This window comes from Brachycentrus maculatus, unplaced genomic scaffold (assembly GCF_059751285.1).
Source record: "Brachycentrus maculatus isolate JH-2025_06_01 unplaced genomic scaffold, ASM5975128v1 h1tg000194l, whole genome shotgun sequence".
NCBI classification, from domain to species: domain Eukaryota; kingdom Metazoa; phylum Arthropoda; class Insecta; order Trichoptera; family Brachycentridae; genus Brachycentrus; species Brachycentrus maculatus.
Genome location: NW_028280945.1, coordinates 10,660 through 71,607, shown reverse-complemented (window position 1 = coordinate 71,607; position 60,948 = coordinate 10,660). Strand labels below are relative to the sequence as shown.

The following is a 60,948-nucleotide window of genomic DNA, read 5'->3' as shown; positions in this document are numbered from 1 at the left end:
CTGGAAATGGAACCCGGGACCTCTAGAACGGTAGCTGAGCGTGCTGACCATCACATTACGGAGGCTTACATTCGCATTTTCATTTAGTTTATCGCTAATGTAATATAAAATTTAAAAGTGCTTTTTTAACTTCAATTAGTTATTCAGAAAACTGCTCATGTTGATATTGAAACCGGTGCGCGTATGTATGCTAACCAAAATAAAAGTAGTACTTAAAAAAAAATCATTTAAATTATATTATTTATTTTTTCTCCATTTACTTTGTGGAATCACGTGTTGATATGAATACCACTAAATGAGTCACTTTTATTTCATTATACGCGACTAGTTTCGAAAACTGCAGTTGTTTTCTTCGACCGGTGAATAGTTAAACTAGCTAACTAACTTGGTTAACTAAGAGTTTAATTTATTTAAAAAAAATAATTATTTAAATCATTTTGTCGATTGTAATGGTTCACATAATTTATAAAAAAAAATTAACAATATACAAATTATTCACTGACTAAGAAAAAAACATAAAGCACTTTGAATTCATATTCATTGACGGTAGTCTATATTTATTGATACACAGATATTTAAAAAGTATTGAAATTGTTATAATACCTTACAATGTAAATACATGTGTTCTTATATCGTAGTCGTATAGGAGAAAGTGACCAACTAATAAAACGTAAAATGTTCAGGAGGGCCATTTAAGTAACTTTCGCTTGGCAAGAAAATAAACACCGATGCAGTAAGTCATTTTTAACAAGTCAATATATTATACTTCCAAGTTTGAAATCATTTGGGCATTTTTTTCAGGGCTATATATATATATATATATATATATATATATACATATATATATATATATATATATATATATATATATATATACACATACATATATATATATATATATATATATATATATATATATATATATATATATATATATACATACATATATATATATATATATATATATATATATATATATATATATATATATATATATATATATATATAAACATATATATATATATACATATTTATGTATATATATATATATATACATATATATAAATATATATATATATATATAAATATATATATATATATAAATATATATATATATATATATATATATATATATATATATATTTATATATATATATATTTATATATAAATATATATATACATATATATATATATATATATATATATATATATATATATATATATATATTTATATATATTTATATATAAATATATATATATATATATAATATATATATATATATATATATATATATATATATATATATATATATATATATATATATATATATATATATATATATATATATATATATATATATATATATATATATATATATATATATATATATATATATATATATATATATATATATATATATATATATATATATATATATATATATATATATATATATATATATATATATATATATATATATATATATATATATATATATATATATATATATATATATATATATATATATATATATATATATATATATATATATATATATATATATATATATATATATATATATATATATATATATATATATATATATATATATATATATATATATATATATATATATATATATATATATATATATATATATATATATATATATATATATATATATATATATATATATATATATATATATATATATATATATATATAAAAGCTAGTAAGATATCACATAGTCAATGATCACGTTTTTGTAAAAAGTACACTTGGTCACTTTCTCCTGTATGACTACGATATATGAAAAGAACGACACGCATCAAAACACAAATATCAGAATAAAACTTATAAATTGGAAAATTACTTCAAATATTGACTTTGAAAAGATAATTAAATTTTTCGCATTATAAGATCACCGCGAATCTCAACATTCATAATCAAAGAATAATAAATCTGTTTGAATTCGGAGAACAAATTTTGTTTCCGATGGTTTGTGAAGTTGTAATTAATTTTGGGTCTAAAAACAAGTAACGGTTCAGAATTGCTTTATTTCTCGTCTACCTTAAGGTTTATTCTACTTTAATAGGATTTTCATTTGTCGTCTTGATTACCGTAATCATAATTTTTAATATAATATTTTAAAATCTTAATATTATATTTTTCGGCATATTCTTTACTTGTATTACATAGCTTGTGTACAATGTCCATTATCATTAAAATGACATTTGAATATTAAATAATATTTTTATATCGAACAACATTTCTATACTTATTGAATCTAATACATTTTAAATACATAAAGTAGTTTTATTTAAGAAAAATTAAAACACCATTTAATATTTCGATCTGAATGATTTGTTTATTTGTGTTTGATTATAATTATTCAAATAATTGCAATATTATGTTGCGTATTATATAACACATGCTTATATGATTACAATACTTTAAATAAAGTATGTATAATATTTAAAAAGCTTTATAAGGATACATTTTCAAAATTCTTTTACAATGAATTAGATATTAAATGTTTCATTAATTATGGAAAAATAGAATTATTAAGCAGTAAGCGTTTTAAGATATGTTTCATCATCATTATACTTCACTTCATCGTAAATCCTCGAGTTTTGATGATGAACTCGGTTTAATACTCTGTCTTCATCGAATATATCATCCGGAATAGAGTTATCATAATTCTTCAATAAATATCCCCCACCATTTTTCGAGATATCCGGATTTAGCAGTTCCAAAATTTTACTGAGTAACAATCCATTATTTTGATAATTGTTATCTTTTTCGTCCATTTTATTAATGCCATTCAATAAATTGTTAGTGCTGTCTGGGTAATTTGCAATATTGTTTTCGTCCATTTGTTTTACAGGGGTTGAGGGTGGCGCATTCTCGCTATCCCATTTGTCAAATGATTGGTAATCGGTATTGTAGATTCTCGGCCCGTTTTTGAGGTGATTGGGCTTAATTTTTGTACCATGAAGGATAAGTGTTAATGGTCCTACTTTTCCAAAATTATCAGAGGGGCCCACCTAAAAAACAAGAGAATTAATGAAATTAAAATAAACATATTGTATTTACATACGTTAAACCTTTATTTTTTTCTCATTGGAAGGGACAAGTTTACAAAGTGAATTAATCAAAGTTCAGGTGTAATAATTTTATTGTAAAACCTTTATACTGTAAATTGTTATTGTATCTATTGTATGTAATGTATATAATCTAATAAAAAAATGTATTAACATGTAAGTATTTCGGTTCAACACAGGCCATGCCTAAAGAGCCGTTATACATATAGTAAAAAATCTATGTATCTATGAAAAAAAAAAAAAAAAAAAATGTTTTACCTAGTATCCCAAAAATTAGCCGAGTTTTTTGTTGTTGTTGTAGATATTGATACAGTAAAAATATGGGATGGATATTGTTCATACAATTTTTTTTTTGATACATTGTTTAATGCCTAGTTAGTATAAAAATGATGTATTGAATATTTATGTTTTTTTATTTATTTATTCTTCTGACCCTTATCAGCACTCAATAGCGCAAACTACTGCATACGATAGGCGTAGTGCTGACTAAAGTGTTAATTTCTTGAAGGTAAGGTGACCTGTCCTGCTATTAAGGTATCCAAGATAATATGAAATAAATATTAACATAAAATGTATAAAAATCTCAACATAGATAAAGAATTTATTGATAATTGGTTATTTAAAAGACATATTTTGTAGCATTTGCTTTTCAAAATATATCATAACCACCTTTTATTTTCTGCGATTATTATGATTATATAACTCTCTTAGGAATAAAGTAATGAGGAAAAATTAAATTAATATCAACGGTTATTCAGCCATAAATAATTTGAAATAATGTGTTCAAATAATAATGAAAATTCCATTTGAAAATAAATCAAACGTTTAAATGCCGTTTCACGTACCATTAAAAATGTCATTAAATAACGCATTAGTTCAGAATTCAATTCCTGGAAAACTCCGTATTCATACATATTTTATACCAGTAGTTATGACAGTATTAATTAATGTAATTGAACTGAACTATGACATATTATTTCAAGGTTATTAAAATTTATTTCATTTTATATTGAAGTAATATTTTTAATGTAATATGTGAATAAAAATATTAATGTACGTATGTTACACACAGAAATCGATAAAACTTATTACTACCTATATTATCAACGTTACTTTGTTTATTTGTATGTTTAAACCTGTATTAAAGTAGATAAACTACCCATAATATTAGTGTTCCCCGAAATCGAAGTGGTATCCGACACTGTACGCTGAATTTTTTTTTAAATAACCTAACGTCCAAGTGTTTCTGAAAATTTCTTCATTATAAGCAACACTGCTTATCAGTTTTCTAATAAAGCTTCAACATTATATTTTAAAACTTATCCTTTATCGTTAGTGGGTTTGCTATTTATGATTGAATTTGCTTCAATTTCATGTCATTTGTGAGTGAAAAATTCTAGGCAAAAACCTTGGAGAAAAATATCCATGGAGTAAACTATTAAAGTATTTTGTATTTTAAAAGACTTGTTAACGTTGTGGTAAAGTACATAGTTTAGTACTCTCCTTGTCATACATCGCACATTTTGTGTAATGCCACTTAAATGTTTTAGTGGTATTACACAAAGTGAACAATGATAAAGAGAGTGTGATTAAAGGGTTGAGCGTAAGCTTTTCTTTTCTCCAACCTAGAGATTGGTTGGGAGCAAAGCTCTGTATTTTTTCCTCCATCCCATTTGGTTTTCAGAGATCCTTTTCAGCCCGTACAGGAACTATAGCCCATGTTATACCATATCGTCCTCTGCCAATCGATCTTTCACCATTCTCTCATTTTCTGTCCAAATTATTGTTATTATTTAAATATGATTAAAAGATTGTGATAGAGTTTGAAATTATGCAAGTCTTTCATTCTCCCAAAACATGCTTTATATCTGAGTTTTTGAAAGGCAGGTATAAAGTATTTTCTTCAACCGGAGTACTTTATTATAACCCTTTAAAAGTTTCAATTAATTATTTAATGAAAAGATTTTTTGACATAACTTAGATTTCAGAAGTTTCGGGCGAAGAGCTGAAAGTTAATTTTCATGAGAGCAGATTTAACACGAATATAGAACAAAGAAAATTTTGTTTTGGAGTTTATGTTTTAAGCCCGGGAAACTGAACTTCAAAGTTTATCGAAGTTTGTGTGAGAAATTGTGGATGGAGCGGTAAATCATGTGTGTTAAGACATAAAGTTGTTTGCGGCGCTATTCCAAACACATATTTTTTTCTTCAAATTAACAAATTTTCAAAGCGAATTTAGGAAACATGATTATTTTGTATTTCGCCTATTATTTTTATCATTTTGCCTAAAATTTTTGGTTGAATTTACATTTTAATAACTATTGTAATGACTTGCTTGTTAGTAGGCGTTTGTTTTAAAACTTAGTCATAGCAACTCATTTGTTTATGCGATATGGGTCGCTCTTTTTTAGCTGCTTCTTAAATATTTGACTCCAAAACATTCGTTTTCTAATTATGTACTAAAAAGGATGGCAATCAAAGGGTGGCAATCATCTTCATTTCTTTGTCTATCTAATTATAGGCAGCTCTACGATTTAATTAAGCAAGAACTACAAATTACGCTTATTAATGGACCTAGTCATAGCAACTCATTCGTTAATAAGAGAAAGGTGTGCCCGATGCTCTAGTTAGCTGCTTCTAAGGAACATGACCCCTTAATGTTAGATTTCTAATTTTATGCTAAAAGCATTTCAATCATAGGATAAAATATTTTTTTTGGTGATCGATAATTAATTAATAAAGCAAGAATAACAACTGAACCCTCAAGATCACCACTATGAACGGATAAGAGGCATTTGAAATGTGGCTAAATCATAGAAAGCTACGCATTCCATGTCAGAAACGCAAATATGCTCCAAAGAGCAAGATTGGGGTGACAATTCCTGACTGATATCTAGATCCAGAAGGTGTCCTATCCAGAGCATGTGAAAAGAGGAGAAAAGTACGAGCTATTACACCTAATCATAAAAGGCAAAATAGAAGTTCGACGAGGTGAGGGTAAGAGACAGATCTGTTGGCTCCGGAATTTATGAGATTTGGCGAGATCAGGACCGTCGATATGCTGTTTAGAACTGACCAAAACAAGGACAATTACTCTCAAGTAAAAGTTGACGTTAAAAGGACCTGACACGACATGCACAGAAGAAGAAGGAGAACAACAATTAATTAATTTGGTTATAGCAATTCATTTGATAACGCGATACAGGTGCGTCAGCCGCTCTTTCTAGCTGCTTCTAAGGAAATTAACCCCTAAATTTAACATTTCTAATTTTGTTCTAAAAGCATGGTAGTATAAACCAAATATCTTATTACGGAAACCTGCCGTTATTTGTAACAAAACTTACGAAAGTAGATTGGGGGGGTGAGTAACCTTTCACGGCAGAAGTAATCATTTTTACTCTAATTTCACTCTCACGGAATAACCTCGCAGCCTTCCGCTGTTTCTTGTAAATAATTATCGTAATTTGGCTACAAATAAAGCGCACGTTACCTGATCCAGGATCTCGAGTGTCCATGTTCCTCTAGGGTCCTCTCCCCAAGTACCGACTGACATAAATTTCCAGTTAGTGAATCCCCTGGGGGAGTGGTCGAACTTCCTCTGACTTAGTACAGGCAGCCTTGTTCCTGAAATATTGCATTATCTTGTAGGAACAAAAAAGGGAAAATATTTAGGCCCAATAAAGGATAAAACGCAATTTCATTTTCTTTAAACCCAGGTAACTTTTGACATAGTTGAGTTTTTTTGTTTAAAATACCGTTTTAGGTCGTCATCATTTTCTGTTTCGCTTTAACTGATTTCAGTGCACCATTCACTCTGTTCCTTGCATTCACTTTCTATATATTAATTACCTTAGAAAACATCTCAAATATACTTAATCATCCACCTGTTCCCGATTTACTACTACAGTAAACTCCCCTATAACGTTGAGATATGTACCACGTTATCGGAGGGGAAGTTATAAACGGGTTAGTGATTTTAAATTGTATTTTAATTTTAAATGTTAAATTACAGTAAAAAACATTACCCCATATAACATTCCCTTAGATAAAGGGGTACACATCTCAACATTGTAGCGGGGTTTACTGTATTTTACATCCAGATCTACATTTATCTCTTTCAAAAACCATAACTTTAGTTTTGTCAACATTCATTCATTTTATTTTTTGACATCTCATCAAAGATGAAGAAGAATATGGAAGTCTGGGCATTTATGGGGCTGACGACCAATAGATGTCTCTAGTGAAGTTTTAGTGATTCAAGAACAACGTTTCTAAATTGGTTCATTTACAGAATTTCCGAGAATTTGAGTAGTGTGGTTGTCAATAATGGGTAGAATTGGTTAATGTTACACGTGTGTAAAGTGATCACTTAAACCTGCCTATGATGGTCGTCAGCCCCGTAAATTTCCAGACTTCCATATTCTTCTTCATCTTTGATGAGATGTCAAATAATAATATGAAAATCAACTCCTATAATTGGAGATAATCCAGATTTGTGAACAAGTATTTGGATACACTCAAAATGTTGTAAATTCATTCATTCAGCATGTTTTCTCTACTATCGGCAGTACTATCAACGCATAAAGCTGCAATGCCTTTACAATTTATGATTGAAATAACTTTCATTGAATAAAGTAGATTACTTTCTAATTTATATTTGAAGACCTAACTTTGTGATTTTTCATTTTATAATTAAAATGTAACTTTACAACATTTTGAGTGTGTCCAAATACTTGTTCACAAAATCTGGATTATGTCCAATAACAGGAGTTATTTTCATATTATTTTTTTGACATCTCATCAAAGATAATAGTTTCTGCTTAATAAAAAGCTTCTTTACATCTCACCAATAGATGTCTCTAGTGAAGTTCTAGTAATTCAAGAACAAGGTTTCTAAATTGGTTCATATATATAGAACTTCCAAGAATTTGAATAGTGTGGTTGTCAATAATGGGTAGAATTGGTGAATGTTACACGTATGTAAAGTGATCACTTAAACCAGCCTATGACGGTCGTCAGCCCCGTAAATACCCAGACTTCCATATTCTTCTTCATCTTTGATGAGATCTCAAAAAAATAATATGAAAATGTAACTTTGTTTAAGAATCACTAGAATACATTATTATATACTTATTATAACTCAATTATAATGTATACCGGTTTCAAATCTAACTGCTTCTTTATCAAAACTTACCTTGTATACATTCATATGTATACATACAGATATTTTTACGAGCAATGAAATATAACACATGAAAAAGAGTAGTGTTTATTGATTTGATCAATATTTGATGCGGAATAATGAACCAAAGCTTAGGATTTCAAGAAAAACACTTTATTTCCCCCTATTGTTTGCTCTACAACTTACCGAACAATACGTTTTCTTCGTGTGATATCTTATCGCGAAAAAGATTTCCCAGGATATTAGGATTAATTTTGTTTTGGAATATAATCGTAATGAAAGAGCAATAATTCCAGAATTTATGTACATAAGGGGGGAACAAGGGAAAAACTAAAATTGTAAAAAAATGTACCATATTTTTCATTACGCTAATCCACCAGATTTATTAACGTTATTTTATTGAAACTTATCCGTTTAAGATTCCATACAAATCATCTTTTTAATTTATTCGTTAAAGTTTATTTTTACAATGCAATGAGTATAAATTTTATTTTCATTTTTTCAGCAATAAATATTCTGATTTTGTACTCATCTAGTCATCAATCAGCACGTTTGTTTGATTTCCATGGAAGTCAAATTAAATGTATGTGATTTATCACTGTAATATTTTGTTAATGTCAACTTGGACTAATATCTGAAGCACACTCGGCCTTCATATAATAAACGATCGAAATAATTCTGCATTAGTATGTTTCAGTGCCATTGCACCATTTTTTAAAATTAATTGTATTACGGCTCTTAATGCATAGCCTGTGTTGAGCCGAAATACTTGTTAATACAATATTTTTATAAATTTTTTAAACATTTTTTTAAGGGCGAGGCATTAAGGGCAGATACGGATTAAAAAAGAAAGAAAATAACATGTTTGTCGCCATTCGCAGTCATAATATGAATTTGTATCTAAGGTCTAAAATAAAGGACATTAGTTGGTTTATATATAAAGGAAAAAAAACAGTATTTATTTGACTACCGTTTACAATGTTTTTATTTATTACATTCATTCATATGCCTAATTTAAAAAAAAAACGATTGAATTTAATTCAGATAAAATTGTTGTTTTATCATCACCTGAATTAAATAGTTTATTCTTACCGGTAAATTGTTTACCAACTGACCACTCCATTAGGTAATGAATTAGTTCATCGATGTTAATTCGATTGAGTACTACATTAAAAAACCTTCCCGTTTATTTTGAAATAGTTTGAGGATTCTATTAGACGTTAATGACCATTTGATCGATTTATGTACGCACAAAAAGTTACTATCCGAATAGTGGATGTTTTTATTCGAATGATGAAAGATAGAAAAAAGGTAAAAAATATCGGTATTCTTAAGAGAATTCTGTTTGAGTTTTTATTTTTTTCGTGAATGTGAATGTGTTAAATCGTGAATGTTGCAAAGTGCTTAAAGTAATAAATAATGCTAGTCGGTGCCAGGTAATAAGCTTTAGGATACTCAAAAATCCTTATTTCCTTAGTATTAAATAAAATTATTAGTTACAACATTTTGAGTGTGTCCAAATACTTGTTCACAAAATCTGGATTATCTCCAATTACAGGAGTTATTTTCATATTATTTTTTGACATCTCATCAAAGATGAAGAAGAATATGGAAGTCTGGGCATTTACGGGGCTTACGACCGTCATAGGCTGGTTTAAGTGATCACTTTACACACGTGTAACATTCACCAATTCTACCCATTATTGACAACCACACTACTCAAATTCTTGGAAGTTTCTTTATATATGAACCAATTTAGAAACATTGTTCATGAATCACTAGAACTTCACTAGAGACATCTATTGGTGAGATGTAAAGAAGCTTTTAAAGCAATAAATTATCTGGTCAAATTATAAGCTTAATAATAAAAATGAAAATGGTATTTTCTGGCGTTTCTCATGTGTGTGATTATAATCCAGGATTCGGATCTCACATACTAATATAAGAGTTTCTGCTTAATAAAAAGCTTCTTTACATCTCACCAATAGATGTCTCTAGTGAAGTTCTAGTGATTCATGAACAAGGTTTCTAAATTGGTTCATATATAAAGAAACTTCCAAGAATTTGAGTAGTGTGGTTGTCAATAATGGGTAGAATTGGTGAATGTTACACGTGTGTAAAGTGATCACTTAAACCAGCCTATGACGGTCGTAAGCCCCGTAAATGCCCAGACTTCCATATTCTTCTTCATCTTTGATGAGATGTCAAAAAATAAAATGAAAATTATTAGTCCCTATTGAAGCACCCATAAAAAATCAATATTATTTATATTTAGTAAGAAACCAATTTTTTAAGTTGCGTGCCCATAATGCACTGTACTGAAATATCTTCATGTAACCAATCCCCGTATATCAGTCGAGGAGGGAAAATGGCTGATATCAATCACCATACAAAGTTATAAGTGCACTTACATTTTATGAAGATATTTATTTTATATTTTGTTTATTAAAATCATTGTTAGCTTTGTGGTATGGTAATATAACACTGTCTTTATCATTCATCGTTCACTTTGTGTAATACCACTTTCATAGAATTAAAGTCGTATTACACAAAGTGGTCGATGAATGATAAGATGAGTGTTTTATTTATTTAAGTACCTATTTAATTGTTTTTTAAACTATTAATATATTTTTGGTAACACCATCTGTATAAGAGTGTAATATAAATGAAAAATAATACTCGGCAAGTAGAAACTAATAACTGTTATATTATAATTTATATAACTCGTAAAATATGACCGCTCGATCTAATTCAAGGTTTTGACAAGTCATATCCTTAAATCAGGTCGAATTCAGTTTTTCTGAAAATGGTCAAACGTAATATTACCTTTAGTTCTTTACAGTCGTATTTCACCCTTTCAGACAATAAATAAAACTCACCCTGGGGGGAGGTCAAGTACGCTTCCAGAACACCCCTTATACTGTACAGGATGTTTACTTTGAGTTCCAAATGTTCTAAAAAGTTAACTTCGTTTCCTGCGCCCGAACATCCACTGCTTTCAAACGATGTTCGATAAATTGAATTGTAGACCAGCGAAGCGTTGATGCTGAAAATATAAGGATATCCGGTTCAAAAAATGTTGCCTCGTGGTGTTAATTTGCTAACGAAAAATTTAATTATAAAATTAAGTAACACCGACATTAAGATGATTAATATTATTTATACTCGTATATAGTATAAATGATATGTATCGTGTAGAGAGAGAGAGAGTAAAAAAAAAGATAAATGCTTTGTGTCAAGTAAATACACCTTTTTTGTAGCATCGCTAACTTTGTGGTATGGTTATATAATACTTTCCTTATCATTGGTGGTGGAATGATAGTCACAAAGTTAAATTTTAAAAGTAGTATTACACAAAAACGATGAATGATATGGAGAGTATTATAATACATCTGTAATATATATATATTGACATCCAAGGTGTTTAATTGTCGATGATTCTACCAGACTCTACTTAAAATTAATGTATGATATTCAGAAAATGAGATGAGTTTCACTATGTTTATATTGGATGCATTGATAAGGTTTTTCGATTTTTTTTGTCGATTTCAGAATTAAAAAAATACTACACAACAAATGAGTAGTTGTAGTCAAAGTATATTTTAAACATTGATATAAAACTTTTTTCTTTTAAAGTATATTTAATTTTTAATTTTTTCTATGTAATATATTCAGCACATTAAAAACAAAAATCAATTGACTTACTTATCCGTGGCTAAAACTTTGCAAATGGATTTTTCTGGCACATTATTCCAATTTTTAGCCGCAGTAACTAATGCAAAGGCATTCATTAGCCCAAATCCGAACCTTTCATCAAATCTAAATCCGGCCCTGAAAGAAAAAGAGATTCATTATTTGCGTTGGCAAATATCAAACTCGCCAAAGTTCAGCTCTAATTAATTACATAATCACGTTAGGAAGGCCTGGATATAGGTTTCGAATATTGCCATTAATGAGACCTATAGATGGAAAATTCATTTGATGGCGAGTCTTATTTTGACAGTTCGGAAAAGGGACGTGGACTTAATAATTATCGACATACCCTTTGAATAATTGTACAATAATTTGTGAGAGTGTAATACTTTAAGGTAGTAATTACAAAGCTTAAATATTTATGGGTGATAAAGCCTAATTTTTATTTCTTGAATGTTTTTCGCAGATACTTTGTGGCACATTTTATAATCTTTATAAAATTAAACAACTTTGTTTTAACTGCTTCTTTATTATAAATACACTTAAACCAACCGGTTTCGACAAGAACGTTGTCATCATCAGGGTTTATTAAATTCTAAAACTCATACTTAATTACATTCCCATACCAAAAACTTCCACACACAATACGTTCTGACGATGGCAAGTTTCTTGTCGAAACCGGTTGGTTAAAGTGTACTAATAATAAAAAAAAGTGGTTAAGAAAAAGTTGTTTAATTTTATGAAGTTTCCAAATTATTATATTCAATGGTGATATTAAAATATTTTTACCCATTCATTTGCCATCCGATGTTGTTCGCTAAGGGCATATATTCAGAGGTCCAAACGATGAGGTGTTGAATATCGCGCCAAGTAAGGTTTTGGCTGAAAAATAAGTAGTTTTAGAATGTATGATGAAAACACATTACATTTTAATATGATAAATATTTGTTTTTATAATCTTTTTCTTCATCTTATTGTAGGTCTTATGGCCTGTTTTTAAGAAGGATCAGCCTCCTACGATGTTGATTCTCAGCTATCGACCCATCTCTTTGGTGGTCATGGGGTTGGCCGTACAGTGCGATGTGGGGGAGTCTGGATGGTTCCATTCTCCTAACGACATCTTCGATGTCGCATATTTTCCTGATCCTGGCATTTCTTATTCTATCTCGAAGACTCTTGCCTGATATGCTTCTTAGAGTCTTCATTTCTGACACTCTAAGCGCAACGTTGTCCGCTCTACTTTCCATTCCATACGTCATGATGCGTCGGACACAAGCCACGGTGTTTTTAACATGATTGCGAATATTTCAGCATAAAGGCGAGTTGTGGTGACCACATGTCATATGGAGAGTGAATATGTAAGCGATATAAAGAATATTTGTTCACGCTTACTTTGCCTCCAGTGCCAGCGCTATTATCCCCGCAGCAAGCGGGGCGGACGCAGATGTTCCAGTGTGCTTTATGGTGCACCCATTATTAAGGTCTGTTGTGGTCTAAAAATAAATTTTGAAAAATATTTAACCAAATTTGACAAGTTTTTCATAAAAACGGGTTACACTATCACTGTGTTTATTGATAACTCAACATAGAATTTTCCCTTTGACTAATATTTATAATATATAATATAAAAAATAAACAACAACATTATCTACTTATTTTATTTATTGTTTCGGCATTAACTTTGTGGTAAGACATGTTACAATAATTAAAGAAAACACTTCGTTTTTTACCACTTGAGTTTAATTATAGACTACATGTTTCAGAAGCTAAACTTCCATCATTCAGGTCTGTATAATAACTAAAATATAAAATATAAAATTGTTCTATAAATAAGGATAGGGGGAAAGTAAGGGGAAGGGGTTAGTCAAGGAACGGAGTTTGAAAACAAAGGAAAAATTGAAAGCAATGGCGAAGAATTTTGAAACAATATATTATTTAATAAATTATTATTAGAATTCAGGTTTTTTTGTATTTCTAAATTTTCAAGATAATTCATAATTTGGCCTTTATATGGAACAAGGTGTAATAATTTTAATTTATGGGAGTGAAATGAGTGATTAGTATCTATTATATGATTTGCAAATTCCGAAAAATAATTACTAACAAGACCGCTTTGATGTTCTTTGATTCTAATCTTTAAATTTCTCGCAGTTTGGCCAATATATTTTCTATCACAATCTCCACACGAAATTTCGTAAACACCACTTTTTTGTAATAAATCAATTTTAGATTTTGAGTTATCGAGGATTTTATGTAAATTATTATTTGTATAATATGCAGGTTGGATATGGGAGGGTAAGATTTTCGAAATATTTTTAGTTATTGAACCCGTATATAAAATTTTTCGCCAAGATTTATTTTTTATTGAATCATTATTAGGTGCTGAATATATGTATTTTTTGGTAAAATTATTTTTAATTTAATTTTTAACATTTTATCTATTTTATCATTTTATTTTATATATTATTATTATCTGTTTTATTGTACGAAATAATATAAAAATTCTTTTAAAATATCTGCATTGTGAATTAACCCATATATTACACCCTATTGAATGGGATATCTTTGATGATAAGGTACGATATTTCGCAAGTATTGCAGCATTTCAAAAGAAGATTAAATTAGATAAAAAACTGAAATTACTTATTGAAAATCAATCCACCCAAACTAAATTTGACTGTGTAAATTCATCGAACCATAAATTTAGTGATCGTGTAGTAAATCTTTCGCAACATAATTTTCCTGATAACGAAATGAACCTTTTGAGAAAAGGTTTGAAATACAATATTCAAAATGCAAGTGAAAAACCCTTAATTCAATTAGCAGTGGATACAGAGGCTGCTCTTTGGAAAGAATCTCCATCTCTAAAACATCGATGTGCTGATTTATTTAAGAACATACCGAAAGTAAAGAAGAATGTGAACAATGAAAGTGTTTTGGTTAACAATATAAAACGGACTTTAAATGATAAAGAACTTATTTTTACTAGATCAGATAAAGGAAATAGCATTGTCATTTTAAATCAAACTGATTACATAAACAAATGTAAAGAGTTTTTGGATAGTGAAAAATTTGAAATTTTGAAAAAAGACCCAACGATTAAATATCAAACGAAATTAAAAGAAGTACTTAAACGTTGCCCTACTATCATTGTTGATAATATTAAAGATTTTATTATTAATAAAAATCCCCAAATTCCAAGATTATACGGGTTACCTAAATTACACAAAATAAATGTTCCAATTAGACCAGTTGTATCATACGTGAGTGCGCCAAATTATAAACTTTGTAAATTACTAAATCATTTAATTATATGTCATAAAATTTTTTCACCAACATATAGCATAAAGAATACTTTGGAATTTATTGAGAAAACTAAATATTTAAATATTCCTTCTAATGCTAAAATTATTTCATTTGATATTGTAAATTTATTCACAAACGTCCCAATAGATGATGCCAAAAGTGTTTTTATGAAACTATTATGTGATTCAGACTTAGATGATTTGTATGTAAAAGAAATGACTAGAATTTATGATATTTGTACTTCTCAAAATTATTTTGAATTTAATAGCTTAATTTATGAACAACGAGACGGACTCCCAATGGGTTCTCCTCTTTCGCCAGTATTAGCTGATATGTTCCTTAATGATTTTGAGACAGAATTATTAAATTCTAATCATCCTATTGTAAAAACATGTATTTTTAGATGGTTTAGGTACGTTGATGACATTTTTTGTATTTTTATTGGGACTGATAGACAATTAGATTCATTCCTTACCCACATCAACACTTTACATAATAATATTAAATTTACCATGGAAAAAAATGACGATAATACCCTAAATTTTCTTGATTTATCGATTAAAGTTATAAATAATAAATTAGATTTTAATATATATTGTAAACCAACACACACTGACACAGTCATTCCAGCTGATTCCATTCATCCCATTTCACATAAAATGGCCAGTTTCCATTCATTATTAAATAGACTAATTAATATCCCCCTCAGTAACTCAAATTATAATCGTGAATTAAACACAATTAAACTAATAGCAAAAAACAACGGGTATAATTGCGCGCTAATAGATAAAATGTTAAAAAATAAAATTAAAAATAATTTTACCAAAAAATACATATATTCAGCACCTAATAATGATTCAATAAAAAATAAATCTTGGCGAAAAATTTTATATACGGGTTCAATAACTAAAAATATTTCGAAAATCTTACCCTCCCATATCCAACCTGCATATTATACAAATAATAATTTACATAAAATCCTCGATAACTCAAAATCTAAAATTGATTTATTACAAAAAAGTGGTGTTTATGAAATTTCGTGTGGAGATTGTGATAGAAAATATATTGGCCAAACTGCGAGAAATTTAAAGATTAGAATCAAAGAACATCAAAGCGGTCTTGTTAGTAATTATTTTTCGGAATTTGCAAATCATATAATAGATACTAATCACTCATTTCACTCCCATAAATTAAAATTATTACACCTTGTTCCATATAAAGGCCAAATTATGAATTATCTTGAAAATTTAGAAATACAAAAAAACCTGAATTCTAATAATAATTTATTAAATAATATATTGTTTCAAAATTCTTCGCCATTGCTTTCAATTTTTCCTTTGTTTTCAAACTCCGTTCCTTGACTAACCCCTTCCCCTTACTTTCCCCCTATCCTTATTTATAGAACAATTTTATATTTTATATTTTAGTTATTATACAGACCTGAATGATGGAAGTTTAGCTTCTGAAACATGTAGTCTATAATTAAACTCAAGTGGTAAAAAACGAAGTGTTTTCTTTAATTATTATCTACTTAAATATAATTTTGTGTATATGTGTATATATATATATACATTTATGTATATATATATATATACATATATATATATATACATATATATATATATATATATATATATATATATATATATATATATATATATATATATATATATATATATATATATATATATATATATATATATATATATATATATATATATTTATATATATATAAATATATATATAAATATAAATATATATATATATATATATATATATATATATATAATATATATATATATATATATATATATATATATATATATTTATATATATATATATATATATATACATATATATATATATATATATATATATATATATATATATATATATATATATATATATATATATATATATATATATATATATATATATATATTTATATATATACATATATATATATATATATATATATATATATATATATATATATATATATATATATATATATATATATATATATATATATATATATATATATTTATATGTATATATATATAAATATATATATATATATATATATGTATATATATATATATATATATATATATATATATATATATATATATATATATATATATATGTATAAATATGTGTATGTATATGTATCTATGTATGTGCATGTATATATATGTAATAAATTTATATTATAAATTCTTGTAGATACATAATTGTTCGGAATATCATATTAATTTTAAATTCATACAAATTATATTCATATACCCTAATTGACATTTAACTACATTGCTTATCATAACATTCATCGAAATCCACATTACCCACCGAAATACCCACCATCATATGTACTCCTAGACTTAATAATACCAATTATTGTTAGTATATAAGGACATTTTCAAATAGTTTTAGTCAGTGTTTGAAAATGTCTTAATAAGACGAAACGCGTCACGTATTAACATAAATAAATAACATACATAAATAAATGTAGGATTCAATCCAATATGCTTGTTTAATTTTGGATATATTACCCAACAATTCAATATAGAATTCTACCAAGTGTCTACAGTAACGATAAATATGTAATAACTTTTGCCTCTGATGAGATACCAATAAGATTCTTGACATTAATCCCTAATGGTACTAAATTAAATATTGTATTCGCTTTCTCATACTTTCTATAGAAAAATAAATGGTCAACATGAACCCATTTTTTTAGTAGTCTGGCATTATAAGTATAAAATTTTAAAAGGGATTTCTATCAAAGTGTTTATTGATAACTCAACATTGAATTTTCCATTTGGCATTACAATAACTTTAGTCTCTGATGAGATATCAATAAGATTCTTGATATTAATCCCTTATGGTGCTAAATTAAACCTAGTATTCGCGTTCACATACTTTCTTTAGAAAAATAACTGTTCAAACATGTGCGCATATTTTTATTAATAGTCTGGCAGTATTAGTAATTTTTTTTTTAAATGGATGGGTCTGAAAAGAAGCCTAGAGTTTTTATACCGGTCCTGGGAATGCGGCGGAAGTTTTCAGAGTAGTGTAGTTCTTCAAAGGGTAACACGGTTAATTGTATACAGTGAATAAAGTCATCAATACAACCAGCGGATGATAGTCCGTTAGCTTTTTAGATGCCCAAACCATATACTTTTCACAAAAATAAAAATCGATTTCATTGTTGTTTCATAGGTTTAAAAAAAAAATCACTGCTTCACAGGCATTTTGAATTCAATCGCCAGCTTTAATTTTCATTCATTTAAATTTAAGCAGATTGAACACATACAGTAATGCGTGACCGGGTAGATACATCCCGTACTATATGAAAGCTGAAATGTACTTACGATCATTTGGTCCTGGTATGCTCCGGATGAGTAGGTGACCGCCATTGTAGCGGCGCATGGTTCTCCGTACCAAGGAAAGGCGCCTCTTTGAGATGCGCTGCCTATAGCCACGGTGTAGATGCTCCCTATGTAACTGTAAATACACATATCGCTCACTCCTTTCAAGAACGTCATAAATCAAAAATCGTCAATTTTCAGTTGTGCATGTTTTCGAAATGCCCAGAAAATGTACTATTTCCCAGCAAAAGCGGCATATTTTTAACTTAATATTTACCCCCTACAGGGCAGAAAGTGTTGTTTTTGCATTTTGAAGAAAAGGTATTGTTTAATTATTTTTGTAAATATACTAAATATTTTTCAAATGGAGAAAAAACCTTCAGGTTATACCTAAAAAGATCTGTTGCACAATAAAAAGTTTGATACGTGGATTGATATTTATTTTTGATATATTGTATTATATTTTAAAACTTTAAAAACGTTCTCCTGAGAAATCAAGTTTTTTGATTTATGACGTTCTTGAAAGGAGTGAGCGATATACACACACACATATAGATGAAAGCAGAGTGAACGCTGTTGAAATGCGCTCCCTCAGACGAATGTGTGGAAAATCATTGCATGACAGAATTAAAAATGAAGATGTAAGAAGAAATGTAAGGCTGAATGAGGAAAAATTGAAAAGACTAGAAAGAGTGCTTTACGGTGGTATGGACATGTGGAGCGAATGAATAACGAGAGAATGACTAAGAAATTATATGTGGCGAATGTGAGAGGGAAAACAGAACGAGGACGACCGAAAAAGACTTGGAACGATCAGATCAATCAGAACGTAAAATCTGGCGATGTCAAAAGTCTGCGTAATTGGAGGGCATGTATGACTAGATGTATGGATGTGAAGAAGGCGAGGAGTGTAAGTCAGGACAGAAAAGTGTGGCGTTCCATCCTCTCTGCCTACCCCTGCGGGGAAACGGCGTGATGGTAGTAGTAGTAGTAGTAGTATGTATATACAAATATATAAAAATAGGCGAAAAATTTGGGCATTTGTTATAAAGCGAGTCAGTAAAACCGTTAATTTGTTTTTGATGCCCTTGGTAAACTCAATAAAAAATACACCCTTTTCTTAATAAGTAATTATAAAATAACAACGTTCTAGTTTATACCTCATTTAAAATTATTATTATCAATTTATATATTGACAAACGTAGAAAAATCTACAGTAAAAGGTAGTTCCACCAAGAAATACGGGTACAAAATTTAATTGTACAGTTTTTTTTCAAAATGCATAAATATAATTGATGAAAGTGAACAAAATATATGAAATAAGATTCATCATTCAAAATGCTTGAAAGGCCGATTCTACTGTTCACCAAAAAAAAAAATACAACCATGACGATTGTTTTATGTTGTTAAAATAACTGTCTCTTGTGTTGGATTTATGGGTCTGTATAATAAAGTCTAACTACCGCCCCTGAGACTATGCAATCAGAGTTTAGCGAGATTTCATAAAGCGTGGTTATAAGTAATTAGTAGATGATGTATACGAAATTTTGAAAGTTTATTTAAAATGTTTTGGATTAACCGGGAAATTCATTTAATATAAATTATCATTTAACGTTCCCGACAAATCGAGAGTGCACAGTATATAGTGTAAATATGCATAAAGTAAAATATTTATTTTAATGGTGACTGTACACTGTACAGGAAGCTTAATCCGATACCTCTTTTATGATTCATAAAAGAGGTGTCATAAAAGATAACGTGGTAATTACCGCATTATAGACCCAGAAAGATACAGAAATAAAATACTATACACAAAAATAATTTTGAAAGGAATTATGATTTGTTTATTTATTTTTCCTCATAGAACACATATTTACAATTTTCAATCAACAATAATACGTCTTTTAATTTAAAATCAAATTAGAAATCTTAAATGTTTTCGTGTCAAAACTGGCTGTAGAAAAAAAAAGTTTTAAGTGGTTATAAAGAAAATTGTTTTATTTTATAAAGTTTTTAAAATATGTCACAAAGTTTCATCGAAAAACATTCAAGATTTTAAAGATTTGTTTTTTAATTTAAAAGAGAAATATTTGTGTTTTTATTATTTTCACAAACATTTAAATTTCCTACTATTTCTGTAAGCCTAAGCGGTTCATTATTAGTAATAGGTATCAAATTGTGTTACAGTGGGTTCGAACCGAAAAACTCCGAGTCCGCGACACTAACCAAGAGACCACAACCCGACCCGATTTTAAATATGAACTTATCAAAAATTCATCATTACTTTTTTTTTCAATTTAAAACTAGTTATAACTCTATTAGTTTATAGAACTAAAACATGCAAAACGGATGGGTAAAATATCAAACACATGCGCGTTAAATTAGCGACACATCTCCCATGTACCTTAATGAGCATGTATGAAATATTTGATGCCTTTGATAGTAATAATTCCACATTCCCCGCTACCAAATTCAATCTCATTATTTCGGAAGCGGCTCCGTAACGAACATTATTGAGTTACACATATTCGTATCACGGATTTTGTATTCGAGTTCTCAAAAGTTCAACTCTATTCTGTATCATGATCAAACATTTTCCATGTTTAAAAGGAATAAAAGAAAATATTAACGTACCTTTGTAGAAATCATTATTCCGTGGTCCATTTTTAAACATGAATTGTAATTCAAATCTCCCTTTTAAGTAAATGGCGTTTAGGATTAGCACTTTCCAGCGAAAACATACAAATCAACGATTGTACACTTTATACAAACATGGACCAAAAAGATCAAAACACATCAAACAGAATATACACCATGTTTTCTCAAAGGAACGTGAGTTTTGCGCAATAAAGCTGTATAACCTGCTACTTTTAACCACAAAGTAGTTAAATGACGAACATATGTATACAATAGCTATTGATTATTACATTTAAAGTTGGGTGGGTTTGAAATAGAACGTATCTTTTGGCTATGTTCAATTAAATATACAAAATAAAGCGAAGAAAATGGTGCTCAAGAAAAATATAAATATAATAATATGGAAAAAATGAGAGAAGAACTAAACTGGTTATCTATAAAAAAGAGACTAAAATTAAATATGCTGATCTTTACATTCAATTTTTAAACAAAAATATTTTAAGGATAAAATAGTGTTAAACAAAATTTTTCATGAACATATTACTAGAAATAAGGTTAGAATAAGACTGCCATTGTTGAAAAAAAAAACGAGTCACAAAATTGTTTAATGTACAAGGGTTTGAAAATGTATGAAGAATGAAGAGTCTAAAAGAATTTTGAATAAATGTTTTGTTTACTGTAAACAGATGTTAATATAATATAACTGCGAGGTTTAACCCTGATGATGACAAGGTTTTTGTTGAAACTGGTCGAAGAAAAAAATTACCAATAAAAAGTGGTTAAAAACAAAGTTGTTTTATTTTATAAAGTTTACAAATCTTTGAGTTTATATTTCGAAAGTACTTACCCATCACAGTTGCAGTTGTCGTTTCGGCTGCCACCATTACCACTCGCAAATACAAAAATTGTCCCTTTTCCATTACGACCCTTAAAATAGAGAAAAAAGTAAAATAATAAAACAAATTTGAAAATTTAGAAATTTTTATCTCATCAATGTGTTATGACATATCATTCACAATGTTTCTTTCATTTAAAATATGAAAGTTTATCTGGTTTTCTTACTGTTAATTAGTATTATTTATTGACTAGGCATTATCTTTAATGGATTAACATGATGATTTACATATAAAAAAATGAAACACTTGTAAACACCTTGTGTTTATTAATTATTATTACACGACTAGTTTTGAGAACATCTGTAATTCTGAAAACTAGTCGTGTTTAAATGAATAAATTAAAGGCATATTTTAATTTCCAATTCAATTTTCATTTTTATACGCAAATTAGATGTATACGCGGAATTAAAAGTTTATTCAACTTAAATGTGTTTCTTCAATCTCCTTTTTCTTTCTCTAAACTTTATCCGTTCTCTATGGTGCATAGGGCACTGCATCGTTTCGAAGAAATATAAATAATAAATTAAATATTGGTCCAATGTCATTTTAATAACAGTCTTGTTAACCTTAATCCCATGTCACAAAATGAGAAATTGAAATTATTCATCGGGAATATTATATATATGACTCATGTATGTAATATATTTTGAAAAATTAATAAATGAAAAAAAAAAAAAAAATTAATGATTTTTTTTATTTATTTAATTAAATTATGATTTACGAATCTAAAGGAAAGCTTTAAAATAAAACTGAGCTTTCTCATACATTGGCAAATGAGGGAATAAAGGAGACCCATTTTAAATTTGTTTGCTCAATTTAATGCAGTCTATTTAAGGACCTCTCGTCCTAAGATAGAGCACGACTGCTCGGAATATTCGGATACTCAATATACACTCGAGGTATTATAATGAAACTTTCAAGGACTCGAGATATCAACCTTTCTTAGGGAGTTGGCAAAAATGTGATTCAAAAAGATTTTGACTATTTCATGAATGATTAAATTTTCGATTTAATAAAATCTTTTAATCAACATGTTTAAAGAGACTAAATAGATGTCTCTAGTGAAGTTCTAGTGATTCAAGAACAAGGTTACTAAATTGGTTCACGTATATAAAACTTGAAAACCAAGAATTTGAGAAGTGTGATTGTCAATAATGGGTAGAATTGGTGAATTGAAAGAATGTTACACGTGTGTAAAGTGATCACTTAAACCAGCCTATGACGGTCGTCAGCCCCGTAAATGCCCAGACTTCCTAATTTTTCTTCACGTTTGATGAGATGTCAAAAATTAAAATTTAAAAACTATAGTTTTTTTTTTAAATTGCAACACATTGACATAATAAGCGAATGAATATTCAAATAAAAAATATATTAAGTAAGTATTTTTATTGTAAACCATCATAATACGGAATTATTAAATATTCAAGATTTTTTATCGTATATCTCAACACAGATTATAAAAAATATAGAATTCTAACATTTTTATTAAATCAGACACTGGATTCACATTTAAGCTGCCTTTTTATATTTTTTCAATTTCTATTATTCAATTTCAATTATTTATTGATTCGACATTAACTTTGTGAAATGACATGTTAATTATTTAAATAAAATCCCTTGGATAACACCACATAATGAGTTTTATTTCAGTACATACGACTTGTTTTGAAAACTACAGATGTTTTTATCTACAGGTGAATAGTAAAACTACTATAAATAGGTGTTTTACTTTTCACCTGTAGATGAAAACATTTGTAATTTCCGAAACTAGTCGTGTGTAATGAAATAAAACATATTTAGTGGTATTGTACAGGTGTTTCATTAAAAAAAATAAGTTCTGCATTACGATAATTTCACTTTATTTTTATTTTTTATTGCTATCCTGCATATCAAAATACGAGTTTTGGAATTCAATTAAGTAATTTATTAGTGGTTTGGTGAATGTTATACAGTGAACAAAATTTTCATTAAAACCAGCGGAAGACATGCCGTGAGGCCTTTAAATATCAGACTTATCTACATTCCTTTATCAATATGCTCTTCGTTTTGTTGAGATATTTTTAATTTTTTTAAAAATGCATAGTGAAAAAATGATACAAATTCCGACATAAAGCGTCGTTCTTATGTGTTATTATTTAAAATTCTTTTGAAATTTGAAATACTGTCTAAAATTGTCAGCATGCTGTAAAAAAAGGAATGATTATTTTTGCTTTGAGATTTATAAGTATGTACTTTTTGAATTCCTCGCTCTAGAGCCTCTTGCGCCAGTCTCCCCGGGCCTTCCACTGTCTTTCCATCATCATTAGGACCCCAGGAAGCACTGTAGATGTCTATTTTATCGAACCCGAAACCTGAAAATTTTACAAAACTTCTAAGTCATCAATTTTTCATCCTCTCAAATTTCATGGTTGCCTATTACCTACCAAAATATATTCAATATTTTTTTTTTTAAATCTCTTTAGTTAGTTAAGTTGAAATAGTTAGATGCTGTACTCGTATATCTTTTTAACGGTTATCAGTAGAAAAATCAGTTTCTCTCATTAAAACCTATATTTGTAGCAACATCTTCCTTTTACCTTCTTGTTCGGCGAGAAAATAAGCAGTTAATATAAAATAAGATTGCTATTGGAATAATTCTCTTTCCAAAGTAATAAAAAGGAAAAATATTCATGCATTACCAAATTGCTCCGTTCATGTAGCTTTACAGAATTTTTAAAAATGATTAACATATAAAAAAGTAATCGAAACATCAAAAAAATTGTGAATATATTTTTGATAAAAAAAATAATTGCCATGTAATTTCTTATAATAATTATATCCAAAGAGTTAATAGAAATGCTTTGAAACGCATTTACCCAATTCACTTCACAATTTGAAAAAAAAATGGCGACACTGTAATTTGATGTAGTAGGCTATTTGGACATAAAAAAACGAGAGAGAAAGGGAGTGACAAAATGCACAAAATGAATATTCCCTTATGCATAATTTATTCACGAATTTCAAGTAGATACACAGTTCAAAAACTCAAAGGTGATAAATAATTACGTGCGTGTTTCAATTAACGTTGAAGAAGTGTACATTTTAGATAGAACAAACATTGAAAAAAGCTGAGATAACAATCTTTTATGTCGTTTGGACACCTACATTGAGAAGTGACATGACTGTGTACTTATAAATTTAGTCACCAAAGTGTCTTTAAGGTGATCAAAATTAGTTTTAAAAAAATGTTTTAAGCTGACGAAAACATTGTTATTTTTTGACTTATTAGGGATCATTTTTTGCTGTGGCATTTGTCATAAGGTTTATTTTTTACGTCGTATAAACATTTTTGTGAAATATTATTTTAATTTGATATTACATTAATCTATATTAAGTTTCTAATAATGGTTTATTTTGGCTTTTATTGTTGCAATTGTCCTAATGCAACATTAGAACCATTCTGAGTGTAAAATACATAAAAAATACCTATGAAGCTTGATACCCTTATCTATATTATAACGGTCAGCCCTGCGCTTCAGAAACCAAAGTTACGGTAAGGAGTAACATTGCAAAGATATTTTAGTGAAAATCACGAATATTATTTTTACCCCTTGTGAATCGAACTCGGGACCTCCAGGGCTATATAAATCAGAATAGCTAAACGTACTGACCACTACACTACGGAGGAGGATGTACCGAATATGAGGAAACCTTCAAATAAACGATTAAAACTCCTTTTAATTTTAAAAACAGATTCACAAATACTGAAATAGATGAGAAGTCTACTTGAGCGGGATTATAATCCAAATAAACATGTTAAAATACCCAAATTTACGGTAAAAAAACTGTAAAAATTAACCTATTAAAATAAATGTATGAATCTCCGTCAGTAAAAATTTTACTACGCAGTTTAAGAATTGTTATAGCTTTAACTCAGATTTTTTGCTCCATCTCTTCCCTTGAGAGGTATGAGGGAGCAGTTGTCGTGAAAAAATCACAAAAAAGCGGTACCGTAATAAGCCACAGAAAGAAATAAAAATAAAATATTGTAAAACACACAAAGAACGAAATAAGACCTGATTTTCTGACATTTTTTATGTATAAAAACAAGGTTTCAAAAACAAGGAATTATTATCAAGATATTATAGATATCTTAATTTGGATGAAAATATGTGTGGATTGGATATGAAAGACTATACAACTAAACTATTACAAAAAAACCTAACACAAAAACTTAGTAAAAAAACATTTTATGATATTTTTATTTTATTTCATAGGCCTCCACTTGTTTGGAAGTGATTTTGGCTCTTACAAACAAAATACAATGTAATAATGGTACAGAAACGATATAAAGAGGAGATCATATTAAAAAAAATTTTTTTTTAAAAATAAACATTGAAATAAATATGGTACTAAGTATTTTTTTATTGAATAATAAATAAGGATAAATATTCGATTTATAATGAATTCATATTGTACATACCCAAAGCAGCCCCTTCCACTCTATCGTTGATGAGACCATCTAGTAATTTGATCCCCCCAATGCTTGCTCCATACGCCACCCCTACACCGCATTTACCATTGTTGGCTGTCATCGCTACCTGTGTGATACAGAATATTTTAAACAAACGAAATAGATGTGTAATCATTTTTATATTTTTTCGCCCTAATCAACACCCAACTACGTATTTGGATAGAATGAATTAACGATTAATTAATTATATGAAAGCTGTTTGGTAATAATAATTGAATACATTTAAAAATATAGAAATAATGCAAGTATTGTAAGATATTAGTTTATATATAAAAGCCTTTAAGGTTCATATGGGATATACAATACATAATTTCAAAATTTTCAAAAGAAATAACGGTATACTAAAAATACATTGAATCAAGATATATAAATACATATTTAATTTATTGTTTCGGCATTAACTTTGTGGTAAGACATGTTACAATAATAAAAGAAAACACTTTGTTTTTTACCACTTGAGTTTAATTATAGACTACATGTTTCAGAAGTTAAACTTCCATCATTGTAAAAACATGTATTTTTAGATGGTTTAGATACGTTGATGACATTTTTTGTATTTTTATTGGGACTGATAGACAACTAGATTCATTCCTTACTCACATCAACACATTACATAATAATATTAAATTTACTATGGAAAAAAATGACGATAATACCCTAAATTTTCTTGATTTATCGATTAAAGTTATAAATAATAAATTAGATTTTAATATATATCGTAAACCAACACACACTGACACAGTCATTCCAGCTGATTCCATTCATCCCATTTCACATAAAATGGCCAGTTTCCATTCATTATTAAATAGACTAATTAATATCCCCCTCAGTAACTCAAATTATAATCGTGAATTAAACACAATTAAACTAATAGCAAAAATATATATCGTAAACCAACACACACTGACACAGTCATTCCAGCTGATTCCATTCATCCCATTTCACATAAAATGGCCAGTTTCCATTCATTATTAAATAGACTAATTAATATCCCCCTCAGTAACTCAAATTATAATCGTGAATTAAACACAATTAAACTAATAGCAAAAAACAACGGGTATAATAGCGCGCTAATAGATAAAATGTTAAAAAATAAAATTAAAAATAATTTAACCAAAAAATACATATATTCAGCTCCTAATAATGATTCAATTAAAAATAAATCTTGGCGAAAAATTTTATATACGGGTTCAATAACTAAAAATATTTCAAAAATCTTACCCTCCCATACACAACCTGCATATTATACAAATAATAATTTACATAAAATCCTCGATAACTCAAAATCTAAAATTGATTTATTACAAAAAAGTGGTGTTCATGAAATTTCGTATGGAGATTGTGATAGAAAATATATTGGCCAAACTGCGAGAAATTTGAAGATAAGAATTAAAGAACATCATAGCGGTCTTGTTAGTAATTATTTTTCGGAATTTGCAAATCATATAATAGATACTAATCACTCATTTCACTCTCATAAATTAAAATTATTACACCTTGTTCCATATAAAGGCCAAATTATGAATTATCTTGAAAATTTAGAAATACAAAAAAACCTGAATTCTAATAATAATTTATTAAATAATATATTGTTTCAAAATTCTTCGCCATTGCTTTCAATTTTTCCTTTGTTTTCAAACTCCGTTCCTTGACTAACCCCTTCCCCTTACTTTCCCCTCTCCTTATTTATAGAAAAATTTTATATTTTATATTTTAGTTATTATACAGACCTGAATGATGGAAGTTTAACCTCTGAAACATGTAGTCTATAATTAAACTCAAGTGGTAAAAAACAAAGTGTTTTCTTTAATAATTATAAATACATACATGCAAATATATTTACACACAAAAACTTATACATACACTTACAAAAAGATATACGCACACACACACACACACATACAAATACACACGTTTGCACTTACATATACAAATAACAGAGATAAAAATAAGTTTTTTTTTTGACCAAAACAGTTCAGTAAGAGTGGTCCCATTTAAAAGTAGGCAAATAAGTTTAAAGAAAAATAACATATAAGTATTTTATATTTCAAAAAAGAAGATTTGATATGTTTATTTCTGATCGAGGTTTAGTGGAATGTTAAAATAATATTGTATGTTTATATTTTCTTTGTCAAAATACTTTTTTGCTCTGAACTAACTAAGCTTCTTCTTAATCACCAAATACATCTACATCCACATCTACAATCTTCACTTAATAACGTTCTACATAATCCTAGTGTACCAAAGTACTTTACTAAGAGCTTGATGTGCCTTTCTGGTCATGGTCTAACTCTCCACTACTTAGGAGAGAAAACAATATATTCCTAGTTATACTACATTTAATATTTCTCACTTATTCCTGAATATTTCTAAAGTTGCCTGAGCCTGGAATGAATTACCTCTCCTCGTGAAAAATATAACATTTAAGAAACGTCTGAAGCATTACTATCTATCCATATAACCCTAACTGTTAATCATATTCTCATTTCTAGATCATTTCCCTCTCCAACAACTTCCCTTTTTATCCTTATATTTATATTATATTATATTCCTATTACATTATATTCCTCCCTTACATTTCATCAAATAACGGTGTTGTAATAATTTATCAAGCATACTGAATTAGTTATTAATACTATTTTTGGATAAACGCTATCTGCTCACATTTGGAAATAATACATATTTAATTATATAATACAGATCTTGATATCTATCATTAGAATATTTTTGGTTTCTATTTGCTTTGCATAAATCAATACTCAAATGTACAGTATATAAAATAATATACAATATTTTTTTTAAAAAGTCGACAACGTGCGTTCACAAATCAAACATCCAAATAAAAGGGTCTTTGTTAAATCAATTTCCTAATTTAACTGTAGATGTCTCCAATGAATTCACATGTAGAGTGTCATGACATTATTCTTCATCTCAACACAGATGAACAAGTCTGAAGATGAATAAGGAAGTCTGGGTATATACAGGGCTTACGGCATATTATAGACTGATCAAAGTGATTGTTTTATACACGTGTAACATTCACCATTCTACCTATAGTTGACAACCACACAATTTTTTGGAACTCATACGTATGTCATATAATTCTCTAGTTGCTCTATGCGTGAGTTCGCGGCAGCATCAATGGTTGATTTGATTTGACGTTTGAATTATATTGAATATGCATGAATTCCAAGAATTAAAGTAAAAGTAATTTGAGTGTGGCTGTTGTCACCAGCCTACGATAGGTTATAAGCCCTGTTATTACCCATATTATTACATTTTCTTCATCTATATTAAGATGTCAAAAAAAAATACCTCTCCGGCGCAGCGAGTCCCATGAGCATTTCTGTGCGTCGAGTCATATTTGGGGGCAGGATCTGAATCCTTCTCATTGCAATCCCAACTGATAGAAGGATCCTAAAAAGTGTATTTTGCAAAATTTTGAGTATACGACATTTATCTTGTGATTGATTATTAAGGTAGCTAAACTCTTCATAAATACAAACTATCTATATAACGTGGAGTGCAAGAATCCTTTGCAAAAATATATAAAGTAATATGACCTTAAACGTTCTAGTAAACATCTAGTTAGAAAATAAAAATTACGTAAAAGAATGTGACCTTAAATGTTCTAGTTAACGTCTAATTACATAAAGGAAAATGACCTTTATAATTCTAGTTTATGTGTAGTTCAGATAAAAGTTATTTAAAGGAATATGACCTAAAATTTTCTAGTTTTTATTTAATTTTTTTATTTACAATTTAAGTTTTTTTTTTTTAGATCACGTACGCTGACACCGCGATGATAGGTATATTTTTAATATTTTTTTGATAAATGGGCAAGATTTTTTTATATTACTTAATGCGTACATTTCATTATATATATTATTATAAGTATTGGTAATTTAAAAGAATTGCTCACATAATTAGCCTTGAGATCGTCGTGTAAGTATTCGATTCCATCGTCTAAAATCGACACTTTGATACCCTTTCCGGTGATTCCCATTTTATAAACAGGAAGAACATTTAAATCCAACTTTGGCAAATCATCCCTTGTCCTGGTATCATGCTGAAAAGGTGATGTTTTATAATGATAAATTATGTGATCAAACTCGTTCGTTTTCATAATATATAATAAACAAAAATGTCGTATGACGCACATATAATTAATGTCTTAAAATAGTTGAAAAACGGTTATCGCTTTGTTCATTCTTTATTTAAAAAAAATAAACTAGTTTACAAATAACAAACAAAACACTGTTATTTTTTATTGTGGAAGTTGTTAAAAAAGGTTGTTTTTTTCTTTTGTATAAGAAAAACAATATTTTACTAAAAAAATATATAAAATCATGGTTTTTAACCCCTGTTTTGTTGTATTTATAACAAAGAATTCCATGTTCTCACACCAGTCTGATAATGTCGGTTACGACGAGACCCAGTCAGTGGTCAAATGAAATTGACGGTGATCAAACGTGGAATAAACGATATAGCGTTTATTTTATTTTATAAAATACAGTTTCACCAAGAAATGTCAGTATAAAACTTAAATGTTAAAAAATCATTTTCTTGTATTTTGAATTTATGTATATTGCAATCGTGATGTTTTCACGACTCCATTTAAATATTCTATTATGTTATAACTTTGTACTCACCAAATACCATTCCTGGCTCCAAAGCTCGTCGTTGAACATAATTTCTTCTTGTTTTGGGACTCTCATATCTTCCCTTTTAACCCTGGAAAGCGTTTTGAGACTATCCAGAACAGCTGATCCGTTCGAAGTCCCATTGTTCGCATTTTCAAACCGTTTAAACTTTCCACGAAGGACCGGTTTGAATTTGGGATTTAGTTTGTCGCCTGAAAGGGAACCTTCTGAATCGTAATGAACGAAATCCCTTTTCTGACGTTTCTTCGCAAATAATCTTTCCGCCCAAAGGACCTACAAATTACGATTATTCGTTTTTTATGACATCGTTTAAATTAATAGGAATAATAAGCGATTGTTAGAGATTACCATTGTTGACAGATATTTTGTTCCTCACGGATAATTATATTTGACTCGGAATCATTAAGATTTAATAATATTCATTTTGAACTATTTGTACAAGTTTTATTTTAGTACAGGAAACCCCTCTATAACGTTGAGATAGGTACCGCGTTATCGGAGGAAACGTTATAATGGGTTAATGTTTTGAATTCTAACTTTATATTTTAACCAGCGGAGATGACAGACATGAGTCTGTCATCTCCGCTGGCTCATTTAAAACATTAACCCTCTATAGCGTTCTCTCCGATAATGCGGTACTTAAATCAACGTTATAGGGGGGTTAACAGTATTATCAAATTAATCAAACAAGATTTTAATGCCGTATATTACGTATTCATCGATGTAAAATGTTTTTTTTCCCTACCCGCGTGCGAATGGTGCATAGGATACCACATTTAATCTAAATGGTGTTTACTTGACCATTGATTATTTTCGGGTAAGGTTAGTTCAGCGCTTTTGTTTCTTGGATCTATGAAGATGTTGAATATACGAATCAGCGTATAGATGATGTAAGCGAAGAACATCCCGTTGTAAGGATATTACTGCCATATGCGAAAGTAAATGAAAGAAAATGGGCAGGTCACAAATGGCTGGAGCTCTCATAATTATTACTAGTATTTGTATAAGCTTGTTTAAGTAAATTATGATTACTTATTTATTTTTTCAAGTTTAAAGGCCCTAATACATTGACAATGACTCAACTAGTTATGATTTCCTACAAATAGATATATTCGTAATAAACATAAAGTTCAACCATAAGTGTTTAAACGTGAGTAACCATTGTGTGAAGAATTCTCAAAATAGATACTGATAGAGAACTAAAAATAATCTACCGGCGCATGACGTCTTAGTTATAATACGTAGAGTAAAAATGACGCGCGTTGTTTAGTAACATATTTATATCTCAGAATATGTATTAAAATTTTATTTTACCTTACCTTCGGATTTTTAAAAAGAGATTTCGATATTGTTTGGTAATTTCTTCTTTCAATGGAGTGATTATCTTTTAAAAATATGTAGGTGTTTGCAAAATCTGGAATCTGAAAAAAAAGACAGTTTACATTTCATAAAAGCTGACAATGATTTCTGCTCCGCTAATTTAAAGATCGCGTTTAAAGTAAGCAAACAGATTAGGGGGAAAAGCGAAGCGTCGACTAGTACAAGCGCATGTGGGCAGTAACCGACGCCGACGCCGCCCGGCGCTCTTAAAAAGTTGCCGCCTACAGAGCGGCCTTCCGACGCTCGATACCAGGAGCGCAGAAATCAGCGTGGGTGAAACGTCCATTTCACAGAAGCGCGGTTAATAGTGTCTAGTGAAAACGCTTTCCTATCAACCCTGTGCCCACATTTTACCCCAGTGGTGATCCCCTCATTTAAATCACAACATCATAGGGGTGGAAAAAAATAGGGGAAATAATTGCATATACGCATTTTAATAGTAGTTGTAAATGGGTGGTAACCATGGCGAATGTAATAAAACTTACAGATATCTAGCCAAGTTTTCCACTCCCTTTGCTGTTCTTGTGGGCAGTATGCGCTAAAGACGCCGCCCGGCGCACCAAGGCGCCGCCTACGGTATTTCCACGACGACTTTAAACATCAGGAGTGCAGAAAGCGGAGGTGATTCAAGACGCTTTTCTTGATAAAGTCGCATCCGGAAACGCGGTCAGTATGCCCCCAATGCCAAGAACATTTGGTGTTTGATATCAGGAGCGCATTATACGCGAGTAGTAACAGCTTTTCTTGAAAATGGGTAACGCCCCTGAACATCTGAAGAAACGACGCTGTGAGTCCGAGGCCGCCCACGCTGCATTGTTTTCGACGCCTGATACCAGGAGCGCATCGCTACCGAGAAGGTAAGGAGTTTGTGGAAATCGGGAGGAAAGAGTCCCCTTTATTCCCGTAGGAGAGGGAATATTATGTATGTATGTGTGCAATGACCTATTTTCGTACCTCCGCGTTCGAGTTAGTTTGGAGCTTACATAAAAGACAGGGTGACCAAAATACAAGAGAATATTCATTATCTATGTGTTCTAAGAAAAGGGATAGTGTTTTACAAAACAAAAGTGAAATTCACACAATTTTAGAATGATAGTTGTATTATTGAAAAAAAACAGAGTTTGCAATGGCCTACCTGTACAATAATGAATATGCAAATTATTTTATACTATGCATATTTAGTACTGTACGGGGTAATAACTTGATATGAATATTATATAACAATATGCTGTTATATAATATTCATATCAAAAATATATATATATATATATATATATATATATATATATATATATATATATATATATATATATATATATATATATATATATATATATGTTAAATAAGACATAATCCTTTATTTAAAGTTGTCAAGAGATAGAAAGCGTAAAACTAATGTGAGGTTATTTTTCAAATATAAAATTTAAAAGATTTTGAAAAGAGTAAATATTTTATTTTATTCTCAATATTATTAATATTTAAGGCATTTAGTTTGTGGTTAGTCATTTTTACTTATTTATTTTTTTACAAAAATGTTAATAATAATGGTATATAACTACTCACTGAGATTTTTATGTCTACCGGTTTCGAGACGTACCCGTCTCTCCGTCAGGACAATCACTAACACAGCATGCAAACAATACCACCCTTCACCACCATAGTACCATTTACTCACTCAAAACTACACAAAATGTCTAACACATGCGATTTTTGGTCGACCCGAAGACCAAAATGCACTTAAGTTTTGGACACAGACATGCGTTACGAGCCGAGGTAAACTATTGCATGTTTTTAATTGTTCTTTCAGTACAAACATAATTTTTTTAAACAAAAAGTGGTTAAACTTGAACGAATTTTTCTTATGAATGAATCTTCTTCAACACTATCGACCCCTTTTTTACACATACAAAGTTTATAGAAAAAATATGTATATTTAAGCTTATTTTTCTACAAAATAAAAAAAAGTTTGGAAAAATATTTAAATAAATATATATGGTGTAGTTTGCTATCACAGCATGATTTTAAATAATCTATTCCACCCTGGGAGGGATATAACTGCGAACCCATCTGTTATATACAGTGCTTACATACAGTGTAGTACATACAGTGCTTTCGTGTGAACTCATTTATGTTCATTATAAAAAAAGGTAGAACGAGATCATAAGTATTTTTAAGAGTGTTTTTACACGATTTTGAAATTTATCATTACATGATCTTACAAATTTTTGAATCTCTCATAGTAGACGAATAAATCCAAATCGCCGATTAAAAGCGGAAAAAATATTACAAAACGTAATAACAATATTTTTAATAATTCCAATGCTTATATATATTTTTATATCTTTTTTTCATTTTTAAGTTCACACATACCCAACCTATAAATGTACATATGTGTGTGTTAAAGTAATGAATCGTGAATAAATTGCAATATTCTGAACACCCTATGTAGTATAACGACTTCATTTGCTTCAATAACGAAATCTAAACACACACGTGCTTCACACGTCACTCCCTTCCTTTACATTATTGAGCCATGTGTGTAATGTATCAGGAGAGAATAGAGTAAAGGAACAAAATGTTACACATGCTGAGCGCCATATGAAGTGCGCTACATGAAGGGGTATTGCAACCCTCCCGAAATAGACCACACACACATGCACACAGGAGCGAGCGAGAGGGGGGGAACGGTGTTATCCCTATCTTGCACGGCGAGTTTAACCGAGCTCACCACTATGCGTTTCTGCGTTCCTGATACTTTTGAATAGGTCACGTGTCTTGTTAAATTCAGTGGAACTGGAATTTTCCGCATTCAGTGGAACTTTCTTATTGAATGGGTTTCGAGAGGGGTTAAAATGTCTGCTTGCCCAGTTGATTTTGAACCTTATGTAAACGTGTTTTAGAGCGGGTTTCGCTTGATTATGCTCAGCCATAAGTATTTTTTGTAGCTAAAATCGTTGTTAATAATCAATAAAGGTATTAAAGTATTACATTTATTTTCTAATACACTTGTTTTTAATCGAATAATACGCCAGAATAAAAAGGTCATTCAAACAAAACTAATAAAGTGGAGTTGCGCAGAGCGTCCAAGTCAATATTTCGGTGTAAACTACCGCTGCTGTCTTCTGCGCTCCTGATAACTTAAGGAACTTAATAGAAGCTTAAAGCTTTCATTTTAAAGCACGAAGCTTTCTGCACTCAGAGTAGAGACAGCTTAGCGAAAATCGCATTAAATATTTTTCGCAAAACTTCTTTTTCAAAATAAACTTTGAAAATGTGAAAACTTAACTTAAAATGAGTTTGTTTTTAATAAAAAATATCAAAAATAATATTTGTGAAGCATGATAATATCATATTATAATTCATTATTTTGATATAAGTTTTCATCTAGTATCACAGTGGAGAGATTTGAATATATTTTTATAAATATATTTTGTCCGGTTCATTTATACTAAATTGCTCGAGTTTTGCATCCAAGAAAATATAGTCAGTTCAAAACAAATACGCAATAAAATACATATAAAAATAATAAAAAATACATGATCGATTCTTGGCTTATGATGGTACTCGTATACGTAGGAGGGGTCGATACAATATTCAAACTTGTTCTACAAATAAAGCCACATCATATCTTTCTAATCATTATATCCTGATAGAAAAGACTACGTCATAGGGAAGAAAAAGCTTTTAGTAAAACTACTATCATATCACCGGTATCGTCATATCCACTACCTACGCGCTACTTCTACATACATTTACTAATATACGTATATCTTTAGGTGTGGAAGTCAGACGGCGGCTAGGCGCCGCGTTGGAGAAGCGTCGTTAACCGACGAATTCTTATGTGCTCCTGGTATCAAGATTCTAAATTTTAGCACTTTTCAGTACTGAAATCTGAAATGGGATCATCGTAAAGAACGCCTTGAGAAATATGGGTTAAAGAATATTTCACTCATCAAACTATCGTTTAGTATTTGTGGCACGAAATAAAAATATTGTGCATTTTTATATTATTAAGAGTAGCTTTAAACACATGAGACGTATTTATTTATTTAGTATTTTTAAGAAACAAATAAATTTAATTACTTTCGTTATTTGTGTATGATAAATAATATTTACTAATCACAAAGATACTTCAAGGATATGCTAAAAATACGAACCCTAGTTATTTATAAATGGTTTGTTATCCTTTGTGAAATCTCTAATATTTATTAACTATTTATGTCTGATGTCGAAATTACGACATTTTATGATATCATTGAGCTCTTGATATTAGGCTTGCTTAAATGATGATAAATTTTGTTGCATAATAATCAAATTTGTAATTTTAAACATTGGTTTTTATTTTATCTATGACTTTATGAACTATAAGGTATCTACCGAAAAAATAAATGGTGTTTTTTTTTTAAATCATTAATATATTGGGATACTAAAATGGTTAAACACATGGTTCTTTTCGTATTTGTAGATTCATAGACCTTAAAATTAATCGAATAAAAAAAATACAAAAAGATTAATACATTTTTTTTAAATTTCTTGTTTCAATCATATTTTGTAGCACATTCAATATGTTTGAACTTAAAAACAGATTTGTAATTAGTAAAAATGAACATTGAACAAAGAATGGTCAAATTCTCAGTGATTTTTTAAAATATTTTGACATATAAAAATAAAGTACTAATACACTAATGATAGGGCACAAAAACTCGTAAAATTAATAAGGTTTTCAATATTTGTCATTCAATATAGGAAAAACACAAAACGAAAGTTTACAGAGAGAAAAATAAATATATGCACTATGAAAATAATCTTTTTTATTTTAAATGAATTTTGTAATAAACTAAAAAAAGAAAACGTATTATTCGTCTGATTTCTCTCCAATTATTGAAGGTTAGCAAATATACTGAAATATTTCATTAATTGATTCGGCAGTCTTGAACAGTATACCGCCAGGTCGAAGGGATTAATTTTATCCTTATCTTGCTGTATTCCTGTCCTCTACTATCAAACTTGTCAGAGTTTCACTTCTTCCATTTTTATTATTATTCTAATCTTCACATTCATTCACCGAAAAGCTGATGCTGGTCTTGTCTGATGACGTGTCACAGATATTTAACATTCTTTCGTAGTCAGTACAGTAAACCCCCTTATAAAGTTGAGATACCTCGTTATCGAAGATAATGTTATGGCGGGTAAATGTTTTTAAATTATATTTTAATTTAATAATGACTTATTTCAGTCATTTCCGCTGGTGTTTCTTCTTCTTCTTCTTTATGAGCCCTCTGACCTCCACTGCTGGACATAGGCCTCTTCCCCTTGTTTCCATTTCCTCCGGTTGGTTGCTGCTTGCAGCCAGCTTTTACCCCCCACAACGACAATGTCGTCAGACCATCTCTTTTGGGGTCTTCCGACACCTTTTTTGTTCTCCTAATGTCTCCATCGAATAATTCTTGGGGTTCATCTTGTGGGTTCCTGTCTTGCTATATGTTCTGCCCACTGCCATTTGAGTTTTGCCACGCGATCCATGGTTAAAATGTAAAAATACAATTTAAAATATTGACGCCTTATAACGTTCCATCCGATAACCAAGTAGGTATCTATCTCAACGTTACAGAACCTCTTTATTCACGGTTTGGTGTGATCAAAACAAACGAAACATCCTGCAATCGAACCCCTTTTCTATTTTCGTTCCACATACCTACCAATGGTTTAATTAAATCTAAATTCGCTACAAAATGCACCCTGTATAACTGTTGCCAATATAAGGAAGACAAATGGAGTAGGATTACGCATAATCCACGGTATTGGAAGAACAAGCGTGATGGGTGTCACCGTAATTACAATACTGCTGTCAATACTAAGAACAGAGATTGACGTCACACAGTGTTTACTGGAAATAGACCGCGAGACGCACATGTGAAGTTGAATTAAATCAAAATCTCATTTAACAGGCAGGTTTTACTCGTACATGTATTACATTTTTTATTACTTCTATTTTTAGAAATACGATTTAATTTTACGACCCTTAGGAATACAATCGTAAATTCATGCTAGTTCATATCGAAATGGCGATACTGTGCAGGTTAATTTAGCAAGCTCAAATAAAAAATATGCTAAGCTCATTTTGTTAAATAATGTATTTTTACAACTTTTTGTTAGTTTTTACGATGCCTCATCTTTATTGTTGTGTTTCGAGATAAGCAAAGACTCTAGGAAGATTTTCTGGAAACCCTTTTCGGTGGAGATACATAAAAATAAACTTTATTTACTTTTTATTTTCATCGAATTACTTAAATATTACAAAATAATATATAAACGCACATATAAAAGAAATCTATATTTTTGAAAAATATTGAAACTATACACACCAGAAAACGAGAACAAATGCGTAAAATTAAATTATTATTGTACTTATATGTCTTTATTTTTCACACGTCTCTGCAGTGTTGTGGACAGCACGTTTGGCTACCGTGATGAAGGTCCTGAATTCAATTTCTACGGTGGTCAAAATAAATGGAAGGGCAGGGCTGATCAGTGCCTTATGCATAGTTGAAATCGGATAAGGGTTCAAAGAGCAAGTGATTTATTTTGTAAATGAGCAACCAATATAACAAGGATATTGAAGAATAACAATGAAAAACGTGTGTTTGTTAATGAGGGATATATTTGAATAGGTATTTTTTACATGTAAATATTACTGTATCATTTTTTAAACAGTTTAGGTATCCTTTTGAATAATAAATATGTAGCGCTCCACATAGTAACTTCTTCAATAAAGCTTGCAAATTGTCGTAAACGTATTTTGTAAGTTGGTGGCTGTTGCACTATGAGTTCTCCATTGGTTTACGTTGTAGTAGTTCGAGCGGATCGCTTTTGATGGAGCGCGAACCGTTGCACGTTCGAAGAGCGTTAAGGTATCAATCAGTTAGCATCGGATTAGTTGAAATCGTAGAGAGTGTATTTCAAAGAAAAACGAATTAATTTTTAAAGGTTCCAAGCCAGTATTTTTTTTCATTTTTATTAATTTTTTAATTTTTTAAATTTTTTATATTGATTCTTTTGCATTACATGACATAAATTCAAATACAAAAAAATATGAATAAAATATAAACATAAATACAAAAAAAGATCCCACAAAGGCATGGCCTGTGTGTGGGTATACAATATAATTTTGGTCATAGTAAAGGGTATAAGGGTATAGGTATTATAAGTAGAAATAATATAAAAGTGTTAATATAAAATACAAAAAATACTTGACTATCAGAAAACAAACATTTTTATTATTTAAAAAAAAAATAAAATTAAACAATTAAAAAGACAAAAAATATCAAAAAGTAAAAAGTTGACTTGAATATTTTTTTCTAGTTTTGATTAAACAGTAGATGTTAGTGATGAATATTTCATCAAATTAACAACCATAATTTATATGCTTATATCAAGTATAATACGAAAATAAATATACAACTAATCCCATATGGAAATTATGTTTCATTCGTAGTGTTTGTTCGAAACCGAGTGAGTGTCAAATAGCAAATATGAGAGATTTCAAAATATTCAATTATGTATTTTATTTGAATAAATTAATATCCTTTAACGTTTGCAGTTAAAATTTATTTGCCTTATATTTGTTTAAATTTTATAATTTACACATATATTTACTAATTAAATTGATAACTTTCGCTAGGTAATGTCACATATAAAAATATAGCTCGAAATATTATTAAATTCTCTTTAAACGTATAAACAACAGTAAAAAATAAAATTTCTATGATTAATTTGAATAACAAGATGTTTTTTTAATGAGTATATTTTATACATAATAAGTAGGTTTAATTGCTGTGAGTATATTCAAAATTTTTTTTAGATCTGTGATCAATATTAAATAAATTTTACATAAGTTGATTTTATATGTAAATCACCCTTACAAATTGAATCATATTCAATCTATTTACTTAAGTAAGAGATATTGTGTACTCTTTATTTCTTAGACAGCAATAAATTATTTTCACTTGAAATTTGACTTGGTAAATACAACTTTTTATTGAAATGTATTATGACACGTGTTTCGATGCATTCTGCATCATTATTGAAGAAAAGATGTTTGATAATAATGCCGAATGCATCGAAATACAAATGTGTAACAATTGATTTCGTAATAACTACTATTGCATCGAAACACGTGTTACAATAAGTTTTAAGAAATAGTGGTTTTACGAAGTAACATTTTGATTAAAGATGGATAGATACTTCCAAAAAGTGACTGCTGAATTTATAATTACATTGAAATTAATTAATTTTTCTCTTTTATATCTAGCAATATAAACTGGTATTCATTTTGATAGTGGTTCTCGAGCTCTCTGTAATTTTGCTATTTAGAAATTTCAAACATCTAACGGAAATGTTTTTTTTTTATTATAGGGATCTTTGAGCATACGAAAATAATGTCAAATATTAAGTTTTTATGTTAAAGATTCAGGTTTTGTTCTTTAAAGATAGTGATGATAAGATTTAATAAGTGCGAAACGTGTATCCATTTCAATTGATATTGAATATCGATATTATAAACAAGTTTCAATATTCATTAAATTTGTGTGCGGTTTGAGGGATTGTTTTTTTTCATATCGTGTTGAAGAAAGTTATTTAATATAAAAGGCAAGAGTCCTAATTTGTTCCTTGTTTGATTCATACCCTTGTTTTTTTTATACTCTCAACGACAGTATTCTGGTTTCGGAATATTTCAATATTTCTAAGATTACTCTTAATATGTCTCCGATTGCTTTATACCGATTTCTTTAGATTATATCTCCGATTACCTTACTTACGGAGCTTTTTTTCTTTTTTGGTAAGGAGTAGTCGGTATCAACATAATATCAGTATGTATTTGGAACATTTTTGGAAATAAATTTAGAGGGATCAAACCATACATGGTATATAGTAGCGATGTACAGGACCTAAATTTAAAAATAATATTTCGTAAACTGAATAAAACGTGAAAAAAACTAAACTAAATGTTAAGGTAATTTGTAATCAGTAAAAATAGGTGGACGCTGATAAGTGAATGAATAAAGTGAAGCTTATATCAGAATAAACATAATTAAGATTATTAATTTATCCAAGTTCTGTGTAAATGTATCGGCATAAATCTATAGGAAAAAATGTATGTTACCAGCTGGCATTGTATTGTAATCCCCGTATTAGAGCTTTTACCACTCGTTTAGTACTATAAATGACATTACGTTGAATCGAATTCAGAATTTCATTATTTGTCAATTTTTTCGATATTTTTTTAACACGTTTGCAATTTGTAAAAGGTAATCAGATTGTAATGTGTTTTAAAAAAAACCTTCTGCCAATATGAGGAGTAAAAATGTGATCATCGTAATACATTGATAGATAAAATAGAATTTCATTCAAAGATTCTTAACTAGATCAATATTCCATTAATTTTAAGATTCTGGCATTGATTTATCAATATTATTTTTACTAACTTACTTACTTATTTTTTACATTTTAGCATAAATCAAATATCATTGATTAATAAATTAAAATGGAAGTCTTCGTTTGCTCAAAATCTTAAATCTCCTGAAGTTAATCACTGATTTATTCGAAAATTTATCAAAACATTTAATTTGAGTACGCGCTTGTTTTTATATACTTATGTGATAAAAAAACATATTGAAAAATGGTTAAACTACAAAGGCAGCGCCATCTGCTGCACGTGACAGCGCAGTAACTAAACATTGCTCTTGGCGGAGAGCGTGCTGCTTGATGCCACATATTATTATACAATATTAGGTATATATCCATAAGCATTTTGAAATAAAACATACTAGAAATGTGGAATAAAAAGAATGACTTTTTTTCTTATTCCTTTTCATTTAATCAAGCGCGATGAAAGTGAGCCCGACCGGGTACAAAAAATAAAACATTCAAACTATTTCCACCGAGGACTAGAGTTCAATTTTTGTGTAGATTAATTATAAGGGCTTTATTTAAAAAAAAAAGCATTAGCACAGTAAATTTTCAACTAAGTTTTGGGATAATTATTGTGTTTTTTTTTTTTTTTAAAATACCTAAATTTTATAGCCAAGGTCAATTCAGATTTAAATAATGATTACCCATAAGCATTGTCAAATTAACATATTGTAAATGTGTGGTCTCACCCTGTCTTCTTCCCCTTTTTATTTAATCAGACTGAACCGCAACTTTAAATTTCACTATCTTGAAATAAAAAATTAAATTTTTAAATATAATTTTCCTACCCTTCCGCCATAAATGCAGCCCGCTTCAAGTGCCAGAAGCTGCGCCACTTGTTCACCGCCACCAACCCTTACGATCCACTCATCTGTGTAGTCATCTGCATTCTCCGTACCACTGTGGTGAGCATAGTATTCACTGCATACCCCGGCGGGGAGGAGTAAACAGATTACAATCACACAACCGAGAAATAAAAGCACACGTTTCGACAACATTTTGTCATGAATATTTAACAAATTATAAGGCTTTTTGAGACTAAAATTTGATCGCAATTTTTTTTAGCAATAATTATGATTTTTTCCGGATATTTTTGCTTTTCTCTTACACTGATAGCAATATTAAGGAAGAAAACATAAAATCTTGTGTGAAGCTTTTATTTTTGCGTTTAGTTATTAAATTAAAAATTAATGAATAATTCCTCAAATATGGAATTCAATACGGAAGCCTCTACTTGACACGATGGCATCAAAAAACGAGTTTAAAAAAAAAGTCGACACTTTTTATAAATTGAAAAAAAAACAGCAATGTATATAAAAGCTTTCAATGTAAAATTTTAACGATGGTTGAAAGTTGCTAATGCTTGTTGTGACCACCCTCCACTCGCGAGGAGACGAATAAAAGTAAAGCTGCAATTAAAGTGATCTGATATTTAAATGTCCAACTCTACATTGTCACTCTGTTGTGTGCCTATATTAACAGATTGCCGTCAAAACCTCGTAACCGGAAAATAATTTTTAAAATATCTTCGATCACTATCCTTCTAACCAAATGATTGCTTCATTAATTAATTTAGCAGTCACATTGTGATAATATTTATCCATTTTAAATTTATGTTTTATTTGATAAATACCACTATTATATAAAGTGGAGTTTGAAAGGAAAAATTAAATTAAAAAGTTAAATTTTTTATTGAATTATAAATATCTGTTTAGCGTTTTGTGATTTCAAATATGGTATTAGGATTTTAAATAGAATTTGAATCGTTAGCTTCATCATTTCAGCTAGTTCGCGTAATTTAACCATGTTACTTTAAAACTATGTATTTTTAAATCAAACATCATCATGAAATTGTTGTGTTACGTTCTCTTCAATCTAACCGAAGAAAAAATTAGAGGAATAGATGTTTTACGTTTAAATTATACAAAAAAAATTATCTGAATAGTTTACAGTGAAAACGAAAATGAATCGAATAAGGAAGATGATGCGGTACAAGTATTTTGTGAAAAAATAAGAAAATATAGGTTAAAGAAGAACAAAAAGAAGGTATATGAGGCAGCTAAAAGGGAAAGTAGGCGTTGTGTCGTTTCAAGATTACAAAAAAATATCGTCAGGCTTAGAGCGGTGCTAAATACTCCATAAAAAGAGTCTAGTTCTAAAATTGAACTATAATATTCTTGGATATATATGGTAATATAAAAATAGAATTAAGTTACCAGTAATAATTTATTTATATACTAAATGTGATACAGAATCAAACTCTGATATTTTATGTTTACTAAATTGTAACTCTCTCCTTATCATTCATCGTTTATTTTGTGTAATACGACTTTTATAAACACTTATTTGTGACTACCGTCTTTCTCTCTTTCAAAATTTTATTTATGTACAAATGTCAACCCGTAATAATTTTATTTTAATGACCCAATAATAGAATGAATATTTCGAAACCGGTTGTCACGAAAAAGTTTTCATAAAAGTGGTATTACACAAAGTGAACGATGAATGATAAGGAGAATATTAAATTACCATACCACAAAGTTGACAATGCTTTTAATATACAAAATTGTATTTTATTGTTAAAAAAACAGATAAAAATAAAAATTGTGAAAATTGTTTCACCTTGTTATGGCATTTTCAAACTAATTTGAAGATTCAATGGAGTCATGGTTCTTATATAGCTTTACAATTCTAAGTAATTAAGTGAAAATTTTAATATGTGGAGTAATAATAAAAATGCGGTTACGGTATTCTGATCTAAAACTGGTTTCAATGTATCTATATGTACAAGTATCGATACATGCAAGCTTTTATCAGATGAAAGAAGAGATACAACGTAGGGGAGGTAGAGAGAGAGACAATTGGGAATTGGTATGTTTTTAGCCACCTCCCTTCCCCGAGGCACTGACAAAATAAATAAAACATAAATCAATCAAATGTGAGAAAATTGGAAATATAAAAATAATTAGTTTTTGATCCTTAGATATTAAGAAACAATTAAATTTCAAATCGTTTCTGAATTATTCCGAGGTGGCTTTCAATGATTATTAATTATAATTGTATTTGTTTAAGAGTCAACAAAGATAAAAACTTCAATGTATTTTTGTAAAATTATGACGTCCGTTTTTTGTTATTTCTACAAAAATGTTTTTTGTTTTTTATTTATATTGTTTATTTGCTTTTCATCAAATACAAAATTACAATTTACAAGAATGTACCCTCACTGGGTTTCCCGTGACAACTGCTCATTTAACAAAATGTAATTATTTAAAAATAAATATATATAAAACAATGTTTATGACTTTAAATCAAATGTCTATTTCAGATCTATCTACCTCCATTATCCATTTCGAAAAATTTCTTTATTTTTTAGTTTCGTTAATTAAATTAATCGAAATTATGAATACTCGTAATTAATGCAGGTTAAACAGTTTATTGCATAATAATCAATGTTCTTTTGGTCAAAAGAATGTTGATTATTTTTGGTTTTGTGTGACGTGTTTTGCCGTTAGGTGTTTTTTGTGAAATGTAAGAGTAAATCTCAAATGCATAGATAAGGGTTGTTTGACTGTCACAAAATATAATTTGTTGAATAATTCCTCTGTGGGATTAGTCAGCACTTTTTTAAAATTTCATTTCAGTTGGCACTTTTTGCTAACATGCATAGGATAGTTTTCTGAAATGTTCACTCAAAATCAAATTGATGCATAGTTTTAAAAGCTGAATATCATTTTGTATCGCAAGCAGACCAGGATCATAAGAATAAAAGATGAAAATAAATAGAAAAATCCTGTTGTTATTTCTTGAACCTTAAATATTTTGACGCGAAAATTCAGATAATTATTTTGTGAATATTATTGGACAAAAATATAATTTTTATAGATTATTACTACTACTACCATCACGCCGTTTCCCCGCAAGGGTAGGCAGAAAGGATGGAACGTCACATTCTTCTGTTCTGACATACACTTCTCGCCTCCTTCACATCCATATATCTAGTCATACATGCCCTCCGATTACGCAGACTTTTGACACCACTAGATATTAGGTTCTGATTTACCTGTATGTGCCAAGTCTTTTTCAGCCGTTTTCGTTCTGTTTTCCCACTCACACTCGCCATATATATTTTATAGGTCATTCTCACGCCATGCATTCGCTGCACATGTCCATACCACCTTAAAAGAAGAATTACTATATTTCATGAAAACAATTTCAAAGGATTTTATTTCTTAGATCTATTTATTTTTCATTGTAAGGTGGAAATATATCAGTTTTGTCTCATTCGACAGTAGTTGTGTAATGAAAAGTGTATTTTTTTTGGTTTCTTCTTCTTCCGTATCAAGTTCTTCTGACGTTCTTCTCCCAGTCTTTTTCTGATCCAAGCTCTTATATTTCTCAAACAGAACCTCTGTTTTTTTCCAATTCCATTTCCACTTTAGCTCAATTTTAGCTTTTATAATAAGTTTTTATGGTTTAATGTTATTTAGTAAAATAATAAAAATAAATCTGTTTTATAATTAAGATGTAACATTGTTTTTAAAATCACAATTTATAGTGATTTTAAAACAAAGTTACGTTGTTATTATAAAATGGAAAATCACAAAGGTCATAATCTATTTATAATTGTCATTTTGAAGATTTATTTCGCCTTCTAAGGGCTGAAATATAGTAAATTTTAATCGAAATATTTTTTATATTTATTAAATTAGATACGCAGTATAAATAATCATTTTTTATAAATTCGCATAAAACATCTCACAGCATCAGAGCACAATATTTGACAAGTGTGCCTTTGCAATTGCAGCGCTGATGCCATATAAAAATTATCCAGTAGCTGTTCGAATCTGTGGTGAAAAATTGTATTCAGAAAGATATTAAAAAACGTACACATCTACAAACATATGATATTTATTGATTTGGTATTTAATTTGTGGAATGACATGTTGAGTATTAAAAATTAAACGCTTGTACATATTAAACCGCTATTCGAGTTTTATTTCACAAATATACTTTTGAAAACTACATATGTTTTCATCGACAGCTGAACACAAAAACTAAAAAAAAAAATCATTCAGGTATTGGTAGAGGTCTAATACAAGTGTTTAATTTTAATACATAAATATTTTAAGAGTGTTCAACTAATAAATCGTTTTAAAATAACTAAGTACTTGAATGTTGAGATTAATTGATTTTTTTGCAAAAGTCCATAACGAAAAAAAACCTTATAAATAAAATAAAATAATTATGATTATTAATCATTCAGAAGTAGGTATCGAATAAAATGTTATAATAATATAAAAACTGGCTACTATACGTCATATCGGTGTATTTTTATCCCTCGATATTGAGTTATATTGATATCCGGTATCAGTTCATTTAAAGCTGAAGCCTTCCTCTTTATTAGGTAAACAATCTGGATGGGAGATTGTGAAACACTTTTATCATAATCATATGGGTAGCTACTACAACGTTATCGGGAATTATAATATTTTTGTGAATTACATTTATAAATATTTGTTTATTATATGTATGTGGATTATATTGCATTAGATTTACGTTTTTTACTGACATTTCTTGACGGAACTCCATTTTATATAGTAAAACAAAATATTGTTGTTAGATGAGGATTATATTGCAACATTTAAGGTATGTAATACTTGGTCTTTCATCTCACCAATAGATGCCTCTAGTGAAATTCTAGTGATTCAAGCACAATATTTCGAAATTGGATCATATATAGAACTTACAAGAATTTGAGTAGTGTGGTTGTCAATCACAGGTAGAATTGTGTGTAAAGTGATCACTTTAAACGGCCTTTGACGGTCTTAAGCCCCGTAAATGCCTAGACTTCTGTATTCTTCTTCATCTTTGGTGAGACGTCATTTAAAAAAAAAAACTCCTAATTAGAGATAATCCAAATTTGTGAATAAGTATTTGGACACGCTCAAAATGTTGATAATATATTTTATTAGTTGTGTACATATGAATGTGGAAAAGGCGGAGATTGTTTGCGATGATAACAAAAAAAATATTCTAAGAAAAATTAACTTACTTTTAAATTATTCCTTCATAAATGATTAATTTCAACGATTAAAAAATGATGGAGAAATTTTGTGACTATCGTTTGTTTGAGCACTACTATTAAAAAAATTCAAAAGCTTTTAAATGAGTAACAGCTTTTGTGACAGTTTTTGGATTGAATCTCCGCTAAAAACAGGTCGATGTTGAGGTGTGAATCTTTGCTGAGTTGGGTATTTAGCTAAGAGCTTTCTGCAGTTTCGAATAGAGAGCGCTTCTATCATCTTTGGTTTGTGGGGTAGCTTTTACAGTGGTTGGAAGCTAGAAATAGTATCGATATAATAATTTAAATACATTTGCATAGATGTCAGTTGAGATTCGTTTCGAAGATTTTTCCGATTTAAACTTAATTAATTATAATTTCAGAGACTATTCATAGTTTTTTCGTTTAAGTTGTTACAAACATTGCAGATTTAAAATAAACTCTCTTAAGCTTCCCCGTAGATGGAAGCATCTGTAGCTTCCGAAGCTAGTTGCTGTTAAAAATAAATTTAAATAAAGTGGTAATAAAACTAGTGTTCTCATTTACAATATTATTAAGAAAATTTTTTATTTTATTTTTAACTATCGATTTATACCACATGCTTGATTGGTCCTAAATTACAGCAAATTCTTCATTGAGTTACACACTGGTATGTGCGTGGGTGTAGGCAAGAACAAGAGTAGAAATAGACTTCAAATATAATCAAATAACTTTCGAAGATTGTTTCCTTAATCTAATATAATGAAAGAGTACCTACTTATAAATAAACTATATAACTCGTCGTGAACTCACACTTTAAATGAAGTATTCTTCATTTAAAGTTTGAGTTCACGACGGTATCAACGGTTTATTTGAGTTCAAGTGATTTGAGTACCATGATTGTCAACCATGGGTAGAATGGTGAATGTTAACACCTGTGATCACTTCAACCACCCTATGACAGGTCGTTAGCCCTATAGATACCCTAACTTCCATTTTTGTTGAGATGTAAAATGCAAAAAATAACGCCTAAGTGGAAAACCCAGATTTGTGAACAATGATTTTGACACACCCAAAATGTTGTTTGAGTTAAAAATTACACTGATTAGGTGATAAAAATAGTAACTCCTTTAAAAAATATATTATGAATTTTGTGTTTGATTGCATTGAAAAATGGGATTTGAAAATTGAGAGTTAGCATTTATCGTTAAATCTGTATATTTCTAGAATGATGAAACAAGTTGAAAAATGACGATGATGGTTGAAATTGCATGTGACCATCATAATAAAAATGCACATTTTCTAATAACTTTTAAGAAACGTCTGAGACATTACTATTTATCATTAGAATCCTTACAATCCATCAAACCTCCTCCCTTAGTTTTTCTCTCTCCCCCCTTCCCTAAACTCCCTTATTCCTTTGCCCTCCTTATTATCATCTTTTGTAATTTATGCTTTTTTCAATGTTCAAGTACTATCTACCCTCTGATTGCAAACAGCTATATATGGTATTAAACGTTTTAATCAATATCACTATTCTGTTTTTAGTTGGTTGGAAGATATTGCTTTTTAGCAATAAGCCTGCCAATGTTCTTATTTATAAAGATAACGTGAAGTTTAAATAAATAAATATTAAAAATATCCGAATTTTATAACGACTTCTTTCAATGAAACCGTTATTTGAAAACGTGAAGTTTAAATAAATAAATATTAAAAATATCCGAATTTTATAACGACTTCTTTCAATGAAACCGTTATTTGAAACGGTTTTTGGATTTGATCATTCTAAACCAATTGCACCAATCAGTAAACAAATTCAGTATTGCGTATTTCTAGCTTTAAATATATATCAAAAACTGAAAAGAAATATGAACCAAGAAAAACACAACTAGTACGATCCAAATCGGGTAACCGAAATCGTAACCGTTACCCATTATTCACAACTCTAGTTGAAATAGATCGACAAAATTCGCCGAGGCTTACGATGTACCTATACAAATGTATGCCAGCGAATATAATGTTATTTAATATCGTTACAGAAACTTGTAATTTGGGAATGCCGCTGGAGAATGATTGGATTGTTATTTATGGTAATTATTTGGTTGTTGATTAATCATTTCGCATAAGTCATCTCTCGCCTGTTGCTCGGGAATTGAGTAATGGTAAACGTAATTCGTGGAATAAGTATCAGGGAATCATGTTACAGTGGGGTGATAGGGCTGTCAGCAAGGCCATTCATTACATCTCAAGAAGGGCGGCAGGATTTATGCAAGAAATATTACGGTTAATGCATTATGGGACGAATATTATATCATAATATCGGGTTACTTTAATGCTCTCATGATACATTTATCGTGGCATGTAATCAAAATATTGAATGAAGCTGCAAAACAGATTAAATGATATTCTCCACTTTGAAAATAATACCGTGGACAAAGAAGGCAACAAGTTTTCTTAAAAATAATCGTTAATATTATATTTAAATGACAAAAAATAGATAAAAGAGCGCGAAAGAAAAGATCCCATTCCATTTTCTTAAAAATTCTTCGTCATTTGAAGCTGAAGATTATCAATTATAGCATTGTAAGTAATTTTAATGCATTTTTAATGTACCGTTTTGTGATAAATATTTTTAAAATCTTTATAAGTGACTGGATTTCCTCTGTATGATATATAAAAAAAAACACTCATAGCTTTTATGCTATTTTAACACATATTATTTTAAAAATTCATTGTATCATTTCAATTGATAAATGAGGTTTATAGAAACATACATTGAGGTTTTAGATTGAGATTAAAGTAGAAACTAATGTTATATCAATTAGTATTGTAGAGTGTGAAATTGAAAATAAAAATCTAACATTATTTTTAACACTTCAATTCAAATAAAAATATGTTTTGTTTCAGCGTACTAGAAAACCAAAGGCGATATGTCTCGATATATAAGATTACTTAAAAAAAAACGAACCAGCCTTAAAAGATAAAATAAAAACTCGAAAGAATTGTTAAATAAAGCAAGAAGTGGAGAATCCTATTTACATACTTCACAATGTTTCCAACAGATGTCAGATTCAGCAGAGATACAAATGTGATTTTTACGATACTGCATATATACGTAAAACTTTTAAAGGTAATTATTAAACCAGCGAGTATTTTCGCCTATACTCATGAATAAGTCGAAATTATAGTAACTTTTAACATAAAGAGGTAATCGACTCACGAGAGGTATAGGCTAAAATATGTACTTATAATGAAGCCTAAGTAGGGCCATAATAAGCGGTATTGCATAAGCTGTAGCTAGATTTCAGAGTCACTTGGAGGTTAAGTAATTATAAAAAGGTATAAAACATACCTTTGAGTGATTAAGGCTAGCGATTGACGGGTTTTCCCAATTCTAACTACTGCCCCTTCATTCCTTGTGCGACGTATCTAGGACATGCTACATCCTTTGAGAAATCGGGTAACACAACACAGGCAAATGTAATTATTTTACAAATATATGGTTTTAGATCTTGGCATGAAAATTATATATAAATATTTCGATTGCACGATATTGGCATCATTTTAAGCAAACTATCTCTACCTATTTCGATGCTTTTCCTTATTTCATTAAATATTTATTAATTCGGCAGTTACTCTGTGTTATAATCTATACATTTTCACTAATATCACTATTCTACAGTGTTTAAAAATGATGCGGAATGCATCGAAGCACGTGTAACACCTCATTTTAAGAAATAGTGGTATTTACAAAGTAAAACTTGAATTTAAAAATTCAAACGACCAGAAATTGTTAAAATGGACGTGAAGAACACGGTACTTAAGTTGAATTGCTAAAATAAATATTAACTGCCTTGTCATTTCAAAATATACAGCAAAATATTGAAAAAAAAACGTACACACAAGTCGTTGAAAAAGTAAAGTATCCCGAAATGCTGATACGAATTTAATAAAATGGGATTAAACCAAAGCGTTTCGAATTTAACGTTTGGGATATCAAAAACATTCAGGCGTATCGAAAATTCATTTAAATTCTATTTAGGGGTGGTTGTTAGGGTTGGAATAGGGATGGTATAGGAATATATATCGATGCTAATGCGAAACAGCTGTTTAGCAATAAAACATTGTATCGTAGAATGTTTTAATATGCCCCAATTCGTTTTCAACGAGTTCCGAGCAAATTCAATGTCGATTTAAAGAAAAAAGATTTACGAGTTTACTGGAGCAAAAGCACATAAACTTGTTCATTTTTACGTAAATTACGTATGTACTTCTCCAAGTACCGCGGGAAGGCCATATTTCACATTAAATCCGTTTTAATATAAAATATTTACTAATTTTACCCTTTGTTACTCACAAAATTGTGTAATTGATGTTCCTTTAATTTTTTGATTAATCTGATAAAGAATCATTTTCTGAATATTCTACATATGAAGTATTATTATTCTTAATAATCAACGAAAAATTAAAATAGTCTCAAATGGTAAATTCGAGGTGTGTACATCAAAGCTTTTTGAATTGGTTTCCAAAAAAATATATTGAAAAATTAATGCACACAATTTTAGTAATCCCGGTAAATCATACAAAAATGTGAATAATTTCACAGCAGTGTAAGGAGACATGAGAAATAATATTGGTAAAAAGTGCATAAATAGAATTATAATAAAAAATAATTAAAAAAAAGGGTCTGGATTCTCGGAACAAATTTTTAAATGCTTTGTGTATATTAAAATTATAAAATTTCATTTCAAAATAACACCGTTTGACAACTAAGATTATTGAGTAAAAAAATTAATTAAAATGATAACAATAACACCATGCAGTGGGTGTTTAAAAACCGTTCGTAATGTTAAATTTCGAATAAATTTTGCTGTGTAGAATACGATACTCTGATATTTCTAGTCGTCATCAGAAAATTTTACGAGTCAATTATGAAACATTGAAATAAAAATTCCATCTACAAAGTAAAAAAAAATCAAAAGACGATTCAATCATGTCGGATTTTTCGATTATCATTACGCACTCTCTCAGTCACTCGTGGCTAATAAAGTGAATTTATTAAATGATTAGAGAATTAATATCCTGAACAAATCCTAACTAATCCTATTGAACTAATGTTTAGAATTTTAAAAAATTACTCTCATTGTACGGTATGCTTAAAACTACGAAGAAATGAGTGAAAGTTAAAAACAATATTTATTTACCCTTATTTGTCAATTTGTAATCGTGTGTAAGCTTTATGCAACGAATTTCGAACGTCAACTAGTATCTGTACCCTTACAAGATTTAATTGATACAACGTCTGGAGCTTACGAATTAAGGGAATTGGCCGCAAAGACCTTGCGAATTAACACTTTTTTTCTCTGGGGATTTTTGAAATTGACTGTACGCAATTAGTTCACGAACTATTTCTGAACTAAAGACAAAAAATAATTCAAGTGTATTGACGAAACTCACTCGAAGTTAGGTCAAAATATAATCAGAAATTTCGGTAAAAGGTGAACGTTTTCCAACATGGTTTAAGTGAGTATTAATGCTCTACACGTAACCTTTAAATCTTTATTCTAAGTTGAAATATGATTTTTAATTTAAGTTTTCCTTGGTAAATACCACATTTATTCAAATTTATTGCGACAAGTGTTTCAATGTTTTCAAACACCGTAAATGATGCTGAATGCATCGAAATACGTATCTCAATGAAATTAAAGAAAAATAACTATTTACAAATTAAAATTAAAATTAAAATTAATAGATTTTACCACAAAGTGACTACCGAATTCATTGATGAAGTTAAAATATGATTTTTACGTTTCAATAAAAATAAACATTAAAAAATAAAAAAATAAAAACATTTTTTTAGGACACTCCATGTTTTTAAAATTTTCTGTTTATTTAAAAACACTTTTAAAGTAAATAGAAAAAAGTACTTTCAGTTTTAATTAATATTAAAGTTCGAAATGTGAAGATGGAGTAGACTCTAAACGAGAATTCAGAATAAGAGGGAGATCGTAAATACAAAACAATGAGATTTGAATTCCCAAAATTAAAGTACTTCAAATTTTCATTACATCTTTTCCGTGTTTTATCCAGTTGTAATGAAATTCAAAAAGAATACTAATGCAAACTGGTATTTCGATTTAAAACACAAAAAATAAAAAAAGTACGTTTAATATAAAAAATTAGGAATAATATCGCTGGTCAAACACCAAAAATGAATCGTCAACTTTTTCATATTCCAAAGACACCATGATTCTAGGGTTAGAAATGTGCATTTGTAACGTTAGAATCATGGGTGTCTTTTTTTAATATGAAAATATTGACGATATATTATATGTAGATACCATTTTTGGAATAAAGAGTTTAATTCATTTTTACGCATTGTGGCATTTAACCAGCAATATAGCGATATACTTTTTTTCTTCTTTATCTTCTTACAAAAATTCTTTAATTTATTACCTAGACATTTTACTTATAAAATATCTCATTCTAGTTAAGCCGTGCCTCTCCATAAAAAAACTAAGCTCTTGTACTTACTGGATATTTATTTTTTATTCTTTATTAAGGATGTTATAAAATCGGTTATTCATTTATTTTTAATTTTAGGCTATTGAAATGCTGAATTCTCAAATACTTATGACATTGTTTGATTGGTTTGGTGTTGCATTTTGGTGTTATAAAATTATGTCAGAATCATTAAGATGTACTTATCGTATCGAGTTGTGGTCCCGTGGTTAGTATCTCGGACTCTTGAATCAGAGTTTCTGGGTTCGAACCCACTCTACCACAGTTTGAAACTTATTTTCAACAATGAGCCGCTTAGGCTCACACAACAGTATAAAATTGAAGTATTTTTGTAAATAATAACGCGGTTTTTTTTCTTTAAAATAAATACAAAAATTTAAAAAAAGGCGAACATGTTTTTAGTTTTTTATAGGTACTTAAGAATTGATTTTTTTTTTGCTTTATAAGAATTCTTTTTTCTTATAATTGGTGTTTGCACTATTTTGACAGAGGTCATTATGGTATATGGCTGTATGCTACTCGTAACATCATTTTATATTATAAGGGTGTACACGGTTGTGTAACTTTTTCCTTGCTTTCAACTTATCTATCTTTCCTTTCATCACTCCACGTTATCTATCTTTCCTTTCTGCCTTCTCAAACATTCTTTACGACTTTTATAACGTTTACTTTCTCGTCTTGTCCTTGAAAACTAGCTTCCAATACGGATTAAAATGTTTCATTTCTAAAATTATTTGAAGAACGTCGACTCAATCCAACCATCAACGATTAGAGTTCCCATAAATAGTTTATGAATATTCAGTTTTACCGTAACTGAAAAAAAGCTTATTTATTCTTCTTCCTGGCTCCATCCCAACTAATCGTCTTACACTGTTGGGGTCAGCTCTCCTTCCTCAGGTTGTGGGTCGTTCTATCATGGATAACGTCACTTAAGCCATGCCTTCGAATCATGTCTATCTTTCTGTAGCATTCATAATTTTTTGGTCTTCCTCTAGATCACGAGTGGCCAACCCGCGGCCCGCGGGGAGCACGCGGCCCGCGATGCCCTTACGTGCGGCCCGCGGCCATGTATGAAGAACATATTTTTAAATCAGTGATATATTTGTGATACACGGTTTGATACATCAACAAAATTTATGCCCTCAAGTATTCTATGAGCCAAGTCATGCATGTTGTTACAAAAACAGTATACAATGCCGCACGCTCTTCACCATTGCCAACTTAACGCAATCTCAAAAAATCTCGAAAACCAGTTAAAGTGTGCAACTTTAACAACTGAAATAGATTAAGAAAAATTAAGTAAGCGAAGAAAAACTCAAATCTCAAACTGGGTGGTGATTCATAAATTGGTTTTTATTAAAATAAAAATGTTAAAATTGTTTGATTTATGTGTCCTAATCAAAAATATTGATTGTTAAAATTTTTCAAAATGTTTATTACTATACCAATACATTTTTTGTTGGTTCATTGTATGTTTTCTACTCACTTCTGGTCGTTGTAATGTTTTCTTCTTCACAATTACCATGATTTAACTTTCTGATTACCTCCGCATTCAAATTATTTATTATATGTACCTGCAAAAAATCAATAAGTATGATATTCATTGTTTTAAAAAATCTAATGTCTCTATGTGGCCCTTGGGAAAATTTTAAGTCATCGATGCGGCCCGGGATACTATTTGGGTTGGCCAGGCCTGCTCTAGATGTTTTTCGAGGATGATCCATGGTAATTGCTTGGTTCACAATATATTCGTAACGGTTCTACAAAACAAAAATCAATAGCAAAAATGCAATACAAAAACATTCCTAAAACCACAAAATAAAAAAAGATGCAGATACAGGGCAAACAAATGAATGATAAACTACTTTCGATTAAAAGAGTTTTAGAGTATTTTTCAGTAGAGTTCTATAATCTTCTTCAAATATCCATTAAATCTCTAAATAACTATTTGTATAATTTTTGTTCATATTCCGAGAATCATTTACACACATGAGTGGCACTCAAAATACTGCAAATTGACTAGATCATGTTCTTATAAAATAGCCTTGAAACATAAGTAATGGAAACTAATATTATTTCAGATGTCGTTTGTTTGGATTACCCACCGATGCATGTTTAATTGAATATTTTAATATAAATTATATTTTCACTTAATTTTAAATATAGTTTATACTGCATATATGAACCTAAAAGACAGTCACTCTTTACCTCAAGGTTTGGGGATTCGAGAAACGCCAAATGATACTTGAAAATAAAAATCAAACAAATTGATGTTTTTCCATTTGAACGGGTGCGAACGTTTGTAAATGGACTTTTACAATTTACTGCAGAGGTCAGAGTATATTCCCATTTCAGCCACTGAGCGAGAGGTCACGTTTGGTTTGCCGGAAAAGTGTGTACAATATTGCATTCCAGTGTATTATTATGAGAAGGACGAAAGAGGAATTCGTTACCAGTGGTGGAAATGTGAATACTGCCGAGTGAATGGAATGTCAGTAGGAGCGCAGAATGTGGAATATCGATCGAAAGAGATTTTTATTTGTATATGGGAAATTTTATCTCAGCGGGAACTAAATCTGCTGACTGTTCGGGAGTCAGCATTTTTCTTATATTCGTATTACGATGTACATTTTCCACGTAAAAAATTCCACACTCGAATTTTATACGCCGCTGAATTGATTTGATGCTGAATAGCGCAATATAATTCAAATAACTTTTTATGAATTTGTATTCATTAGAGATATTTTTAAAAGTAGATTTCCAAACATATTAAGGTAATAAGCAAGTGAAAAATAAAGTGATTTTTAGCTGGATTTATTGCCGACATATTAAACTGTTTGACACAGCATAATGTATGTTTTTTTTACACTTACTGTACCTGGCTAAGCGTTGCTGTGGCTCTGTCTGGCTAAGTGAAGAAAAACATAAAACACATATTTATAATAAATTTAATTTTACAATTATCGTGAAGCAATGATAACAACTACGAAAACAACAATGCAATCGAAAACATTGCAGTTGATAATAGTATTGCTTGACTTGCTCTGATGTTTAACAGATGGTGCTGCTGTATAGGTTTCCAATAAAGCAGTTTAAAAAAAAACATGAAAACAGGTAAAAACCTGTCTCAACAAAAAAATCATGTATTCGAATGCAACGTTGCGTCAAAATTTCAAAGCAATGAGTAAATAAATTGAGGAGATTTGAGATTTTGAACAAATTAAAATTTACGTTTTTATTTATAAAGATGTTTATTTAGACTGTAACATAATCTGGGAATTGTTAGAGTTCAAATGATATTTTTATTGACTTTTATATAATTCAAACATAGTATTATTTTCAAACATTTCTTTTGAAATAAATTCTTTTCTTGCTAATGGTATATTTATCGAGCTACATTTTAATAAAAAAGCAATGAAAACTAATGATCGTGTTTCTAATTTCTTTAATGATGCACAATAACGTTTAGAAAAGCCATCATTTGAAATTTTCAACTTTCTTCATAGTGTTTATATTAATGATATAAAAAAGAGAAAGTATGCTTTCATTAAGTGTTTTTCTTTTTGCATCCTAAGATTGAAAGTAAATTATTATTTTGATCAAAAACAGTAAATTTTTTTTTTTCAATAGTATCTCTAAAATTTGCACTATTTGGAATATTGTACGCAACTTTTGACACTATAATTATTTGGTTTGGCAACAATAAATTGACAACGTGTGTTTTTTATTTATTTTCTATTATTGTGTTTTAAAGAAATGTCTAGAGGGAAAAATGAGAAAGTATGAATATTTTCTGTCTGGTCTGAAAATGATTGCTTTAGCTATTAAGTGTTGAATCACTTAAAACTTTTGTCTCGAATCCAAATGATAACCCATGGTCTGCAAGTTGAAAGAAAGGTGAAAAGTCGGTGTTTTTTTAAAAGCTAAAATATTCTTTTGTGTACTCGGATTTAATAGGTGAAAATTTTGAGAAGAGATTCGCGCATTATTCTCAAACGGTACGTGCATCTGAAATTTATGTGTCGAGAAGGGGACGAGGAAAGGTAGAGTGAGAAGAAGGTTTAATATCTCAGAAGTAATTAGTTGAGATTTTAACTGTTTCCCTCGCACTTTGCTCAGTTTTTGTCGACCATCTTACACAAAACCCTCCGAATGCTCTCGACTTATCCTAAGAATTTGTTAGCGAATAAATTTGAAATGTAATTTTATCATATTATTTTTTGACATCTCATCAGAAGAATATGGAAGTCTGGGCATTTACGGGGCCGACGACCATCATAGACCACTTTACACACGTGTAACATTCACCAATTCTACCCATTATTGACAACCACACTATTAAAATTCTTGGAGATTCCATATATATGAACCAATTTAGAAACATTGTTATTGAATCACTAGAACTTCACTAGAGACATCTATTGGTGAGATGTAAAGAAGCTTTTTTTAAGCAGAAACTCTTATATTAATGTGTAATATGGTAGAATTGGTGAACGTTACACGTGTGTAAAGTGATCACTTAAACCAGCCTATGACGGTCGTCAGCCCCGTAAATGCCCAGACTTCCATATTCTTCTTCATCTTTGATGAGATGTCATAAAATAATATGAAAATAATTCCTGTAATTGGAGATAATCAAGATTTTGTGAACAAGTATTTGGACACACTCAAAATGTTGTAATTTAATCATTATTTCGTTTCATTCTTGACGAATAAAAATAAGAGACGTAGAATTATGAACAGGTCCATTAAAATTTTCTTTATGGTAACAACTCAATCCCAAGTGTTTTTTTGCTTATTTCTTTTGAATTAATACGAGACATGTTGTGTTGTTACAGATTTCTTAAGCTGGTTAAAAGCTAGCTAAGTTTAAAGCAGGCTTCGCCTTTGATAGAAGCGTTCTTCGCAGAGTTACGCATTGCCCTTTTCTTCTCCTTGATTCCTCGCAAGATTGCTTTGATACTTTTAACAATTTCCTTCTCGTTAAATACTTTTCTTTTTAATTTTTTACTACCAATTCCGAGCCGCCCGTCTCGGGGAAAATTTAACTGTTGTTTTTGAAGATAAAAACGGCAATAATTTCATAGTATTTACTTTTTCTTCCATTGTTTGAGAATTCTTTCTTTATCGCGAATTTGTGTGGAAAGTTTCAGTTAAAGGGGTTTTTACAATTTAGACATTCGTAATTAATGGGGAAGAAAATATTATTTCTCTGATTTATTCCGATTTTAATCGTAACACCGTAGATAATAACGCCTCCTTTGTCATTTTTTTGCCTATTTTTTTATCAGCATATAAACAGAAAATGAAGGTTTCTTTACAGTTTAAATGTTTTTATAAAATTCTCTTAAAAACCGAAAAGATTTTTTCCTAAAATTATTTCAATTTAATTATTTAATTTACTTGGGAAAACGAATTTATGAAAAATGATTTTTTTAAATTTTATTATTTTAATAAATTTCATAAAAAATTGTTAAACAAAAAAATATTTTGTTAAAAATATTTTGTATGTACACATATCGCTCACTCCTTTCAAGAACGTCATAAATAAAAAATCGTCAATTTTCAGTTGTGCATGTTCTCAGAATGCCCAGAAAATGTACTATATCCCAGCAAAAGAGGCATATTTTTAACTTAATATTTACCCGCTACAGGGCAGAAAGTGTTGTTTTTGCATTTTGAAGAAAAGGTGTTGTTTAAGTATTTTTTTAAATGAACTAAATATTTTTCAAATGGAGAAAATACCTTCAGGTTTTACTTAAAAAGATCTGTTGCACAGTAAAAAGTTCAGTAAGTGGCTTGATATTTATTTTTAATGCATTGTATTATATTTATAAACTTTAAAAACGTTCTCCTGAAATATCAAGTTTTTTAATTTTTGACGTTCTTGAAAGGAGTGAGCGATATATTTAGAGTTTTCAAAATAGTTCAAATTTAGAAATATGTAATGGAAACTGATTTTTTCGACTTAAATTTATAAATCAAACTTGTAAATTAATAAGTCATTATAAATGGAAAAAGTACCCCGTAACGTGAAGTAATTTATTTGATATTGGAGGAAATACGCAATACCAAGATTGATTTCTAATAATAAAGTGGAGCGTGGGCTGAAGTATTTGACAAATCACTATAAAGTTTCCTAATTTATTTTTAATGAAAACATTCGGTTG

The 60,948-nt window shown here is 29.2% G+C and overlaps 1 protein-coding gene across 1 annotated transcript; it reads right to left on the bottom strand.

The window, feature by feature from the left end:
- Positions 1-2,459: 2,459 nt before the first annotated feature.
- On the bottom strand, positions 2,460-43,214 carry LOC148307698 (neuroendocrine convertase 1-like). Its single transcript, XM_088262955.1, has 15 exons — positions 43,005-43,214; positions 32,685-32,786; positions 31,354-31,638; positions 30,624-30,770; positions 30,017-30,118; positions 26,651-26,768; positions 24,421-24,539; positions 22,140-22,219; positions 18,659-18,791; positions 13,374-13,474; positions 12,771-12,863; positions 11,994-12,119; positions 11,168-11,334; positions 6,597-6,730; positions 2,460-3,049 (listed from the first exon to the last, which is right to left on the bottom strand). Exons 1-15 carry the CDS (start codon positions 43,212-43,214, stop codon positions 2,567-2,569), a joined length of 2,400 nt encoding a protein of 799 aa, XP_088119081.1. The 3' UTR covers positions 2,460-2,566.
- Between the last annotated feature and the right edge of the window lie 17,734 nt (positions 43,215-60,948).

Excerpts from the sequence above, each read along its gene's own strand:
- LOC148307698 (XM_088262955.1), bottom strand. The coding sequence starts at position 43,214 with ATGTTGTCGAAACGTGTGCTTTTATTTCTCGGTTGTGTGATTGTAATC. Across the intron at positions 6,731-11,167 it reads GTACTTGACCTCCCCCCAGG|GAACAAGGCTGCCTGTACTA; the intron begins GTGAGTTTTATT and ends GCAATATTTCAG. Across the intron at positions 3,050-6,596 it reads CACTCGAGATCCTGGATCAG|GTGGGCCCCTCTGATAATTT; the intron begins GTAACGTGCGCT and ends CTTGTTTTTTAG.